The sequence below is a fragment of the Lutjanus erythropterus genome, chromosome 22 (genome assembly GCF_056507025.1).
Source record: "Lutjanus erythropterus isolate fLutEry1 chromosome 22, fLutEry1.hap2, whole genome shotgun sequence".
NCBI lineage: Eukaryota > Metazoa > Chordata > Actinopteri > Lutjaniformes > Lutjanidae > Lutjanus > Lutjanus erythropterus.
The window spans coordinates 19,360,996-19,420,141 of NC_139338.1; the positions used below are offsets into that span (position 1 = coordinate 19,360,996).

The window sequence follows — 59,146 nt, forward strand, 5'->3', positions numbered from 1 at the left end:
CCACCTCCTCCCAAGTTCCAGCTGGGAGATGTGTGCGAGCAGTGAGTTCGCTCATTCATTAAACAGAAAAATAAAACCATACACCCTCTGATTCTAATCAAGTTTTTCATTTTGAGTCAGCGTTAGTTGGGGCTGAAGACTACAAGTTTGAAAATAATACAAAAAAAAATCTGGAGATGTGGAGTTAGAAAGAAGTGAGCTCACCAGACTGTAGCCAGCTCCTCATTTCTGCTTGAGTCTAGCAGCTAATGGCTATAAAAGCCACCGCTGCCATAAACACACCTGAATGTCCAACTGAAGTGTTTGTGGTGGAGTTGCATTGTGGGTAACGTATGGGGTATTTTTTTTGTCCATCATTGTCATCATAAAATGGAGGACAATATGTAAGAAGCTTATAAAGTTCAAGAGGTATTACATTACAAACACAACACAGTCACGTCAGCATCACAGTCTCAGTAAACATAAGCCCAGGCTTGTTGTGTCGACAGATTTGATTTGAAAGACTAAAGACATTAGAGGTTTTTTTTTCAATTTAATTTTTTGTAGTCTAGTTTTTATTCTTATTTCAGTTAACTGAAATGTTTTTCACACCTAGTGTTGGTGTGAAGTTTAGTTTTTAGTTGCTTTCTTCTCTCTAAGTCTATGGCTGAGGCCCGAGAACATGGTGACATGTCTAGAACGTCCGACAAGGCAAGAAATACGAGCAGTTAGACGATTGGACAGGTTGTAAACAACTCAGCTGTTTCACCATATTCTCTAAACCCCTGTCAAAACTTAAGACATGCTCCTTGATAAACTGTGATGGATATTTATATTGTACAGTTAATGTAAAAATAGATAATAACGCCTAAATTTTCTCTTCCAGATAACTTTGGCTAAACCGGCGGTTTGACAGGGATTTCTCTCCCCGTCTGACCTTTTAGCAATGATTCACTAGTTGCTCCAGATCTCAGCAGTTAATTCAGAGAGTACAATATTACTCATAACAATAGGAATGATGGCCAAAACTACAAAAATAAGATCCAAGTTGTAATAAACTGGACTGTGTTCCTATAAGGAGACAGATGGACACCAACAGCGCCGTGTAAGAAAAGTTACTTTTACAATTTCCTAGTAAACACAAACACACAAAATGCCAGATCAGATACGCTTTACAGTGCAGCGACAGTCATTTCACTCCACAAAGCAGTGGTGGGAGCGCTGGAATATATGAGGGCGCCCTTATATCACAAGCCTGCACTCACTCCGCTCACTATACCAGCCCAGTTCCCAGGTCTCTTAGTATCTTGAGGTGTGTGAGTCGACACATCGGCACCCCTGTTTATCAAAGCTTTTATCACCTCGCCGCTGCTATGTTACCCTCCGAGAGGAAGCAGGACGTGCCCTTTCATACACACACACACAAACACCTGCAGGGACTAGTGGGGGTTGACCTGCCTGGCCGATGTGAATGACTTACCAGATACAGGATCTGTCTCAGACTATACAGGTTAACTACCAGCATGTGTTCCACTCAACCGGCTGGTTTCATGTGGACGAGTCAAAAACAGACGTATACTCTCTGTGGGAAAAATTATGACTTGTAATTTATGTACAGTGTTCCTCATAACTCTCTGGAAAACACATAAATAAATATTCTGTTCTCAAAAGAAAACAAATTTTGGAAATTAATACGGAGGCTGTTTTTTTAACAAGACACAGACCTTTTTGAGTAATCTTATTTATAATCTACTTTGCCGGAGGCGGGGCTTGGGGTGTACATGATATGGCTGTTACAGAAATTAGACACTGTTGTTCTGTCTTGCCTGTCACTGATTTATTTCTCTTAACTTTTCCCAGGACCGTGACTGTTTTTCATCAACCATATAATCCTGCTGGCTTCTTCCAAACTTCCAAATCCACTTCAGATCCAAGTGTCAACCCAAAGATCCTAAAAAAAAATCATCACGTCTCCTCATGCTGAAACAGCTGCAGCACAAGAAGTAGACTACAATTAATGAGTATTTTCATTATTGATAAATCTGCCGATCTTAATCTTTCAGTCTAAATAATGTTTTTTGCTTAATCAATTATCAAAATAGTTGACAACTTTTTTTTTTTTTTTGGGAGGGATGCAATTAATCAATTAATTAACCAATTGTTGCTTCTAATATGAAGTGACCAGTGACCATCAGGTGGTGAAAAACCTGCAAATTCCCTGTCAAAGACACAGTGTAAAAAAGCCCTGCTCTTACATACAATGTCTCTAGTGTTTTTTTTTTTATTAGAAGTCTGTTTTTTAAACTTTTTAAACAAAATCTACATGGACAAGAAGTCCTTAAAGTGCTCCAAAAAAAGTTGAAGATTTAAACAAAAGTTTTAAATCTTCAGTTCAATGATAACTGGGAAAACTTCACTTAGTATGACGCTGTGAAACAGTCACAAGCTCCAGAACAGCTACTAAACGGACCTGGTGGTGAGGTATTTTCACCTGTTTTAGTGGTGGAAAGGGTCCTGACTATCTCGTACTGTTACATCACTGAAATTTGACTCAACTACTGATAACAAAAACTGTGAGAGCGAAAATACCTCCTTTTGCTGGAGACCCATTGCAATCCACTCAAGGACCCCCTGTTGTTCCCTGGACTTCAGTTTGAAAACCACTGCTTTTATTAAATTGATCTCATGGGGAGCTATCAGCTCAATATCTGACTTTTGTCTCAGGTCACACAGGTGACCTGTAAATCAGCTGACAGGGGCAGTAAAGCCAGTGAACGATTGTTTGAGGCTTTTTAAAGCAGGACTTTTTGTGTCAGAGATTTTAAAACAAAGGAAATGATGCCAGACGAACAAATAAAGGAAATCAGAGCGGAAGAGAGAGCACTATAAAAACCTACCCATCCACTGTACTTCCTATCCTTCCTATACTGGTTCCACCGTTGCTCTCAAGTCATCCCACCCCCCTCCTCTCTCTCTCTCTCTCTCTCTCTCTCTCTCTCTCTCTCTCTCTCAGCTGCTCTCCCTCCTCCCCTCTCTTTCTGTGGATGGTGTAGCTCTCTCTCTCTCTCTCTCTGGCAGTCTGGTGGAGCCGCACACAAGGATTAGAGGGTTGCTGTGAGTGTCTGCTCAAAGAGAAGAAACCAGAAGACAGAAAGAGATAAAAAAGAAAGAATCTCCAGAGGAGGATAGCCTCACTATTGTGGATCTCTGATTTACCTTCTCGCAGGCTACACCTTTCCTCTCATTCTGAAGCTGAAGCCTTGCTGAGCCTCCACCTGGGGGAGAACAGGGACTATCTAGCCTGGACCTCCACACGGGGAGCCATGTGAGCCCCTCCACCCACTTCACACTACAGAAGTCCCCCCCCCCCCCTCCAACAGGCTGCACTCTGAGCTTGGGGAGAACCACCAGGATTTTTTTTTTGCCTCCACTTTCAGGGACTCTCCAGGATCGGCGTAGCCCCCAGCGGGAGGGAGATCTCTGGGCACTGGTCGGGGGTCTTGAGTGCCCCCCAGCCAGCAGCACTCCAGCACCATGGATTACCTGTTTGGGATTGTAGTGCTGCTGTGCGGGGCGGTGCAGCCGGGAAGAGGTGTTGGTGAGCCCAAGCACAACGTACCCAGGCTAAAGCTGTCATACAAGGGTAAGACCATTCTCCATTTACTCCAGGATACACGGGGCTGCTCTGGTGGTGGTCGCTGGTGCTTTTAACTAGCTTGTCTAGTCTTATTTTTCTTGCCCGTGGCTGCTCTTTCATGCTTTTCTTTTCACCCATTCTTTCTTTTTTTTCCTTCCTCTATTTCTGCTAATCTATTTCTGCCTCCGTGTCTCTCTCATTCACTCTTTCTCCCTCTTGGTCAGCACACAGCATCTAACTCTCTCTGTGCTTAACCCTGCTGTATTCCCATTAACTCACTCCTTCCCTGTCTGACTCTCAGAATCAGGGTCACCACAATACCAGAATTTTAAACTTTGGTATAATACCATATTAAAAAAAAAACCTCAATATCATGCCAGATAGAAAACACACAATAGGACATTTTTTTTCTTTTTTAACAGCATAATATGCACATTTTCCTTAAAGCTACTACAAGAAACTTTCATATTTTGTTGATTTTGGAGGCCCCTGTGGACAAAAGCGGTAGTGTTTCCACCATAATAATCACAAAATACAATGTGAAAAAATAAGATTATCTAAAGAAAAATCCTCTTAACGGTTTAATGAACTACTCACTTTATCTTTGCATGGAAAAATATAAACACGGTCTTGTCCTATCTAATTTCACGGACAATCCGATTCGGCGCCGGCCATTTAGAATAACTGTATAGAAATAGCCGATCTACCCGCGGATGGTCTCGTTAACTTATGTAGGTCATATAGAGGCGTTAATAATAAATTCTGTGTCGTAACCAGTTTAAAATTCAGTAGGTTTTAAAAAAAGCGTATTGACTCATATAAACAGAATCCCTTTCAGTCATCACTTATGACCCGCTGGAGGTGTCCAGTTGTGTCTGTGTCTGCAGAAACCCTACCCTCTGCCTGCATTTCTTCGTTTACTCATTATTTTTGCTGCACTCTTGACACTTAACCAACCCAAAACCTCTGTATTTGACGTCCCGGTACTAAGACTCAACAATCAACGTATATTTCTGGAGCGTTTGCGAACATCTCTGACCTTTTAACTCAACAGAAAAGTACAAAAAAAAGTCACTGAACGCTGTCTGGTTTTAGGCAGGAAAATAAAGACTAAACTGAAGCAAGCTCTTAAATGAGCACTTTTCATTTTTAGAGCTGCGGTACTTTCGATACTATCAAATGTTAGTATTGTGTTGTTTTAAGCATGTGGTATAGAAAGAGTATTGATCCTTTTGACAACCTTACTCAGAATTCTCCTTACAAATAGTCAGATTGGTTCCATATGCTGAGGAAGGGCTCTTGCCTGGAGTTAAATGTATACATTGGCCCCTGTACCAATTTTCCCCTTGTGCTGTCCCCTTCTGCTAGTACTGTACAGCCCTGTTAAGTGCTCTGAACAGGCAGTGGAGCCTCTGTTTTGATGGCTTCTGTCCCAAAAAGCTCATGACACAGAGCCTTTCTTTAAGGGGCCATGCAGGTTTCCCCGACTTCTCATTATCCTAAATGGATCCAACAGTTGTAGAGTTTTGTTTAAATGGAAAACTATACATGCATGTGTGCATTAGAATGAGAGGGAGTTTCGTGTGTCTTTTTATATCGTGCACGTGTAAGTTTTTGACGTATACAAGCAAACATGTTATTCTCTCTCCTTCTGTGTTATTTTGAGGGGAGACTGCGGAGCGCCGGCTCTTCCTCTCCTCCTCCTCCTCCTCCTCTTTCTCTCTCTATGTCTCGTCTCCTCTCTCACACCCTACACTAAATCAGGCTCTTTGTAATAGCAGACTTTTCATCTCGGCTAGAAATAACTGGCAACATTTTTGGCATATTTTGGGAAAGGTTTTTTCGCTTTTTAATGTCAGTGGAGGGAGGCTGTTGTGGTTCTTTGTCCCCTAAAACATGACCGAAAGTATATGGCTGGGAGTGTGGTCTCCCGATTCTTTATTTTAGTCCCGTTTCTCTCGTAAAACATGCCCTCTGAAAATTTATGAACAGGCTGATTTGCCGTCGTTCTGCAGCTGAAAACATGAGTGTGTGGTTGATGGTCCCCCAGTGTGTTTGACTGTCACCCAAAGCTTTGGTTCCTCAGATAATTTCAATCTATACTGAGGGAAAAATTCGGTCTTAAAGGGGGTGAATGTGATGTTTGTCACTCTAATTCATCTCTATCTTTAGCTGAGACGTTTGGTATAACTTATGTTTAGAGGCCTGCTATATGACATGCTTTATTCTTTAGATGGAGTGCAACTTGTAATTTTGGGATAGTATATTTTCCTTTATCACCCTGTCAACTTCCAACTGTGTATGGTGATTGTCTATGTTCTAAATCTGGAATAAAATGGCATTTTACTTTCGTATTTTAACATTTAGAGCTATAATATGGAACATTTCTGCATTAAACTGTCTAAAATGCTAGACGTATGTTATATATTTTGTTTAGTTGTGTATTTGCAATCTCCCAAATGTTTCCAACAATGGACAAACTCCAAGAAGTCGTTCATTTATTTTAGGTAATGGTGTGTTTCCTGCCAGCTGCTAGAGAGGGGAACTGGTCCATCATTCATTTAAGTCATTCATCGGGTATCGGACTCACGTCATCGCTATGCGTTCCAAATTAAATTCCAAAACATCACATGTTTTCTACATGTTAATACTATTTTAAGCAGCATGAATATTAAGCAGCGTGAACAGAAAGTTGAGTGTTGTTTTCCATGTCTGCTCTACATTTAGCACATCATATAAGGGATACAGCTGAAGTGAGGAAACGTTGACAGCTAACTCATGGTGTATATTCTGAACAAACATTACTAAAGCATTTCAGATAGCAACAAAAAGTAACATTTGCACTTCGGAACATAAAATAACAAAACTCTAAGCAATGCACTGCTCTCAGGCTCTCAGCTGCACGTGTGACTGTCACAAGCCACAATCCTCCAGTGCCTCAACATGGATGAAGGAAGCTATTACACAAGATACATTACACAAATTAAACAAGCTTTCCAGATGTGAAAACTTGCAGCGGATGTGAATCAACATCAGCTGACAGAGCTTTTCACCATTAAACTGAACTTCCGTTTCAGCCTCATGTAATCTTATTATGACTACTAATAATTATAACCATAATAATCAAGAAATAAAAGAGAGCTGGTATTTGTATAATATCCATGTCGGCAGATTTCAGAACTGAAGAAAAAGTGGATCAGTGCATATCTAACTAGCTGCTAGTTGATAAAATTTACGTGAAACCATGCAATATGTTGGAGAGTGAGACAGGAAGTCAAGAAATGTGACTAAATTTAATGTGACTAAAACTCTACATGACCTCGTGTCTGAACAAGATTTCTCCCTGAGTCATGTCATGTAGCAATAGTGTAGTGTAGTGCAACTCCCATGATCCCGCTCTACTTCAGGACATCCTTAAACTAAGTATTTTGTTAAAGTTTTAAAGCTACTACAAGGAACTTTCATATTTTGTTGATTTTGGAGGCCCCTGTGGACAGAAGCCATTGTGTTTCCACCGTAATAACCACAAAATATAACCTAGAAAATTAAATTATATGAATAAAAATCTCCTCCTGTTTCTTTTTAACTGACTGACACGCCCATCTTCTCATGGATTGTCTTCTTATGTTCTTCTACATGAGCTTATTTAGGTCATCAGTATTGAATTGAGACTTTTTCTTAAGAAGTTAAAAACTCCTTGTTGTAGCTTTAATGTGAGAGAGACCCCTAGCGGTAGAACTTACATATACTGCCTTTAATAATCTTTTTCGGTGTGAACTGGTGACGCTGTGATTTGGTGTGGCTTGCATCTAAATCCTACATTTTAAAGGGTGATGACACGCATTTACCAGGTGAACAAAACGAAATCTGGAAAGAATCACAGTTGAACTTACCTGCTACGAGTCATGCATCCCCTGGGCTCCATCATGTCAGTTCACACGAAACAGAGCCTCTAGGCATGATGGGAAAATGTCATCCCTTTCTTTACTCAGCCATCTGTGTAAAGAATGTGAATATAGTTCCCTCCTGCCCCCTCTTTGTGATCCTCTCCACTGTTCAGCCTGACAAGTGAACATGTTGCTGACAACAATACTAGACAAGAGATATGTCATCAAGCATCAAAGTCTGCATTGACTGACTGTGCGAGTGATGGATGTGTATCGTCAGGTCTGCTGGGAAAGACTAGCCTGTCATGATAGATGTACTCTTGGTGGATGTACAATTATTGTTGCTAAAAGTACATCAAAGCCTCGCTGTTTATGTGTATGTGCGTGTGTGAATGTTCTTGCCACGTCTTGGTGTGAGGACTCAACACCCTCTCTTGTGATTTCCTCCCCTTAGACTGTAAGTGGTGTCTCGCTGTGTGAGTTTGTGTGTGTTTTAGCGAGGCAAGAAGAATGTGTCAGCTCTGGCGTGCACTCATATAATTAGACACCTGGTTTTGTGCACGTACAGTATGCATAAACTCACAGATTGGTGTGTTTCATTGTGCTGTTGAATCAGTGTTTCTGTAATAATGTGTGATTGTAAACCGCTGTTGGCTTCTGCTGTCGTATGCACGTCACTGTGTGAACGATCATCAGAGGCATCAAAGTTAAAACCCGACCGATATATCAGCCAGTTGATATCAGTCCGATATTGGCCTGTAACAGCTGTATCAGTCTCTCAGTACTCATATATATGTTGTTCAATATGTGATGTGTGTTTTTTTTTAACAAAACATACTGTAGATGGTTTTTAATGTTGAAGGCAGCATTTTATGTATATTTTCTTAATTGAAATTTAGTATAAGCCTGAAACTAATGAATATTTCCATTGTAAAGTAATCTGTTATTATATTTTTGATTAATCAATTGGTTGTTTGGTCTCTAAGATGTCAGAAAATTGTAAAAAATGTTGGTCAGTGATTCCCAAAGCCCAAGATGACGCCCTCAACTGTCTTGTTTTACCCACAACTCCAAGATATGCATTTTACTGTCATAGATGAGTAAAGAAACCAGAAAATATTCACATTTAAGAGGTTGGAATCAGATAATTTTGACTTTTTTGCTTTATAAAAATTACCTAAACAGATTAATCAGTTATCAAAATAATTGCCAATCAATTTTCTAATCAATTAATAATAGCTTAATCATTGCAGCTTTAGTTTAATATACACACTTTTTGTTCTGTTTGTGTTTTTTAACTCATAATTATTAAAAATACCAGTTAACATTCAGTATTTCAGTGCCCTGATGTCATTTTGAACACATGTATATATTATATATTGTACTTCACAGCCTGGCATTAGATCTTCTTTATTTATACATACATAAAATCCAAAATAACATGTAAACAATGACAATATACTTATAAAAATGTTAAAAATTGTAGAATATTGGCCAACATATATCAGTATCAGAATTTATCGACATCGGCCCCAAAACTCCAGTATCGTTCAGCCTCTAAACGGAGTGTATCATGTGATGTCGCCTTTGTGTGTCACTGCTCACCACTGTCTGCGCTGCTTGTGTTTCGGGCCCACAGGTGTTTGACGGCTCTCCTGATGCCTGTCAGGGGACGATTCTCGGTTAACACCCACACTGTGGCGGACGGAGGGGGAAGGAGAGGGGATGGAGGCGTGGTGGGGGTGACGGCGGAGGGGAGGAGATTTTCCTTTAATGAAGGGAAAAAGCTGGCAGACAAACACTAGACGACGCAGAAGGAAGGGGAGGCTGGTCGTTAAGTGAAGTGTCACTCATCCCCGCTCCCTCCGCGAAGCCGGCATAGTAATTAAGTCAAATAAACGACGAGGAGGAATCCTCATGGGAAGGACAGTCAAACGAGAGCCGAGCAAAAGAGTGGGTCCTTGAGCAGGACGATCACACAAGCAAGGAGTGAAAGAGAGACGGAGGGAGGAGGACAGGAGGGGCCTGTGATTTTGCGAAGTCAAATAAAGTCCAAGCATGTAGGCAGGGTCCTGTGAAATCATTTGCAAATGAGTGCTGATGACACGCCTCCGGGGACTGATAGTCAGAAATAAAAGTGAGTGATTTTCTTCTCCCGGAAAGGACAGGCGAACGACTGCAGAGTGAGCACTTTGAGGGGTAGAGCGACTGAGAAACGGGAGGCAGGTAGATAAAATGACCTCTCATGGGACGGCTGGCGCTGGCAAGTGCGGAGTAAATGATTTCCCTGTGGGGTCAGTTAGACATTCAGCTGAAAGGATCCAGTTTGATGGGGACAGAACTATGATCACAGGAGTTAATGATTTTCTCTTCTCCTTGAGACTAGAATAGCTCTCACTTTCCTCGCCTCAACTAGTAACTTAAGGAGAAGGAGACGTAAGGTGAAACTCAAGTCCAAGTTAAATTAATCTTGCTTAGCAAAGATATTACATGCATTAAAGGAATCATTTGGATTGTTTAATGAAGGGTTGCGGTACTTACTGATATTCAGTGTATTATGTTCTCTAGATACGGGTTTGGAGAAACAGAGAGGAGTACCGGCACGGAAGCTAAGCAATGTACTGCTGTGGACGGGGTCAGCAACAAAACGCGAAAAATAAAAAGGTCCACCTGAAAACAATCAATATCTTTTCATTGCTTTACTGTGGCATCAGACAGCTGTTTTTGGACAGGAACCTGCTGTTTTATATAAACCAAACATGGATCTCCAGATTAGCCAAAGTCTGTGGGAGAAATCAGTAATTTTACCTCACAAACCACAGGAATTTCTGATCAATCGCGGCTTCTATCTGTTAATTTGTTTGTGTTATTGTGTGTCTTCCATGTTTTAAAAGGTTAGTTTGAGTTCACTGAAGTCACACAATAACACAAACTAACAGATTGAGGCAGAAGTAGTCTTGTGAGGTAAATGACTGTTTTCACCTGTGGGGTTTGGTTGGTTTGGAGAGAGCGATATTTGGCTTCTATACGGGAAAAGGCTGTCTGACAGCAAAGTGAAATGGTGAAAATATTAAAAATGTAGAGTACACTTAAAATTATATTTACTATTTTAGGCTGACCTTTTTTTAAATGGCTAAATTGTCTGATGTTGCTCTTCCTGTCCACAGCAGAACTTACTAACTATGCCTTTAATATCAGTTCATCAAAGCCTGACTTGTTCAAATAACTGATAGAAATCAATGTTGTGATGCAGTGATGTAACGGGCAAAAGGGCCACATTGAATTCCATCCAAAAGTGTGATATTGTTACACAGAATTGCAGCTGCCAACATATTGAAATCATCATCTTAGATAGCAGTGCTTTGATGTTGCATAACTGAGACTATTCGATGCCACAATACTGCAACCGTGTCAATTGCGAGGATAAAACAATGACACGCTCCCATGAATCAATGCATACCTGCACACAATCACATTCCTGAACACAGTCCATCCACAGCAGTCTGTACTGTGAGCAGTCATCAGGAGGAATACTGACCCCTAAAGGTCAGTCGGTGCACATGCAGCACACAGTGAGATACAAACATCCATGCAACTGCAAGACTTGACCCTATTGTGATCCCTAAAAAGGAGCCAGCAAGCGGCACTTTCAAACTCAAAAAGGTCTCGTTAAACAACCTGATAATTACCCTCAGCGCGGGTAATTACGGAGCCTACTGTATGACCTCTTAATGCCACCGCGGCCGCCCCGCGCTGGCTGGATAGATGGGTGGAACTGAGGAGGAAAAGACAGAGCGAGACTGAGAAAGAGACAGGGAATCTGGAATTGGCTTACAAGCCTTCAAAATAGACACTTGGTGTGGAACCACACTCAACGCAGTCTGGACTCAGCCCCATAATAAGCCCGTCTGTGTGAGTGTGTTCTCCATGTGTGTGTGTGCGTGTGTGTGTGTGTTTGTGCGTGGGCGTGCCTGCCCATGAAAATATGCGCTGTTTGTATGTTTGTGGGTGTTTGCATGTGTGTCGGTTTATCAGTGTATCTCTGTCTATTCTGTTATATGTGAATGAGTCTCTGTTCTCTGGTTTCTCTCTGTCGTATCTGTCCGTTCTGCGGGTTCCGGCTGACAGAGCGGATGTAGATAATTATAAGGTGTTCTCCCAACGCGCCAACTTTGGAGATGTCTGCCTCCATCCCTCTCTCTCTCTCCATTTCTTTCTCATCGTTCTTTTCTTCCTACCCCCATCCTCCCCTCTCCTGCGGCTCAGTCGCATCTCGAGGAACCACAACACCACAGACTCTAAGTACAATCTTCAAGTACACTCTTAGATGCAAGGGTTCCTCCTGGAGGGATGAGGTTCTACCTAGAACCACTTGCTCCTGAACAACACTTTTCCCAATGAAAAGGTTTGTCAAGGGTTCTTTTGGATTCCATTAAAAACCATTTTCATCCAAAGAATCCATTTTGAAAGAAATAATTCTTCAAAGATTGTTGAAATCCTTAAAGAACTCTATCCTCGTGGGCTATTTGTACCATAAAATAAAAAGGTTCTTGGTAGAACACTTGGAATACGAATGGGTTCACAATAGAACCCCCTGGGTAGGTTTCTCAGTAAAACCTTTCAAATATGAAAGGGTTTTAGGTAGACCCCCCTTTAGTGGGTTCTAGATAAAACCCTTGAAATATTAAAGGGTTCTCAATAGAACCTCCTGGGTGGGCTCTAGATAAACACTTGGAGCATAAACAGCTTTGTTGTAGAACCCCTCTGGTTTGTTCTTGTTAGCACCCCCTAAAAGGTGGAAGGATTCTGGAGAGGGATCTGTGTGGAACCATTACAACATAGAAGGGTTCTTCTGTAGAACCTGTCAAAAAGGGTTCTGAGTGAAATCTTTCAAAGACGTTTCTAAGTGTTGCCCTTTATGTTGCATTCCTGGTAGAAGTGGGACTTCTACCAGTTTCTACCAGGAATAAAAAAGGGTTCTCCTATGGGGACAAGCTGAAGAACCTTTTATGGTTCTAGGTAGCACCTTTATTTCTAAGACTATAGGCTGTGTGTGTGTCTTTGTGTGTAATTTTTTTCTTTTCACTGGTCTATTTTCTCTGTCTCTTTGATTGCAGCTCAGTTGATACATATCTTTTGGCTATCCTTCTTTTCAACTCTGTGCACACACACACACACACACACACACACACACACACACACACACACACACACACTAAACTACCCTCATCTTTGTTCCCACACGGCCACATTCCAATAGTATAAGCCAATGTTATGCAGTGGTTTGCCCCCATGGTACATCCGAATATATTACATTTCCTCACACTGACTCACATAACCTGACCGCAGTGTTTGGTAAGCTCCCATCACCCAAGTCCACAAGCTGAAAGCTGGTATAATGATGTGTGTGTGTGCGTGTGTGTGAGCGTGTGTGTGTGTATTTATGTCGACACTCCTTGCCCCACAGATAATTGTGCAGTGACTCAAATGCACTTGCAAAACAAAAAGCCATTCATCAAGTCGCAGAAAAATCTGTCACTTGTTTTTGTTGTAGTTTTACACTTGCATACAAATAGGAAATGGGTGATTTTACTCATTAGATTGTTTCATACTGTGTTTAACTTAGGTAATTTAAAAACATGACATGGAGCATTTTCTTAAAAAAATATTCTCTAGACTCATGTAAACATAATCCCCCTAAATCATAACATATGACCCATTAGAAGTGTGTCTGTATCTGCAGAAACTTCCCCTGTTTTCGTATTTTCTCGTATTTTGTTGTGTTGAGGATGATTCGAGGTATCAGCCTTTTGGTGTGCAGCCCCCAGTCAGTACCAGCATGCAGGCTTTGAGGTTGGAACTGAAAATGTAGCAACCATTCTCCATCTCTGTCCTTTGCTCTCTGTCTGTGAGAGCTGCAGAAAGAGTTTTACACAAACACAGGCAGAGCAGACTGACGATCCAGGATTTCCATCAGTCTAAAATCCAATATTCTAAATTTTAGGCCTTAAAATGTCTTTTGACAGGCCTTAAAAGTTGATTGGATTATGAAGTTAACTTTTATTATAAAGTTGCATTAACCCAAGTCTCATTTTAAATGTGTTTTTGCAAAACAAAAACTCCATAATGAAACAAACATTTCACAGATAACATATTGCTACTATTGCCCTTGTGTACACACAATGCTGTGTAATCCTGCTGCCAATATGGCCGTGAAACAGATCTTAAATTTCACTCATAATAATCCTAAAAAGTTTTAAAGTGAACTGCAGAAACCCTGGGATTGTTTCAGCTGCATTCACACAAAATCAGGCTTGGTGCAGAGGTGTTGGTGTTTTTATTTGTGTTTTAAGACAGGGGTTTTGAGCTTTCTTTCATTTGTGCTCACATGTAGCTGCTAAGTCAGCACCAGTTGCAGCATGGCTAATGTTAGGTGTGTAAACCTCACCTTCTTTCACGGATGTTTTCTTAGGTGGAGGGTATGTCAAAGTCTCTCACATGTAAAATTACAAAACGATCCACTGTGGCTCGGTGTCTGTACTCTAAGGATAATAATACAAGTCAGTATGTTTCAATAGCAATAGCTAATAATTTAGCTAATTTGCTAATAATCTGTTGAATTCATCTTAATGACATAATTTCAGACAAAATGTAATTTTTGATAAAATTAACAGAAAATAATGTGTACAATCTTTGATTCACTGCTTTGTTCTTGCTACCAGCACTCCCTCTCTGAACTTGTTGTCTATGTCTCCCTCTTTCTTGTTCACTGAGCCGGGGGGGGGGGGGCGACTTTGAATTGTGCATTTACAGACAATGCTGCATATTCTACGATTAAACTAATACAGAAATGCAGCAGGAGTGATTACAGTATATTTTCATTCCCCCGTGTGCCAAAATTGGCCGGGGTCATTTGCAAGTGTTATGACCTTTCGATTGCATGTGTGTGTAGTTTGCTTTCCAAGCTGGTGTGTGTTTAGAAATGTCGTGTTTCCCCAGCGTTCATGAAATGTTCCTTAATTACACCGCTGTTTGCTTTAGAAAATTTTATTTAAACAAAACTGATCAAAAACATTCTGTGCATGTGCTCGTAGGCCACAATAGGAGGTAGCGTCATCGCAGCGCGTGTTTGCTCAAAGATTAACGTGTGTGCGTATGGCCGTGTACATTTTTTGTCTGTGTGTACACAAGCACTGCATGGACATGCACCCGGGGAAACTATCCTGTGCCTTTGCATCTGTGTTTGGGACGCAGGCTTGGGTTACAGCGCGGTGCAGATTGCTGAACCGCGGGTATGAATGGGTCCCGCCACCTGCTAAGTCTCGTCAGTCAGATGGAGAAAGGGTGCACCGTTCAATCTGAACAGAGTCGTGTTACAAATGAGGGGGACATCTCCGCCGAAAGACGGACTGAACGACTGATAGACAACAGATGAAGACATGGGAGTGGCAGACAAACAGAAGCGTTGAATAAGTATAGGAAGCGGAGTGCTTCAGGATTGGTGTCATTAAGGATGAGCAGTGATTTATAGTAATTATAGACACTTGTAGTGATTTTAATAAGACTCTAGCACTCTTATTGTTTTTAATGTCAAAATCTAAGGTCAACTTGAAATACCAGTCCCATAAAATCTCAGTAATTTAAGACTTAATTTGCCGTGGAGTCATTTTTTCTTGGACTTTTTATTTCTCTCTGCTTGTCATAAATGTCAGAAGCAGCTTGAGATATAATGAGGAAGGTTTTGAAAATGCTTTTGCTCAAATGCTGTATTTTACTTTGCCACAAAATGGCAAAGATAAATCTTGACATTATATAATTTTGGTGTATGGGACTTGGTTCATTTTCCAGTGCAAACGCAGCTCAAGCAATGCACACGCTGTATTCATTTATCACATGAAACCTCGTTTTGTTACACCAGATCCTTAAATAATGGGTGTGCAGAGCTGAAATGTGCATCCGTGGCATCAGTGTCTCTGTGGCATCCGTGTGTTTGCTGTCACAGTTTGCCATTCAGATCTGTAGCCCGGCCTCATTAATTTCTAATAAAATGGCAGAGCTGACATTCAGCTACACGGTACGGCTGACAGGCTGCACTAACAGGCAGTGGCTCCAGACATGACCACGCTAACCACAGCCTGGTCCCTCTCAAAGTCCATCCATCAAACTGCCTCACACTGATAGCACTATCTCCCTCTCGCTGCACGGCTTTGCAGAAGAGTGATATTGTGATTTGTGAGTGTGTGTGTCTGTGTGTGCGCTCGGATACACTTGGCCCATTTTGCTTGTTTGTACATATTCAAACAAGTTTGTGTCGGCGGCTGTATTTGCATACAAAAGTGAATGTTTAGCTATATTTGCAAGCGTGTCTGTGTGTGTTTTCCTTAAGAGTAATAAGAACCAGAGCGGCTGAGCAGCCTGGTTTTACCGTGAGCATTTAGTGGTGTGTGAGTGGGCTCCCTGCGGTAGGCATGGCCAGGCCTCGAGCTGTCTGTGGTCGCGGCGCTGGTGGAAAACCGCTCTCTGTGGTCCAGCCGTCCAATGACAGGAGGAGACACACACTAATGAAATGGTTCCATATTAAACCGCTTTTGTTTTTTGTTTTTCTTCCTGCGCTCATGTTTCTGCCTTAGTTTGCTGTCATTATCCTTGATTTTATTTTGACCGTGCTTTATCTTTCATTATGTCGCTTTCTCTGCTTTCCTTCTCCTGTCAGCTCTTCTAGCAAACTGTGCTCTTGTATCCAGTCTCCCTCCTCACTCGCTGTCTTTGTCTCTGTCTCTCGAGGGAGAACAGGAATGTCGTGCGGTGACGAGGAAGTCTAGCATTTGGGTTGAGAGAGAAGAGTGGTGCTGTATGGTGAAATTCAACACATACTTAGGCTACTCATATAGATTCTGTGTGGTTTGGGATGTGGTCACGTTTTCCTTGTTAGTCCCTCTGATACATATCCTATGGTTGAACATACTCATATTCACAGGACAAAATACGGTTTTAAATTGCCCCATAAGAGACAGTACTTAACTATGAATTATGGCTATGAGTCACTTGGGTTAAAAAACAGAAAATTAAAGCTAGGTTGCACCAACAAGGATTATTTTTCAAACCCAATCAAGTCATGGTTTAACTTTAAATTATATGGCTCCAAACTTTTAAACTAGCTTGAAATGAATGAAGATTACATCTCAGTTCATTTTTTATGCTTCGACTTTAAACTCAAATTTAAAATGTGATTCAGTATTAATTTTATACTTACTTTAATTTTTAAAATATCTGCCTTTTTCAGGTGAATTTAAGAAAAAAAATCAAGTTCCCTGAAGAAAGTTGAAGTACAACCACTTTTTTCTCAAAGGAGGAGAAATTAGAGCTTCTCTGCTCAGCCAAAATTAATGAAGTAAACTAACTTTTTAGCTAGGTAGCAAACAATTTAATGTTTTTTTTTAACTATTTATCTGGGTAGCAAACAATGTAGCCCAATCTTTTGCTAACTTTTTGGCTTAGCTAGCAAGCTATATATCTTCTTGTTAAGGAATACAATAAAGAATAAAGTTGTGTTCCCTACATACTTTCCCACAGCACACAATTTATTTATTAATTTACTTACTTGAATTTGGGTAAGCAACCATCTCGATACTGATTAAACTATTTATTTTTGTTTTACATCAGTAAACTTGGATTTATTAAATGCACACAAGTTTTTAAATTGTGCAACCGAGCTTTGCTTAATTTTAAATCTGGACTCATTTAAATATAGTTTTACTAAACTCTGATTTAGAACTATTCTAAAGTAAATAAGTTTGTTTGTGCTTTTCTGTTTGAACTGAAACTTGTTTTCGGAACTGGAATAAAATAAAATGCACTCCTATCTGCAGAGTAATATCAATATGGCTTCAACAGCTCACTTGTCACATATTTAGTGCAGCTGTAATGAATAATCAATCAATACACACTTTGTTCACACACACACACTCTCTGTTCTTTTGGATTAAAACACATGGGAGCTCCTCTTAATCGTAGAGTTCACAGCGCCGTGTGTGTAAGGTTGCACATTTCCTGTCAGAGCTGTCACTCATCCGCACCTGAATGAGAAATCCAATGGCCCTAGGTTGTGTTGTACAGACGGTCACCATGGAAACCAACCCACACCTGCTACTGTGCTTAGAAAGAGAGAAAAAGGGAGGGAGAGGGAGAGAATGAGAGGGGAGGTGAACTTTTGAGGCATGTGTGGATATCCTTGAGCTTAGGATAATATTTGAACACTTTGTTAAGCAAAGCTCTCTGCAAATTTCCACGGCGAGGGCTGTCTGGTCCTTTTTTTTTTCTTTTATTTCCTCACACCTGTGTTTTGTGGCCGAGGCCATCAAGAGAGTGGCAGAAAAACGCACGCCGCGCCACACACGGAGAAAAAAGAAAAGCATTCGTAAGGCAGGGTTGGGGAAAGACAGAGGGACTGACGTGCCAAACCAAACCACTGGAGATATTACTGTACTGTGTGTCTTTGGTTTTCTGAAGCTAGCCTTGTATTTAAAAGATTAACATGTGTAATTCTCTGCGCCAGTTCCTTCAGAGCTGCCATTTTCTTTTCTTTTTTTTCCCCTGTCTGTCAATAGAGTAGCTCTTGATAATACACAGACTTACAAACCGCAGAAACACACCTACAGCGTTCAGTCCAAGTCATGCACCTTCCAGTGCCAGCAGCAGAAGAAAAGGAAAGCTGTGTCAACAACAGGATATTAACAAGTAAAATGTGTCATTCAAACACTTTTTTACATATCGAAAAACCTCCTCTCCTCTTGTTGAGCTTTCACTGTATATATGAACAAGAGAGACACTTGAAAAGTGTTGCATTAGTTTAATGGAATATTACCCATCTGTTGAATCTCAGTCAAGTGTTTTCCTCTGTCAGGCTTTTATGTTCCATGTCACTCAAACACACACTCGCACAGCGGCGCGTACACACATCCAGATAAACATAATTTAATGCCCTGTCGCCTTTCTTTCATGCCGTTTCATTATTCCGCTATTGCGTGGCATGTAGGCGTCTAAAACGCCTGCCTGTTTGGAGAATGGGGGAGTGAAGAGTACTCCACAGACAATTGCACTTGAATTTTGAATGTAGCTCTCGTTTTTTTTTTTTTTTTTTTCCCGGGGCTTTTTAAGACAAGAGCCAGGTTGTTTTCCATAATGGAGTATGGCAGAGGGACAAATGATAATTTATTTGAATGAATTGCTTGTATTTGCCCGTTTCAAGGGCCGTCCTTCAATATACGGCGTGTGTGTTTGTGCGTGGAGTGAATATGAAAATGAAGACCTCAGTGTAATTAGTACATATGAAAATATGTAGATTAGCATTTACCAGTGGTGGAAAGAGTACTGAAAATCTGGACTCAAGTACAGGTACTGTGAGATTACTCAAATATTACTCAACTACTACTGGTGTTAAAAAATACTCAAGTCAAAGTACAAAGTATTGTGCCGGCTGCAGAATTTTTTTTGTTGTTATATCCTGGTTTTTGACGCTGGCCTGTTTATTATCACAAAGCCTTATTGGCTGCAAAAATATTTCAAAATTAATTTAAACTGTAATCAGTGCTCAATTATGATTTTACAAGTAATTCTGCAAATGATTTAGTGTAATGCATACTTACATACGAGTAAAATTTAATACTTGAAAAAAATTCTCCTAAAAGTACAAGTCCCTAATAAATACTTAATTGCAGTAGTAACTTGAGTAGTTGCATTTAGTTACTTCCATCTTTAGTTACTTCTACTGCATTAACATATAATAAAACTGAAAACCTGCATTTTCTAGTAGTGTTGCAGTACAGCCTACCAGTATGACAATAACTGAGATATTTTAAAAATGAAATATTGATATTATGTTAATAACAAAACTGCGACTAACAAGTATTTTCATTGTTGAATAATCTGTCAATTATTTTCTCGATATATTGATTAGTTATTTGCTCTATAAAATACCAAAAATTTATTAAAAAATGTTGATGACTATTTCGCAAAAAGCCCACAAGCCAAACATATTCAGTTCACTGTCACAGACAAGTAAAGAAACCAGAAAATATTCACATTTAAGAAACCGAATCACAGAATTTTGAATTTGTTTTTCCAAAAAAAAAAAAAAATTGCTCACACTGTTTAATCAGTTGTCAAAATAGTAATAATACCAATTAATTTAACCATCAATTAATTAATTTCAAGATTAAGTGTGTAACATTTAGGGGGCTCTATTGGCAGAAATGACATATAATAATCATATAAATGCTTTCATTAGTGTATAATCACCTGAAAATAAGAATCATTGTGTTCTCTGCCACGCTTGGCAGGCGAGTTTGTTCAAATATGCTCTTTCACCACTAATGCCACTAATTCATACACGATGATCCTTTAATTATTGCAGCTCTAATCTGCATACAGTGCTGGTACATAAATAGTCACTGAACACTGTCTGGTTTTTGCCAAATTTCAGGCAGAATAATAAGGACCTGATCTGAGGTCTTGAATAAGCACTTAGATCTTTTTTTTATTGGTTTAGTTACCTTCAATACTATAATTAAAACTGAGACGAAGAGCTTAGTTCATTTTGCGGACAAACTTTCTCATGTTTCCTACATCAAAAATAAAATAATCTAAATAAAAATCTCCTCCTGCTTGTTTTTAACTGGCTAACATACGACTCACTGTAACTTTGCCTGTGAAAATGTAAAGACAGGCTTGTTTCATCTGATTTCACAGAGAATCCAGCTCGGTTGCAGACATTAAGAATATAGAAATCGCCAATGTTCTCGCTGATGGTCTCATTTTCTTATATAGGTCATATAGAGGCAACTGAGACTGTTTCATAAACAGTTAAGAACCCTTTAATTGATACTGCATTGTTTTAAACGTGTGGGATCGAAAAACTTTTAATGCACACAGGTGTGTCTGCATATTTGCATCAGTGTTCGCTTGGACCACTGAGTCTGCATGTGTGTACTTCAATGTGTAAAAGACAGAAGAAAGTGTGAGTGAAAAAGAGCAGACAGAGGACGTGTGTAACAAGAGAAAGTGGGATGGAAGTGGGCAGAGACTGAACAAAGTGTGTGTGTGTGTGTGTGTGTGTGTGTGTGTGTGTGTAGCCATGTGTGTGCGTGAAGTGATCGGAATGCATGTGAACTCACGAGTATATGTTTTCAAACGTGTCCGTGTTTCCAGTGGCTAGTGTAAGCAGACTGTGTGCGGTGAGGGGAGCGCGTGGCCATGTGTGTGTGCACATGAGCATACATGAGTTGAGGTGTGCTTTAATATGTGTGTGTGTGTGTGTGTGTGTGTGTGTGTGTGTGTGTGTGTGTGTGTGTGTGTGTGTGTGTGTGTGTGTGTGTGTGTGTTGGGGGGTCCGGGGCCAGGGAGTGTGTTAGAGGTAGAAGCTGCTGAGTGCGCTCACTGTTCCACTAGTTCATGCTGCATAAGCAGAAATACTGATTGGATTACAACTTAGTCTGGGAAGAAGTATGCATGCATGTGTGTGTGTGTGTGTGTGTGTGTGTGTTTAGGGAGCATTGATGCGGTGTAAACATTTAGGTCAATATGAATATAATATGCATGTCAGTTTGAGGGTGTGTACTTGTTTGCATTTTAAAAGCAGAGCGCAGAGAATTCATGTTGAGCCTGCTTTGCCTGTGTGTGTGTGTGTGTGTGTGTGTGTGTGTGTGTGTGTGTGTGTGTGTGTGTGTGTGTGTGTGTGTGTGTGTGTGTGTGTGTCTTATTCTGTGTATATGTAGACCCCAGAGTTCCAATCCTTTATTTTACTACCTTCTTAGATATAAGGATTCCAAATAGGGTTCTTCCTATAGGGCTGGGGACCTACCTTGAAGGGTTTATCAAGTGTTCCTTTAAAGACTAAGGTCAAATTTAATAACCCTTTTCATCCAAAGAACCCTTTTTAGTCCTTTTTCCACCACATTAACTCTGGTTCTTGAATTGGTTCCATTCAAGGTCCTTGGAACCTGGGTGCTATCTAGTGAACCAGCCCGCATTTTCACCAGTTTTGAGTGGAACAGTTGTAATCAAGTATAGTCGTCACCAGAGGGAAAAATGCACAACAACTTGTAGAATATGACACACCCACGTTGGTTCCTAAGGAGAACTTGCTATTTTTTTGGTTCCACCTGGGAACCAAGTTTCTGAAGCAGGCTGTTTTGGATGGAAATGCTCAGAAGAGTTCAAAATTGGGTGCTTGAACTGGAACAGGGCGGTTCCATATTGGTGGAAAAGTCGATCAGTGATCAGAAAGAACCCTCGGGATATAAAAAGATTCTCAATAGAACCTCCTATGTGGATTCTTGTTGGCACTCTTAGAAGGTGGAAAGGTTCTTGATAGAACATCCAAAAAGAGTTCTGGGTTGAACTATCACACCATAGAAGGCTTCTCTATAGAACATCTCTAAAAGGGTTCTCCTATGGGGTTAAGCAGAAGAATCCTTCATGGTTAAAGGAAGCACCTTAATTGTTGGAGTGCCCGTCATTTTGAAATCATTCCCAACACCGAAATAAGTCCTTAACTTTGTGTTGAAGTTGTCGTCAAAAACCAGAACTTGAAATATTCATGAGATCTGTGATTTTTTTCTGCTGTTAGTGAACAGTTGGACCGACCCAACTTTCACTGATCGATGTGAGCCCTGCTTTCAGAGGAGACCTGTGATGAAGAGTCGGTAGGAACGACTGACCAGGTCACGACCCCATTTCCACAGATAAATTCGACTACTGTCCTCATATATGTTGCCAAGATCACTGCCCACCGCCACAATACCTGTGTTTGTTCTCATAACATCGCTGTGTGAGGTGAAGTGTGAGACATTCCTCTTTTATTTTGAAGGCCCAGCATTATCAAGTGAAGAATCTGTTCTTGTCCGACTCTGAATGTTGACTCAGGAAGCAAACAGAGAGAAATGTTGTGGATCTTTTTTTCTTTGCAAAAGTGACCTGAAGTTATTTTCTCTTCTTTTAGGCGGACTGAGATTAATTTTATCACAGCTATTTACAGCTGTTTTAGTGCAACTTATTGTTTCGTTTGGTGTTTTTCGAAGTATGTTGAATCAAACTCGGTCTGAAAAGCTGCACAAGTCACATATTTGGTATCAAATTGAAGAAGTTGTGTTTTTCTTTAAAAAAAAATGAAAACAGCTTGTGCTCGGAGCTGTTTGTTTAGATTAAAAAAACACATTTAAGTGAGGTTTTTCAGTGAGCTGCAGCAGCGTAAAGGGTTAACTGAATGTGTGTGTACGCTCGTCTTTTGCCTGGATACTATATTTTGTATGAGCTGTTCTGTGTGCTCCGTATCTGTCGGTGCTCTCGTTTCCAAACGAGCGTGTCTGTGTTTAGGTTGGAGGTCTTTATGTGCTCACGCCCAGTTCCTCTGATTCTCCAAACACACACACACACACACACACACAGTCGATCCCGGCTCAGATAAAGCCTCCCTGTGTGTATTTGTGTGCGCAGGCCACCGTGTCTTTGTCATCAGAGATCACCACGTGTTGAAATATGCGCTCGTGTTTTTACTTCTTTGGCCCATCTGGGGTAAACCTTTCGTGACGGAGCTCGGAGGCTGCCCGTTTTGGGCCGCATTCCTGGCTCCCGGGTTCAGCTCCAACCTCTCCACTTTCAGACGATACAGGTTGTCATAAATCGAGCCAAGATGGCAGCGAAGAGGAGTTGAAAAAAAAATCTCTCCCTAAGTGGAAACAGAGGATAAGAAGGAGCGTATTGTTTATTTCAATATTTACCATTATTTTCTCTCCTTTATATTTTTTTTTCTAATCTTTCAGTTCCCTAAAACTGTTTATTTTTCCATTTCATTCCCATTTTCATGAAGTCCTTGGCTTCCTGCCACATCTGTCTCTTTTTCCTTTACTTCATCACTGAAACATAAGAAGACCTCCTCCGGCGTTCTGTCACCTGGAAATCACATTTCCTTACTTCCCTCCTCTAACTCAGTGTTTTTTTTTACTTTAAGGGATCCCTTTTCTATTGTTGAGTAACAGACAATCCCTCACTAAGTGACATATTTTATGGATATTTCATATTATATTCAATGCATGACAATAACATTACAGACCAACTGATAAACTGTACAGTTAATCCAAATAATGAACACAAAAGGAGTCATTTTGAGCAAATTATTTCCTTTGAATATTGATCAAAAAATTTGTTTTCTTGATACTTTTTTTCTTGCTAATTTTTTAGACAATTCTGTCTGTATTGTGTAGTATTTTGAACATTCACACATAGTTAATAAGCTTCCTTTTTTAAGACTCTGTGTTTTCTTCTCCCCTGATGCTTGGCCATTGTTCTATTAAGTTCCTTTGTTGTTTTAAGTCTGTACTTTTCGCATGCGGGACAAGGCTGTTAAGCAGAGTGATGGCTCTGTAAATGTAGCATAGCAATTTCAGTTTCCGCTCTTCATTTTACAGCGTGCTAATCAGATTTAACAAGCCGTACTTTGCATCAGATTAGACAAAAAACAGAAATAATATGTTCTTAATTAGACAATAGTTACACCCAAATTAGTCACCATACACTTAACAGAATAAGACTCAGCCAGCCATATCAAAGTAGATGAAAACAGGAATAATATGTTCTTAATTAGGCAGAATTAGACCCTTTTTAGTCTTCATTAGAGAGTAATTAGGGACACATTACTGTTCTGTAAACTTAAGTGTTTTATCACCCCCCCTTGAAGCTTTGGTGACCCCTAGTGGAGGTCGGGACCCCCAGTGCTCATGTCTGATTGGTAAACTTGTTAATTCCAATATTTCATTTCTTGCCATCATAATCTAAGTATTGTATTGCATAGAGTGAATACCAGGCTGTTGGAGTGAATGCAATGGCCAGTGTAGGAAAAAAAAGATACCTACACACGCATACACACTGAATCCCACACACATACGCTCAACCCATCTGTGGTACACTACAAATTCTCACACAAACACACACCCACAGACCTCCATTCATGCCCACGCCCACCCACTCCATTTCCTCAGCCTTCAAACTTAGCCTCAAAACCCAAATCCAACTGACGCAGATGAGCTGCAACCGTCTTTATTAGGTGACGACCACTCCCTCTCACGGTCCCTCACCCACCCCGCTGGTACTCGATACACAGACACGGTCGACACGCCACTTCCTCCGTCTCCCCTTCCATCAATCCCCTCTTTTATGTAGACACAGATGTCCAAGATCTTACACACTGTGAGTGGGCGCAGATGGCTCCTATAGCAGCCCGTCAATCAGAGCTTTGTGGGGAGAGCAGGGAGATCACAATCCACCGGACTGCGTGCACGTGTGTGTGCGCGTGTGTGCATATACAGTCCATACTTGTTTGTGTACATATGAGTGCTGGTTTCTTTATTGTGTGCCTGCGTGTGTCCATGCTACACGGTGACACTGATGATGATGGATGATGTAGTGTGATAGTGAGGCAGATGCATTAGAAGACTGTACCTGTGGTGCAAATATAGAGCACATGTTGTATATCCAGTGGACCAATCAGAGGCAGATGGTTAAGTAGGTTGATTCTATTTCTATGAATTTAATTGTAAACCAAATGTTGCTGTTATTATTATCATAATATTGTAGAGAAAGCTGCTGTATGAGCAAAAAAGAGCCACTCTTGATTGACAAATTGCACATTAATTGTGGGAGCTGCTTTTTAATTAGCTAAACATTGTTTTGCTCTTAATTATAATTAAAGATACATGTTTTTTAGGCATCTGGGGAACTTGTGCGCTCCATAATAGAAATATGTAGTAATTAAGATGATGTAAAGGGAAAGAAAAGTAACTAATGAAGTGTCTTTGTACACAGTAGTATTAACGGTGGTGTTTTAATTAGGGCTGCACCTAACAATCATTGTGATTATTTTTTAATCTATGGCTGTTTTTAATTAGGCAGCGTGACTATTTCCTAAGACTGCAAAATGCTGGAAAATGGTGAAAAAGACCTGGTAAAATTTGTCAAAGACGAAGGTGCTAAAATATAGAATATGATACTGGGACTTTGGGGTACATGCCGATAACGAGGATTGATATATCAGCTGATATTGCAATGATCCCTCAAATGTGGTTCTGGACTTGATAATCTTTGGTATTTTTACCTGACAGTTGAAAAGACAATGACCCGATGGCCCATGGCAACAAAAAGTAACTCTGTGGCCACCAAACATTGCCTGCAGGTGGCCCTCCAATGAAACTTCACTAATACGATGTTACAGTTCCACAAACATCCTGATTGCTTTGCAGAATGAGCTTACTAAACTTACCGGAGAACCAGAAACACAAGAAGCGGACAGTGGTAAAACAGACATGTAGGACTGTATCAAAGCCGGAGTAATAATGTACTGCAGCGTGTGTCGCCAGTTTCTTCAACTAGCTGAGACGTCCAGCTTGTTTTTCATCAGAAACAATCTTAACATCACGGTTCATGGGTAAAGTGTGTCACCCGGCCACCAAAAATGTACTTTGGCCACCAGATTTAGGGTCTTAGTGGGCTGTGGGCCAGTTAAAAAAAAAATATCCCCCTCTATCCCTGATTGAAGCTTTGCTAGTTACACTATAACCAACATAAATAAACTATTTGGTTTTGTGCCGTGGCAAAAAACACTGAGTCAGGGGGTTAACTTGGTCTCAGGAAGGGAGTGTGGCTCTGTGTTAATAAAATACTGGTTATTATAACAGCTGATGTCAGAGGTGACGGAACTCATCTCTGGTGATTAAACGTTAACTGATTGGACTGGAGCCCATTTTTAAAGTCTTGTGCTGGTATTCATTTAGCTTGGCTGCATATTGTTAGTTTGTTAGTATAATCAGTACTTAAGGCCTGGAGAACACCTGAATGGAACAGAAACCCATGTGCAGTCACACACTCTACAACGCTCATTTACATAATAACCCATTTAAAGCTACATGCCACACACACCCGTACTTACTTACGCACAGTGTCTCCCCCGGCCCCGACTCCGTATGAATTATTCAACCAATCACACGGCTGAACAGTCCGAACCTTGTCCCTGATTGGGACATGCTGTGTTCACTTAAAAATGTCTCACGCTATACCTGACTGACGTGTGTCTGTATGTGTGTGTGTGTGTGTGTGTTCAAAAGCAATTAAGGAAACACAGAAAAAGTGAGTAATTTCATACAAGAGGGCATCTTGATTGAGGAAGCAGAGTGTGTTTTTTTCTTTAAGGGAAATACAATTTTTCAGCAGCTACATGATCAAGTATTGATTCCTTTCTATGCAAATGCATTTAAGGATATTGACAAATTATTCAAACTTAAAATATGTAAGTCAGAATTGCCAAAGTTCAGTACTTTCAAGTAAGTTTTACAACACTGATGTTTCTTTCTCTCTGTTTGTATTAGAGTTTTCACAATACCAGAATTATTAAGCTTTTAAACAAGAAAAAAATGATAAATGATACCTTTTATGATGCCACAGCAAAAGAAAAATGTCCCAGGTACACAAAATATGCTTTTAAAGTAAGATAGCTTGGATACTATAATTAACAAATATTGTATTTCTTTAAACATGTGGTATTGAAGAAGTATCAAAGTATTGATACATTAACACATTTGACAACCTTAGTGCTTATCATCAAAGGGAGAGAAACATGAGTGTTTTAAAAATTAAGTGCTTAACTGTGGCAATACTGGCTTATTACCGTATTAATAATCTGCTGTAAATGTGTTTGCACCATTTATTTGCATGTAGTCTACATCTTTTCTTCATTAACTGCACTTCTCTGCAAGCGCTTTGGTGTTTTGTATTGTATAAATGAGGGGCGTCAAACGTATGAACCAGCTCATTGGACTGGAAATATGATCGATCAGCAGCTTCAGTACAAAATAATCAGTCGCAAAGGCCGTGCCAAAACTTTTGATTTGAGCTGTAACTTTTGGTATATTTTAACTTTCCTCATCATTAGCTTTCGGTTTAGTTGATGTCGTGCGGTGATGCCAGCATTACAACACAGGAGTGGAAATGTTCCTAAAAAAGGGAAAAATTTAGAGTTGAGGTTGAGGAAAGTTATTTATAGGTTATTATGCAACGGTTCCACTGCTTCACTTGAGATCAAATTGGGCTTAATGTGGCCCATGAACTAAAATGAGTTTAACACCCCTGATTAAAATGTTGGGTTTGTCTTTTAGTCTTTTGTTAGCCGTCACTAACTCTTCCTTCTCCTTGTCCTCCAGAGATGTTAGAGTCCAGTAACCTCATCACCTTCAACGGCTTGGCCAACAGCTCGAGCTACGACGCTTTCCTATTGGACGAGGAGCGAGGGAGACTACTGGTCGGAGCTGAGGACCACATCTTCTCATTCGACCTCGTCAACATCAACAGAGACCACAAAATGGTAAAGTTCACGTGTAATCAGCTTTGTTATGAGGGTATTTTGTAGGAGAGAGATGAACGCAGTCATGTTCTTATCATCCAGGTTGCAAAGTGTTATTTGATCTCTTCTCTTCTCTTCTCTTCTCTTCTCTTCTCTTCTCTTCTCTTCTCTTCCCGCTGCTCCCTCTGGAGTCCATTACACCCTCTCCCCTCTCCCCTTCATCCCCTCCCACTGTCTGTCTCGGTCCAGACAGGGGCTGTCCGTAATTCCATTACAGCACCTGGACTAGGTTAACAGTCTTTTTATCAGATTCGAGCTGCTATCACAGACACACAAGACTGACACAGACTTGCCTGCAGGCTGCACAGAGCTGAGCACGGGTATGAAAGTGCTGAAAAATACATAGTCAATGCAGGAAGAGAGAACGTGTCTCCGAATTCTTTTCGCCCTTGGCTCGGATGTGTATTTTTTCTTCCGTTTTTGCTCTTTTGTTCTGATCTTTGCGTCATTATGAGATAAAGACCAAAAAGCAGTGATTAAGCAAATCTAATGTAATTACCCTGAAATGTGCAACGCAGAGTCCCAAGTGAGGAAAACTCAGCTGATCTAGAGAGGAGATAAAGTCTAGGAATGGAGTGAGGAGCGTGTGTGTGTATGGACATTATAATGCATGTGCATACATTTCCTTTGTCTGTCCACATCTGTGTGGCCAGCAGCAAAAAAGTGAGCTCAATCGCGCCCAGTTTATCAGTCTGTAATGATTCCCTGACTCCTTACAGCTCACACACGCACACTTGTAGGTGTTTATAATTAACATGACACCAGGGGCCACAGATGGATTGGCCTTGAGGACAGTACAAAGCCATCATTTATATCACAATGAGTCCTGTCTCTTCCGAAACTAAGTAGCAAAAGCCTGGTTCTTCTTCAAATTTGAAGTGAAAATCAAAAACATATGCTCAGGATTTGAACCGTAGAAAGGATTTTAACTTTTCAAATGCTATAATATGAACCAGAACCCATATTTAGACCATAAAAATGTCTATATTGACCCAGCAAGAGCAATACAGAGGGTAATATTCCTGCATTTTCCTGCATACTGGATCTTATTCAATTCCACATAAACACGGTATGATTTTAACTTTGTTTCTCCACATTTTCATTTTCTACCTTTAATGAGTCTGTTGTTGTATTCATTTTTAAAAGCCCTCTCTTATTTATCATGTGTGGCCAAGGATATAGAGGGAAGTAAGATGGTTTAGTCCATTTGTTTATTTGTTTAGATCTCCATTAGCTCTCCCCCCGAGCAGTGTTTCTCAAATGGAGGTATTGGTTCACTCAGAGGTACTTTGGAGAACTGCGAGGGGTACTTAAGATGTTTTTTAAATGTTGCATGAAAGCTATCAGTCATGCATAATTCCTACAATAATTACACTGTAATCATTTAAATAAAAAAAAATCATATATAAGTTTGATTAAACCACATTTTATGTTCAATATTCCTTGATCATTAACTGCCAAAAACGGTCAACCTCGATAAAACCTCACAGAAGAAAAAAGTAACAGATGCAATCATGTTCACTTCGAGCAGGAAGCCAGTTTTGGTATTGAATGATAGAAAATGGATTTGTGGTTGAAACATAGCAGTAATACAGCTGAAACACTGAGAAAGAAAAGAAAAATACCATCAGTATCAGGAAGAATATGTCTGGATGGGATTTCCCTGAACCTTTTTTGTTTCCTACCAAAATGTTTTGCACTGTTCAGGGGATACGTTATTGAAAAAAGTTCAATAAAACGTGAAAAAAGAAAATACGTTATTGAAAAGAACCACTGCCCTAAAGCAAACCTAGTCTTCCTGGGGTCCACATTAAAAAACACATTTTAAAAAATATTTATTAAACATTGTAGTCCAGCTTTGGTACTTTACAATACTGTAATTAACAGATATTGTGGTTTTAAACATGTGATAATGACAAAGTATGAAAGTATTGATATTTTTGACAACCGTAGTGTTTATGTATGAGTATATAGATGTGTATGTGCAATTGAGGAAGTGAGTAAACCAGGAATTGTTGATATGAAACATGACAAATTCAAAGTCATTCCTCTGGAAATACACAAATCATGATTTCCTCTGATTCACTGCATTGACTCACCGCCTTCCCTGTTTCGTGAAGCATCATGTAAATCTCTCCTCTCCTCCTCCAGCATAGTATGACTCTGTCGTTCTCTCATTTGCACAGATTGCGTGGCCTGCCACCCCCTCAAAGAGGGATGAATGCAAGTGGGCAGGGAAAGACTTTGGGGTAAGTCCACAATATGCATGACGGCATCATCATTTGAACTCTTCCCTACAATTTCTGCTTCTATTGTTACGCAAATTATATGGCTGTCCTGCAGCACGTAGCTCCATGTGATTCTTCAAATTTCTCTGGGATGCTTTCAGTTGCAGTAACACAGCACAGAAGATGCCGCCTGGATCCAGCATCTGTTTATTTTGTTTTGTTTGACCTTTATTCTACCAGGAATATACCACTTAGATTCAGAATCTCTTTTACAAGGGAGTTCTGGCCAAGAAACAACAGATTTCACATAAAAGAAACAAGGAACAAACCTAAAAATACAGCTAATTACATCAAATAATGAATGATCAGTATTCAGTAACAGGGCGTGTGCATTCAGTGGATCAAATAGTCCTGTTTTTACAATTTTCCATGCTTAAAAAATAATCTAGTTTAGGGTGTCTGTGTAGCTCTGTTAGAGGAAGGAAATTAGCACAAATGAAAGTACAGTACACATGTTTCTCCTCTCCTCTGGCACACTGTACTCTCTGTAGGCCGTCCCCCACTAACAGCCACAACTAAACACGCTGTAAGACAGATGTTCGGTCACACTAAGGTGTACTCTGTGTCTCAGTGGCACGAGGACAGTGACGCATTACCTCCGAGGTTATTTGCTGTTGTTGGGAGTCTGTTTATGTATGTGCCTCAGAGTGTGCGCATATGTGCACATTTATGTGGGAGTGTATTGTTTGAGTACTCGTTATCTGGAGCGGCGTGTTAGCTCACATGTGTCGCTCTGCACAAGTTTGCTGAACACATACTAGATGCCACCAGCTTTGTTTGCGTGCATGCTGGCGGTGGCAGTGCGTGTTATCGTCGTGTTGCTGTTTGGATAGGCCCTCTCTGTGTTGTATCTGATCTTAATTTCATGGCTGGATGAGTCTGGAGTGCAGCGGCTGCAGGGTTTTAGGATTATCCAGAATTACGACGTCCTTTTAAATCACAGAGGTTTTTTCCGGGGGTCTATCTCACCGCCAGCTCTTTAGGATCCTCGCACAAACACACAGGCGGTGCAACACCTTCGCTCCCTCGCACACAGTGGAAAGAGAATGTGTTCTGGCAGCACAAAATCACACAAAACACAATGATGAGGTATTTGCGTGCTGTGAAAATGTTTACTCTTGAAAATGAGGCGGTGAGAGCAGAGATGGGGTGCAGCATGGAGAGACCTTGATTAGGACATTACTAAAGCATTCAGAGCTCCCAAAGAGATGCATATCTCCAAACCACAATTTACAGCCGCAGAGCAAATGTAACAGCTGCCCTCCAAAATGCCTGATGGCTGTATCATTCTCCTTGGCAGCACAAGTGTGTAACACTGCCCAGGTTGTTGCATTTGATTCAGCGAACAAAGGGTTCAGATACTGGAGTGTGGATTGACTGCACTGCCTGATTTAATCTCTAATTATTTCACCAGTCATTACAGATATTAAAGGAATAATGGTAGTCCGAAGTTACCCTACATATCCCATGCATTTTTCATATTCATTTTACCCTTCCTAAGTCCCGCCCTGTTTGGAACCTCAGTCCACTTTCTCCTTTCCTGTTTCACATAGGCTTCTTAGATTTCCTTTGTGTCAGACTCATCTATGTTTAACAGAAAACCACATTTTGAAGATGGTTAAGGGACCTGTAAAGGCTATACATTATGTACGTTATGTCACATCTTAAGTTATCTAATGTTAGCAAAACACTAGTTAACTAGCTAGATAATCGACAATTAGCCAGCTAGTTAAATTGTTTTGCTCTGTAGCAAAACTCCAGCTAACTAGCTAGCTAATCCACATCAATTGTTAGCTAGCTAGTTACATCTCAGCTAATTTTAGCAAAACGCTGGCTAACAAGCAAGATAATCTACATCAATTGTTAGCAAGCTAGTGTTTATAGCAAAAACCTAGTTGACTCGCTAGCTAATCCATATCATCAGTTATTAGCTAGCTACTAACACCTAATAGCTAATGTGAGCAAAATGCTGGGTAACTAGTAGGGTTGTTACAATTCTCAAAATCCATGACTTTGGATTTTAAGGTCGCGATTTGATTATTCAATTTTTCAACATTTTTTTTTAGTACTGGCAGCTATGCCTTTGATAGACTATTGATTCTAAATATCTAAAGATCAACAGATTATTGGTTTTATACCCTGACAACTGTCATTTACATTTTCCAAATTTTCCTTAAAAAGATATGGTATCAAGTGTGATGTAACAGCCGTAACCGTTGTTTTCTTCTTCTGAAACAAGCTTTATGCCACAAGCAGAGCGGAGAGAAAAACAAATACTGGGAGAACTGCTGAGTCTGCCATTTGATTAAATTCTTGAAATTGAAAGCACATTTGGATCTGTTTTTGATTTGTGACACCCCTGATAACTAACTTCTAACATTATCTAGCATCTTCAGAATTTATTTTTCTTTTCAGGAAAGGAGAAAGGTCCTGCCAGTACCATGGTTGCCCAACTGTTACTGGAGGTCCAGAATTTAGGAAGGGTCAATTAGAGACTTCAGCATAATCTTCAAATTCACTCAGCTCTTCCAAATATATACAAACCCGCATACAAATCTGTCCACCCATTTCTCCCATGGAAAGTCATCATCAATACTCAGTCTAAAGAGAGTCATTCATTTTATCCAATAATGACTCATTTATCCTCTGTGGGTGTTGTGGTTTTCACATAATGACATGGTTTGTGATCAGGGAGGCCATTTTTCACCTAGAGGCGAGACAGAGCCGCATTTTGAGTGACTCGCGTAACTAACGTCTGTCAGTGTTTAGGTGCGACCTACCTACCACATAGCTAATGAGTCTGACTCGAAGACAGCCATGTAAAATCCTAAACAGAGCTGACACCGGAGAGGGATTATTGGAGTTGATGAAATGCATATAATAAGGGCGTGAGAATGATGTGGGGGGACATACGCTCCCGCTGTTCAACAGTAGGAAAAGCAGAGGGTAAAGTCATTAAGTTTACACGGTCACATAGACGCAGAGACGTGCAGGGTTGAGGTCAGCCACAAGACATCAGGCAAGTTCAGTCTACCTCTGTGAACTCAGCAACGGCGGGTGAAATAATGTGGCTGAAACGTGCTGTTGGGATGGCGGGTTAATGATAACCTGCGTAGATGAAAGAGTGCTTGGATGAACTCAGTTAGAAACTACTAGCATGCTACAGTATAACATGATGTCTATTACAACAAAACTAAGGGAAGATTTTGACATGAAGATAAAATCACATATATTATTATATATATTGATGCTACTCTCTTGTATGTACAGTTTGAAGCTGCAGCTGGCAGACGGCGCAGCATAGCTTAGCATTAAGATTAGAAACCAGAGAGGAAACAGCGAGCCAGACTCAGTCCAAACAAAACATGCCCTCGTTTGTTTAATCGTACAAAAACTGAAGTACAGAAATGACAATTTGTGGAATGATTTTTTGGCCGTGCGCAGAGACTCCTTTTCCTTTCCATCGTGCTTCTTAAACCTTTGACGACAAGACTGCAGGAAGTCACTGCGCCTAGCCAAGACATAGACCCACATAACCCCTGTAAAACAGATTTAATAAATGTGCTGTGAGGCAGATTTTGTTACCTTTGGACCAGGGTTTATGTTAACCCCCGTGTGTCTGCTTTTATTACATGTAGTTGTCCGTCAGATAAAAATATCAAGGGCCAAAATGTTGGGTGCGAAATATTCCCTGTTTGCATAATCTGTTTTTGTCAAAAGAAAATCAGATCATCACTAAACGTATAGTTTTATAAGACAGCACAGTTTCCTGGTTGTGATGCTGCTAATATGGCCGAGGCAACTTGACAGGAGAGCCAATAAAAACAAATGATATAGTCAAAGTTGATATATTGACATGTAATTGATGAGAAAAGGTTCTTGCAGCAAAGAGAGAGACAGAGAGAGAGCACTCATCATATAACTATTTAAAACATATGTCCGACAGTTGTTCTATATGGCCATATTGGCTGGCAAAACAAATCTTTCATGAACTGTTCTTCAGACAGAGCCAGGCTAGCTGCTTTCCCTTTTTTTTAATGCCAAAGTAGACTAACAGGCTGCCAGCTCCAACCTTATATTGAACATGAAGATGTCTTATCTAAGTCTCAGCAAGTCTCACAGTGACTAAGCAAATTTGTCAAACTGTCAAACCCTTCCTTAAAGCAGATTACGAAGGAGGACAGAGTCAGAGCTTAAACATGAGTTTCTGCCTTTTTGAATAATCGCAGGAAATTCTGTTTGTTGGAAAAGGTCTTGCAGCGTGTGATGCCAGAGTCGATTTGGTGCAGCGCTGGAAAATGTCATCACTCAAACCTGAACTCAGTCAAGCTTAGCGTTCATTTATGTCTCACATGCGGGACATCATCAAATCATCAGCTGAAATGTCAGTGAGGTTTAGAAGCCTGAATAGATACATGTGTTAAAGGGAGGAAGAATAATTTGGCTGTCTGCATGTGATGTGATGAGTGCGCTGCGGATCCAAATCCCAAAGCAAATGTGTTCTTATTTGTTAGGTGGATGTTCGGCATGTATTTGTAATAAGGCAAACCCCAGGCTAATCTCTTAAACACATGTGCCCAAATCAACTCCTCCTAGGCTGCTAATAACCCTCCTACATTAACCAATCCCGTTGATTAGCACTCTAATAAACAGTCTCACACTGCTGGGACTATCAACATGTGCTGCAGAGCCAACTCAAATACTCTCAGTAAATTCAAACATGTGGATCATTAAAGATCTGAGGTCGATTTGCCTGATTTGACTCACAGGTGGGATTTCCTTGAAGGAGACTGAGTTTCAAACTGTAAGTCTTTTCCAAACCGACTGGAAAGTCCCGGCTTTAAAGGGAATTCCAGCGGAGCTTTTCTTCATTCTCCATTATTCTCTGCTTTCTATTAGTCTCTATTTTCAATCGAATCACGTCAGGGCTTTGCTCTATTAAAAGTGTCAGCGTTATTTTTATAAAGGATAAAACTTAATTTAAACTTTATGATATGGATGAGGGAATTGAGTTTATGGAGGCTAATGCTAACATATGCAATCTCTTTCATAAAAATCCCCAAAAGTTTCACATGCTTTACAAGGCTGTATAATATACTATACTGGTAGGATTACTACAATAACAGAGATGGTATTGCATACATATTTAAATCTCTTTGCCAGCTGTATGTCTTATTGTATGAAACTCCACATGGGTTGAGTTTTTTTTTAATGTTCCTTGTCTCATTTCTTTTTTCAGAAAGAGTGTAATAACTTCATCCGGGTCCTGCAGCCCTACAACCAGACCCATCTGTACATCTGTGGCACAGGAGCCTTCCACCCCATCTGCGCTTTTCTGGAAATGGGCAAGAGGGCAGAGGTAATACATAACAAAATGTGTGGGGTTTTTTTTCTACATGTTTAATCAGTTATATATATGCAAAAGGTAATTTAGATCTCAATTGAGCATTCGTTATCAAGTCGTGAAATGTGACAACAGTGCTATAGTAAACTAATGACAGAGAAAGTCCAATATTATTGTGCACAGAAATTGCTCCGGCTGCACTGACACACACATTTTTCTGTCGAGCGCGGCAGTAATCAGCCCCTGCATTGATTATCTTCTCATCAATGTTTTCTTTTGTGTGAAGACGTGAAAAAAAAAAAAAAAAAAAAAAGTGGTCACTACATGCTTCGGAAATTAAACAACCTCTCCCCTACATAAAAGTTTAATCAGTCATCTTGATAAAGGTCTACAGGTTAATCAATGTACCAGCGTGCGTTCTGCGGCCCGACAAAGGGGAGGGGAACGACTGTGTGGAACCACGCAGGGTCTGAGTATAGAACACCCTGCATGACTTCACTTGAGTTTAAAGAGGTGTTGTCAGTAACCGGTTTAAAGAAAAATGAGTTGGGCTTCTCTTTTGTGACTTTTCTTTTAATTTATTCAAAGAGTCTGAGAGTGAGCTGCATGATCCCACTTTATTACCCATAATTCCTTTTTGTTGCACACTTGCAGCAGCTATTGTTGATCAGTAACCAAAGCAGAACAAGTCATCAGTGTAAAAAAAAAACATTGTTACCACTTTACAAAAAGACTATCTATCTAAATGATTACATTATTTGATTTATATTTAAAATTAGGTTATTAATTATGTTGTGAACAGTTCATAAATAATTAGTAAACAATTATAGACAAGTTATACTAATACTCTACACTACTCTTAACAATATTTTGATTCTTCCACTATTGTGTTCTTCCTTTATTGTGTTACTTTCATATTTCCTCTTTATATTATATTCATATATAGATTTTGGGCTTTTATCGGTTTTAAATTCAAGAGTTTATTCTTTTATCTGCATTTGATGAGATATCCACATTATACTTTTGTAGATATGAACTGATTTCTTTTATTCAGTACTTAATCTTTTGTGCTCTAATTTGCCTTTTTTTTCTGTAGTATAAAAAGCACTTTGTGCTGCTTACCTTTGAAAAGTGCCAGATAAATGAAATTATTATTGTTGTTGTTGTTGCATAGGTTTCATAACTAAATGTAGGCTCACTATTTGGCATGATCCAGTTACTGCTTGCTACTAATTAATCTTGCTAAATTAGTTACTAACATTTATAACTGGACAGAGGAGTCCTATTGTAAAGTGTAAAATATACCTCACCATTTATTAATGACTCCTCTCATATCAAAAGCTGTGATAATTATGAAGCTGCAGAGATCATGTTGAAAATGTCAAGCTAAACAATATTGCCTAAACTTTAGTATATGATTCTGGTAATTTGATATGTTCATTTGATTTAGATAAAACTTTTTGATTACTGAGATGCTGACGGTGGTTAAATCTCAGTAACGTATGATCAAATATGTGATGCAGCTGACAGGTATAAATGCTGCTGATGCAGAAGTCAGCGGTGAGATCTGAGGCTTAACAATACAAATAAATGTGGGTTCATTATTTGGCAAGTAACAGGTCACTGTTTGCCTTTTTATCTGACAATTTTATTAAACAGCTTATTAATAATTTAAGCAAGTAAGTATTTCCAAATTAATTATGAACCATTTATGAATAACTTAGAAGGTTAGTCTTATAGTAAAGTGTAGTAGTATATATCGTAAAACATCTTGCTGCTCATGTCAGGCCTGAAGTTGTGGTGCGTCTCATCCCAGTGCTGCTATAATGAGAATTTGGTGTAATTTGAAACACAGGCTATTAATGTACCTTTGGCTGGACTTAATGTGGCTTTCACTGGCCTCCGTTTGAACTCTGACCCTTCCCACCACAGGACAACATCTTTCGGCTGTCCTCACATTTCGAGAACGGCCGCGGGAAAAGCCCCTACGACCCCAAAATGCTCTCTGCCTCGCTCCTGATCGGTGAGTTTGATGTCCTTCTTTTCTTGATTAGTTCCAGGAAGTACACATTGGCTTCAGAAATGGTCATTTGTTCCTAACTATACTTTTCTCACTGGCAGATGGAGAGCTGTACTCTGGCACATCTGCTGATTTCATGGGAAGGGACTTTGCTATTTTCCGTACCCTGGGAGATCATCATCCGATCAGAACAGAGCAGCATGATTCAAGATGGCTGAATGGTAAAAACATGAAAATTGTATGAAAGGTCAAAGAAAATGAATTTATTTGCCAAGGAAGGCATTTTCCTGAAATAAATTGCTCTGTGTTTTGTACAACCTAGTTTTTCTTCATGAAAAAAGAATTGTTTGTGTTCTAGAAATCTAGATGTGTAATTTAATATTATACAGTATTATACTGGGTTTTGTCACTGTTTTCCACTCAAACATGTTGCCATTCCTGTTTTTTTTTTTTTTTTTGTAGTCAGACCAACATTTTTTCACTGACAAAAACGAGCTAACTAAATCAAAAGTAATTTATGTTGACAAAAACAAAGACATCTACTTTTGTCAACGCAAAAAATTTGATAAAAATGTTCAGGAGGGACAAGCAGAATCTGATATGACTCGGGGCGTTAATTCCCCCAGAAGCTCTGCTCTGCCTGCGTCTTTGCACATTTTTTCCGCTTAATATTTTCGACTTTCGCATTCAAGTTAACACTACTTTCTTGTTACTTCTAAACCATGGTGGCTCTGTAGCGTCAGACAGAACGGCCAGTAAAAAGGCACACTGACATCCACTGTAAATACAGGAAACATAAAAGTGTCCATACTGAACATAATTCCCCAGGCAAGGTAACAGATCAATGGATGTTTCCTCCAGGAGCATGAGTCTGGAAGTTCTTGAGAAATGTTTAAATAATACATTATGTTACTTTTTAGTCGACTTTAAATCTGCTGTAGATTTAATCGGGTTAATTCTTATGATATTTAGTCAAAAACTAACTAAAAGTACAGAACAAATGATAAATTGCAAGTGATTTAGATCAATTTAGTGTAATTTCCTGTGAATATGACATCAGAGATGGATTTTCCTGATATTTTTTGGAAGGTCTGTATGATGTTTTTTTCTTTAACAATCATACATACTTAATAGGCCTGTTTTTTTGGACAAATTACTGTTTTTTCTCCCTACTTCTGTTAGCTCTTTTGTTTTAACTGCATACTTTTCTAATGCAGGATGAGTGTAAAGACTCTATGAACAGAACATATGTTCAGGTTTTCACTGTGCCCTTATATCCTGTGACAGACATTAATGGGATACTGAGATATAGGCTTGTTGTATGTATTTGAAAGGTTTTCTTACATCCCTTAAAATCAAGAAGGCCTTGTGACCCCCCTGTGAATCTTTGGTGACCCCTAGTGGGGGTCAGGACCCCCAAGTTGGAAACCAGTGAACTAGATAACATACATTTCCAAACTCAAAAACTCCAACAAACATTATTATTAAAGTAAAATCGGACACTTGTGGGCTTCATAAACCTCAGCCATTCAGTACAGGGTTGAAGTAACTCTTGTCAGTGGCCACTGATCTTTTCAACAGACTTTGAAGCATTAAATTCTCCCAAAAGACTCCAGTCTGCGATCATTTCCATTCATGTGCAGACATCAGATATCAGAGCCCATTCACAAAGTCACTGGATTTGCCTGTGCTAGTAAGATTAGCGTGGCAGTGAGGGGTTATTGACCGTTCAGTCTGTCTGGCTATCTTTCGGCACCGCGGAGGACTTAGGGAGCCACAAAAGGTCAGTTTGAACCTTTCCCTCAAGCTGTGCCATCCCTTTTTCCCCTCTTTCCCACAGAACTAATCCGCTCTCAGCTGTTTTCCTGTAGTGGAGTCAAATTCCTCTCAGTTCCCCTCCCTCCTCCTCCCCCCCCCCCAGCACCATCAAAAATCACAAACACTGCTCTCCGCAGCGCTGATTACTGTGACATATTAATAAAGAGTGATTTAAAAAGGAGAAGTCATTGTTAGCACGTTAATCCCCATCGATCTTTCACCTTGTTCAAACAAATACGCCGGGGGATTCTATCCATCCGACCCGGAAAAATCCCAACTCCTTCCTCACAAAGGGGGGATTGTAATTGCATGGATTACTGGGATGGGGATATTCTATTGAGCCTTTATCAACAAGGTTACATGGACTCGAATGCAACAAGAGGGAAACTTGGGAATGAATCCTTAATAGCGGTCGATTCGAAAAAGGATTTAGGGTTAAACGGTATTCATGCAATTCATTTACACATCTCTTCACCCTTTAATGCCTTCACACTATGCATTGAGGTTGGATTAAACCTCTGCGGACTAAAGTAGGCCTTTTGTTGGGAATTAAATGTCATGAATTACCTGTTTTCGTGCACATGCGCACACAACATGTACATTTAATGGTATTTTCACAATAAAGGTATGAAGTGTGTGTGGGGGCACACATACGTGATTCATACCAGAGGTCTCACACCCGCACAGCGCTTATAAATCTGCTTCCCACTTTGGCCACACTTGTCTTTTTCACAGCTACTCTATATCCTAAACGGCCATGGAGGCGTAACATGGCACTGCTTGTTTCTCTCCGGCTAACTCCCCGAGCTTTTAGGCCCGGGCTCGTTTTACGCGTGACGACGCCTCAGTGACTGTGGCCACTTTTCCCTCCTCAGCCCCCGGCTCTGCCCGCTTCGAGTCAAGAGATACCCCGGCCCCTAAGGCCTCGGCCTCACCCCCGTTTAGCTTTGATTTCCTCTCGCACTTAAAGTCGAGATAAATGTATTCGAGTGTTACGCCTTTACAATCAGAGCCATGTGTGTTTGTGAGGATGTGGTCCAGAGACAGGGGTTATGTGGGATTTGGACTTGGAGCGCTCACTCGGGGTACAGTCAGATACTGTAACACCAGGGTGTAAAGTGAATGGCTGTTATTACCGAGCCGTGACTGGAGAATATCACGGGGGATTGGTTTCGGAGGTGTAAAATAGGGGTGAGAGGATTGCCATCGGGGCGGAGGTTGGATCGTAAAAGTTACGTTTGCGTGACGGCAGTGTGTGTGTGATTCAAGCGTGTATGAACAAGTGTGTGCAAGCTTCAGGAAGAGGGAAGAGGTTCAACACGCTTTGACTCACTCGCAAGGAACTGCAGGCCTGTCCGGCGCTCTCAGGAGCTGCATAATGTTGTCACAGAAGAGACTTGGAAAGCAGGAAAGTGTACTGGAGCAATGAAGTGACAAAGTTTTCTTTAGTGACTAACGTTACGACGCCAGATGTGTCTTCATCAGAACAGACACTCAGCACAGGCTAGAAAGACAGGGAGGGGCCAAAACACTGCATCGAGACAGGGTTCACACTTACATGATATTAAATATATCAACAATTCATGACTGTTACATCAGTAAACAAGTACATAATGTGTCCCAAATTTGCTGACTTGCTTTACTCTTACTTAGACTTAGACTTGAGATGGATGACTCGAAAGGATTTGACATTTTTAAATTAAATATTTGCATTTTTCCGGGGCAGACCAGCAGAGGCCAGCGCATAAGCTATCTATCATGGAGGGGACTGTTAGTCCAAAAACAATAACATTTGGATTCAAGGATTTTGTCATCCATGACAGTAAGAAGGGAACAGAGCTTTGTGGTGTCATATGAGAGGCACCTTGGACAGATGTGTTTATATGCCAAGGAAAAACGCTGTGATCCTCCTCAACATCGTGACGTATTTTTTTTTTGTTCCTGTTTTATTCCTGTTTTCCTTTTAAAGCCATATTATGATTTCAGAGCCCCACTCTCCATTGTTGTTCGTCTAGGAAACTCAGATTTATTTGATATAAACAGGCAACAAAAGCTTTTCATTAATGTTAAAAAAGATTTTCCATTAATGCAGAAACTGAAGGGAAATGATCAGATTTTCACGTGACTTGATTTGCTTGACTTATATCAGTGACTCGACTTGACTTTTCTCACCAGAGCAACTTGGGACTTGCTTCAGAATTGAAGGTTAAGACTTGAGACTTGTTTGAAGGAATTCCTGGGCAGAAACTGGAGGTGTGGCATCACATAGAAAAGTACTAGAAGAGAAATGAGCTGCCTGATAAATGCTAACAGCAAAAGCAGTAGTGTTTCTGAATGTATCGGAATAACCAGCAAGTAGACTGAACATATAATTAACTTATTTCAACACAGTTTAACCTCTCACAACTCTCGTTATTCAAAACAGGAATAAATAACTTATTATTTCACAAAAACAAATACTCAAAGACTTATCAACACCATGGATGATGTGTACTTACAAATTAACTCACTACAAACTCGCTCCTTAACCACTTCATGCCTCCTGTCCCTGCCTGAACCTGCCGTGTCCTCGTCGTCCCCGGAGTCAGAGTCCTGGTCGGAGCCTCTGATCACCTTGGCACTGCATTCCCAGTCGTCCCAGTCTAGTAGGACGGCTAACTGAGCTGACAAGCTAATGACAGCGACAGCACAGTTAGCAGCAGTGCGCCAGTGACTTTAATGTTATGAGAGAAAAGGTCTGTGCAACAATGCCTTGGGTTTAACAGCAAGGCACAGCTCCCAAATGAAATAACGTGAAAAGTAATTTATTGTAAGTAAATTTTGACACATTATGTTCTTGTCAACATTAGTCACTGAATAAAGGAAATTAGTTGGTCTGTTCCAGTATACCCAGCTTTATTCATTTTCTTTTTTTTTCCCTGTAGACCCCAGGTTCGTTGGTGTGAACTTGATCCCAGAAAGTGACAACCCTGAAGACGACAAGATCTTCCTGTTTTTCAAAGAGAACGCCATGGACGGAGAGCACACCGGCAAGGCTACCATCGCCAGGATAGGACAACTGTGTAAGGTAACAACACACACACACACACAAAATCCTTCAAGATTTATTATCATTTCTTACATTTCTGTACGGTCTCAGAGAAATAACTGTTAGTTTGTAGAGATGCACTGAGCGTTTTGTGTGTTTGTAATGCAGAACGATATGGGAGGTCACAGGAGTCTGGTGAACAAGTGGACCACTTTCCTCAAGGCCCGGCTGATGTGTTCAGTGCCCGGGGTCAACGGCATTGATACACACTTCGATGAGCTGCGTGAGTGTGTTTTCTTTATCTGTGTGTGGAGAAAGATTAATCTCACAGACTCACCTTCACCTACACACCGAGAAATAAAAGTGCTAACTACAACCATGCAGGGTTCTTCAGCTTGTCCCCATAGGAGAACCATTTTTGGTTTCTGGTCAAACTTTGGAACCCTTTCAGAGGTTTCTACCTTGACCAAAGATAAGAGATTGTACCTAGGAACATCTCCGTGTGGAACCCCCTATGAGAAGGTCAACAGAGAAACCCTCTATGGTGTAATGGTTCCTCCTAGAACCCTCTCCAGGCCCTTTTCCATTAACTTACATCTGGTTGTACAACAATCTGTAGAATATGACACACCCACTTTGGTTTCCAAGGAAAATCTGCTATTTTGGTTCCAGCTTGGAACCAGTTTTTCAAGTTCTGAATCAATTTATGTGGAAATGCTTAGTACGGTGCGAGAACTTGAACGGGGGTGGTTCCATGAGGGTCAAAAAAGGGTTCAAGTTTTTCATGTGGAACCCACCCAGGGGGATCTAAAGATAACAAATGATGAGGTTCTACAGAGAACCCCTTTATGGTGTAATGGTTCCACCCACAACCATTTCTGGGAGTTCTATCCAGAACTTTTCCATTTTATAAGGAGCCCACCATGGGGGCTCTTCCAGGAACCCTTTTATATTCCAACGGTTTTATCTAGAACCCACCCAGCAGTTTCTGTTGAGAACTTGTTTAAATTCCAACAGTTTCATCTAGAATCCAATGGTTTCCTTCTAGGGGAAACCATTGGAATTTAAAAGAAATTAAATTAAATTTAAATTGAGAAAATGTTTATGCTTTCAACTATCCTTCAAGAACTTTCTGCCAAAAGTTTTTTGGGGCAGGAAAGGGGTTTTTAATGGAACCCATAGTCTTACAAAAAACCTTGACAAACCCTTCCTTCATGAAATGGTTCTTCAGAAACAACTGGTTCTAGGTAGGACCTAAATCCATTAGGAAGAACCCTTTTGGAACCCTTATTTCTAACTGTGTACTCTCGCTTTATACTTGCAGAGGACGTGTTTCTCATGAGCTCCAAGGACCCGAAGAATCCAGTTATCTATGCTGTATTCACCACATCCAGGTACAGACCTTTTCATGGTGACCTCCAAAACGTGCATGAAGAAGCCTCTTAAATAGCTTGACAGACGCAGGTAGCATCATATTTGTTTTGTTGATTTGTTGCTAGGAGATCAGCAGGAGCTGATATATATTCAGAGGGCAGCCATCCTGGACAAGTTATTTCCTCTGCATTTGAAAAACACACACGCTTCATATTTCCTTTCAAGAATTCTTCCTTTTCACATCCTTTATTCCCTTTATCTGTAATTTCCTAACCGCTTTAAATGACACGGCAGGATGCGAGCAACTGAGCGTGCCCCCGTCAAATTCCCAGACAGCGCTCCAGCCGTCCCGTAATCCACTTACAGGTGTCTTATGGTTGGTTCTCCCGCCCGGCATCTCAGATTGGAGATTGCTTTTAGACGATTCCCCCTGCTACCTGTCCCCCCTTTTTTCATTCAGACCTTGGCAGAGGCTTCTAGGGAAATCAGATTATGGAGCAGGCGGGAGCGAGAGAAACACGATATTCACTCAGCGGGAACGCACGTCTCTCCGCTGGCCGCCGCCCCAGCCTTGAATGGGGTTTTCAGAGGGCCGGGTGTGGCTCTATTGAAGCATGCCGAGAGGTGAAGGCAGATAAAGTGAGTTGAAACGGCACAGATGGTGGCACTTATCATGATGATGACGAATTTGCATTTGGGAAGGAGGAGGAGGGGGGTATTTTGTGTCCAGTAGAGTCTCTGACTCGCTTTGAAAGGAGGACAAACACTTCACCATCAATCACCGCTAATGATAAGACGGGCTGAATGGGACGGCGGCACAAGCTAACGCGCACTGATGGGTGCCTTGCATCACTAGACCCGTATGGCTTTTCTCAGCTCTCTGGAATGTATTCAAAGCAAGAGGTCGGTGTGCACCTACGTACCCACACACACCCAGACACACATGCACGCTGTAAAATTCAATTATGGGGCATTGAGGAATTAGAGTGGTTTAATTGGTTTTCTAAGTGGCCGGTTTTCAGAGATGAATAGAGCAGAGATTCCGAGGGACCGGCTTTTAATATCACTGCTTAATGAGGCACAAAGAAGCCGCCACTGACAGATCAATGTTTGATTGTGCCCCTGTTTGTGTGTGTACGTGCATTTTTGCGGGGTCGACCAAATTTGTGTGCCTCTGTATCTGCACAAACACATGTTCGCCCTTCTTCTTAAGCGCAGATATTGGAGTGTCTTTTTTTTTTCTGCCCCTGGAGTTAATTGAATTTCTCTGTAATTAACATTTTCAAATGCTAATCCATTCATCTTCCACGCTTTAGTGAGTACTGTCGGCTGCGTGTATGCCAGCCACATCCCTAATTAGTCTGATACAACTTCCCATTGCAGTCAGCAAGACAAAGGACGTCCCCGAGTTTTATTGAGGCATTTGGTTCCTGCAAATGCAAGAGACTCGCTGTCCAAATTCAAATCTGCCAGCTGTAAAAAGTGACAAAAAGCTGATGAATGAGCATCTGATATACAAGCAAATAATTACAAATGTATAAAACTGTGAAACAGATCCTCCTTTTTCCTTTTCCAGCTGGGAAACAACTTTTTTAGGTTCTGAACCAATTTATTTTCGGTGGATATGCTCAGAACACTTCAAAATTAGGTGTGAGAACCGGAACAGGGCCAGTTCTGTTTTGGGGGGTGGGGGAGTCCCATCTGGGGGGCTCCATCCAGAACCTTCTCAGGGTGCCCCCCATCCCAGGGGGTTCTACCAAGGACCATTTTATAATACAGTCCAATGATTTCATCTAGAACCCAACCAGGGCATTCTAGCGATAACTTTTCTACTCTAAAAATAATAGATTATAATATATTATAGGTTCTACATGACACATGATGTAATGTTCCACCACGAACCCAAGGTCCTGACCAAAACCCACCCAGGTGGTTCTACCAAGAACCCCTTTACAGTATATTGCAATGGTTTCATCTAGAACCCGCCCAAAGAGTTTTACCCACAACCTTTTTTAAATTTCAGTGGTTTCATGTAGAACCCACCCAGAGTGATCTGAAAATATATTTTATAAGCGTTTCTCCTATATCCCTCTGGTCTTCCAAGGATTCTGGGAAGAACCATATTATGTTCTACAGATGAGGCAAAAAAAAGTTTTGAATCCCACTGATTGTATATGATGGACATGCAGAATTTTAACAATCTGATTTAAAATGTTTATATTGAGAAAAGATCTTTAACAGCCATACTTTCAACAATCCTTAAAGAACTTTCTTCCCAAAAGGGTTTTTTTTGGATGAAAAGGGTTCTCAGTGGAACCCCTCATAATCTTTTTGAAGGCTTTGGTTTCTGCAAGAGCCTTGCTGTCCAAATTCGAGTCTGCCATCTGTAAAAAGTGACGAAAAGCTACAAGCAAATAATTACAAATCCATGAAATCGTGAAACAGATACCCCCTTGATGTGGTCAGAGGTCAGCTTACTTTCTCAGATTCTCCACATGAATATTTTAGTAACGCTTTTGGAATATATATATCATGGAATATTCCTGTGAAACTCCCAAATTCTCCACTTTAATGAGTCACCACTCAAATTGCTGTCTTCTGGATGACCTGGGACGGAGCATAAATTGAAATAAAATCCACATCATTCCCCCTGTTTTTGCATGATTGATTGACCTTACCGTCATTGGACCTCGTCTGGCTAGTGAAAGCAAAACCCACCCATCTGGCTCGAGCGAGAGCTCGCAAAATATTGGAAGGGATTTTCAAATATGCTCTGAACCAGGTTTCTCCTGTTTTGTTGGTGGCGTGCCCAAATTCCTGTCCGTTCTCAAGAGGCTGGAAGCAATCAGAGTGAAGTTCCAATCTGTCATTCCTGTACTTAGGTAATGACAAGCCTGCTCCCCTCCGTCTTTGTGCGATGAAGGGTCATTTTGTTGTCTTTCTTCAGTATTTCACAAGCCCTTAATCCCTGTCTTGTGACCAATCGTTTATGAATCCCTTTTGTTTGTCTCTGTCATCTTTCTTCATCTCACCGCTCCCTCCCTCCCTTCATCCTTCAACTCTTTTTTCTTTTCTCTTTTTCCACAGTAACATCTTTAAAGGCTCTGCGGTGTGTATGTACAACATGGCAGACATCAGGAGGGTTTTTCTGGGGCCCTACGCCCACAGAGATGGACCCAACTACCAGTGGGTGCCTTTCCAAGGGAGGGTGCCCTACCCTCGCCCTGGCACTGTGAGTCCCATAAACAATTGTCCACGTTAAATAAAGAAACAATAATCATACTCTGTCAATGATTTTAAACTTACCTGGTCTGGTTCTCAGTGTCCCAGTAAGACGTTTGGAGGATTCGACTCCACCAAAGACCTCCCAGACGATGTTATCACCTTTGCCAGGGGCCACCCAGCCATGTACAACCCAGTGCACCCGATTGGTGGGCGTCCCATCATGGTGCGGACAGACGTGGACTACCAGTTCACCCAGCTGGTGGTGGACAGAGTGGAGGCAGAGGACGGACAATATGATGTCATGTTCATTGGGACAGGTACACTTCACAGTTTATCACGTGCTTTGTGCTTTAGTGTGTATCTTTAATGGCATCCTTGGCCAATATGGTATAAGTATATTGGTGTATATTTCCCTCAAAATACAAATTGTCGTGGTTTCATTAGCTTAAAATAACCCGTTTATATACAGGGTGCAGGTAGCTTCTGCTCCGGGCTTGGAAGGGGAGGGTGAGGCGAATTGTTTACATTCTGTATGCTCTCCACTAGACGCCACTAGATACTCACTGGTCCTTAAAGATTAAATCTTAGCTTTTTTGACTATTTTCATTTAAAAATTTGACAGTTTGAACAAACTTTAATGTGTTTGCCCCTAGTTTTTTAGTTTCCTGCTTTTGCATGCTCACAAGTATGACGTATTCCTACAGGTGAGCTCGCCCCCCTTTCCCCCACCATTTCCCCGGTGGGAAATTAGCATCAGCCAGCAGCCAAATGTTGGCAAAACATGAAAGTGGCTCCTGGATTTCAGAGAGAAAATAATGATTCACTATTGAGTGGCCAGTGTATTTGTCATTTATCTGTCAGTGGCTGGTGGAAGTTCAAATTTAAAAAAGTTTATTTCCCACCCTGCTCTCCGTGCGCTCATAGCCCCGGAAAGTCCCGGGCTCCTCCTCAGAAACAGAGAGAAAAATACAGATTTTTACAAGACAATAATCCATCATTTGGAGTAAATGCAGTAGCTACATAGAATTCTCAAAATATTTCACAAATACCAACTTCTCCAAGAACAGTAAAGTAACATCCATGTCTTCCTTAAATCACTTCTCTTCTTTCATGATAAAAAGCTAGACCAACTGTTATCTGTTTGTCCTTGTCATCAACCACTTTCTTTTTTTTTTTTTTGCTGTAATCCTCTGAATGCCAGGTTTCTTTTTCATCTGGAGCATCAGAAACTTTTCTTGGACACTTCTTAGGTTTTGGACATTTCTTTGGTTTTTCCACCATCTATCCACCTCCAGATTTAAGAGCTGGTATTCTGCAAAATACAGAGCATTTTGTGAACTTGTTTGGCAAGAGCTCGAATGTAACGGACAGTCTTTTTTTTTTGTAAAAGTCCTGCAGCCCAGTTTTGAGAGAAAGCGTTTTAAAAATGACAGTACAGTGAACATAAACCAAGCGAACGTATTTCTTCAAACTCTGAATTGCACGCAAATATTATTCATACATGAATCAAAACAGACTTGTACATACATATAAATGTATATGAATGTGTGTATTCTTTCAGATGTGGGCACAGTGCTGAAGGTGGTGACGATCCCCAGAGAGAGCTGGCACGACCTGGAAGAGGTGGTGCTGGAAGAGATGACTGTGTTTAGGGTATGACCATGAAATTTATGAAGCCGGTGCCTATAAAAACACTCATAATGCCTGTAGATGAGGCAGTAAAGCAGCTGTGCTGTATTTGTTTTGTGCAGGAGCCGACTCCCATCACTGCCATGGAGCTTTCCACCAAGCAGGTAAAGACTTGTTTTCACACATTAATCATTTATCCAAAAGTTGTTGACAGAGCTACGAGTTCAAGCAAAACAGAGAGGTGCGCGATTCTGGGCCTTTAAGCAAACACTGATATCTAAAAACAAAGATATCTTCTTTTTACCAGAACCTCTCCGACTGAGCCGCGCGGGAAGATTAAGTGTTTACGTACTTTTTCTTCTGCTCCCACAGCAACAGCTGTACCTTGGCTCGGCGCTGGGTGTATCGCAGATGTCTCTACACCGGTGCGAGGTGTATGGGAAAGCCTGCGCCGAGTGCTGCCTGGCCAGAGACCCGTACTGCGCCTGGGACGGCACCGAGTGCTCCAGATACTTTCCTACCGCCAAGAGGTGGGAGCACGCACACACCAAACACATCTCTGACCTTTATTTATCCTCGGAGGGTTTGCTGAGCCCGCATGCTTCTTTTCAGCCACATCCTGCCTTTGTGTTACAGCCGACACACACACACACACTCACACTCACACCTGGGAGTTATCAGTACACCTGCAGTCTGCTGCTGCGTTTGGCTTTAAATGATTTGCTCAAGGGTATCTCGATATACAACCTTGTTTTTCTGACCTCAGACCTCCACTGGCCTATTAGCAAATGTTGTGAATCCAAAAAAAACCCCTGAACACGGATGCACGGAACATGCCAGAACATCTAAACATGGAAGTAATCTGGAGTGGGAACATTACACAGGCACAAAGTACAGTCATTAAATACACATACGCACCAGCCCATTCCAAGAGGTGCACTCTTAAAATAGAAGTGCTAACTAGAACCACACTGGGTTTTTTAGCGTGTCCTCCTGCAGAACCCTTTTAAGTTCATGGTAGAACCTTTTATACTATATATACTTGGAACCCTTTCAGGGGGTTCTACCTAGAACATAGAGGGTATACCTAGATCTACCAAGAAACTATGGTGCAGTGGAACCCAGTATAAAAAGTTATTCCTAAAACCACTTGTGAAAGGTTCTACCTAGAACTCCCTATGAGAGGTTGTACAGAGAACCCATCTATGATGAAATGGCTCCACCCAGAACCCTGCCAACATTTAAGGGTGCTAACAAGAACCCACCATGGGGGTTCTACTGAGAACCCTATACTCCATGGGTTTTATCTGTAACCCACTCCAGGGTTTCTATCAAGAACCCTTTTACATTGCTTTATGTAGATACCACTCAGGGGGATCTAAAAATATACTCCACCAATAACCCTCTGGTCCTCTTAGGGTTCTGCAAAGAACCATATTGTATTCTACAGATGTGGCAAAAAAAAATCCAGAGATTGTATTTTGTGGTCATCCATCATTTTAATCATCTGTGTTCCTTTTATTGTTGTTTAAATTGGAAAAAAATAACTTTTAGCATCCATTCATTCAACATTTCTTGAAGAACTCTTTTATACAAAAAGGGTTCTTGGATGAAAAGGGTTCTTGATGGAATCTCTAGTCTTACAAAGAACCCCTGACAAACCATTTCTGAACCTGTATTTCTAAGAGCACAATCCAGCAACTTAGGCTATAACTCCTGCCAATAACAGTTGTACTGAGCTGTGATCCTCTTACTCTACAGCCAGGACACACACACACACACACACACACACACACACACACACACACACACAAATATACATCCACACAAGCACACACACACTAAATTATAGCCAACAGGAGCTGTCTGACCGCTTCACCCTGCAGCCAGGAGGTATGAACATACACACCCTCAAATTACCCTCCGCTGTATCCAGCGGGATTAGGCTGACCACTACAGCCCTCACACACACGTGCACACACACACATACACACACACACACAGCAGTACACCCCTGCATCTCATTCATCCAGAACTTCTCACACCAGCAGAAGTAGGCCAGTGGGTATACTCCAGCTTGGCAGGGTTACAGTCGAGGTGGCACACCCCGTGGTTAAGGCCAGGACCGGCTCCTCTCGGCTCTCCTCCGCACTGCAAATATTTTCCCTCCCAAGAATGAGAACCAGACTCCCGGCCCCGCACGTGCTCAGACGCCTCAGAGAGGACAGGAATGTTTAGCCCAGGAAACGAACAAAGGAGGGACATGTGTGAGAAAGAGACAGAAAGACGAGGGACCGAATATGACACACAGAAGTCAGGAAGGAGGAACGTCGGTGGACGTATTTTATGAGCGCACATACTGACCGTTTCGCTCCATCTGTTTCTTCTTTACCTCTAACGTTTCTACTTTTTTCCTCCGCCTAGTTTCCAGCCCTCGCATCACCTTTGGCTTACCCCACCTCTCCTCCCCCGCTTTGATTTTTACAGCGCCCAACTTAAACTTGACCATGACAACTAGGAACAGGGGAGAAGCGTTCACAGTAAAGCCAGGCCATTAAAACACCTCGCCATCGCAGTAAAACAAAAAGCTGAATGACATAGTGGACAAAGAGTGGGGGCTGCTTTTAACAAGGCATTTCAAGGGCAAAACAGCGCTGTATGTGTTTCATAATATGGGCTCATCAGAAGGAAATGAAGCACGCCGTTTCATCGCTCGGCAGGTTTATGTTTCTTACATTGTGCCAGGGTTTCGCTTTTTTTTTTTTTTTTTTAACCAGTGTGATTTTACAGAGGAGTTGAAGGTTGAATAAATACCCACTCTGCACTCCTGAAGCTGAATGTCAAATAGTGTTAGGTAACATTGCCCCCTAGTGGTTCAAATTAAACAGTACAGCATGTGATAAGTGCATTTCTGGTCTGTTTTCTTGAACAAGAGTCTCTTGAACACACTCTCTCTTGTCTCTTGCGTTTGATATGCTCTGTTACTCAGATTTGGGGCATGACTTAATATTTTCTGACTTCTCAAGAACTGATAAAAATGATCAAAAACCCTTCCACAATACCACATTAAGACACCAAAACGTTGAGGAACAACATAGAAAAAAAAAAAAAACTTTTGATTTCCATAAGAACTGCATTTTTCAGCAATTGGATGGTGTCCACTTATTTTCTGTGAATGGCTCAGAAAACCCCCTATTTTCAATATACCAAAGCCAGGTCGATATTTTTGAGCTGGAATAAAAATAGACCTTTTTTTGAGGATTGTGCATCAGCTTTGCAGGAACTGAACTATGCAAATCTGTTTTCTTGAACCAAAAAAAAAACATTTTTATGCATATTTATTTAACATAAATAATTTAACATACACAACAAATGAATAAAAATGAAATAAACAGCTAAATGAACATTGATAGTATTCAGTATCCGTCAATTGCTGAATATTGTAATACTGTCAGTCAGTTAGGGGCAGGTTGTAACACAAGAGGCATAGGTTCTCAGCATTTACACCTGCAAAGGAGCTCCTCTTCTCCTCAAGCATTGTTTTCTGTGTGATGTACTCTGTAAAAAGGTTTTCATATTGGGAAACGTGGACGTAGACATCTCTGTGTATTTGAAGAGGTTAAATTGCCAGTATAACCAGCCATTAACCTCCATTCTTTCTTCTTCTCAGGCGAACCAGACGACAGGACATCAGAAACGGAGACCCTCTCTCGCAGTGCTCAGACCTTCAGCATCACGGTACCTGAATGACTTCACGCTCATGCACACACACTCTCTGCTCTTCTTGCCACGCGCTTCTCATTCATCCTGTCTGCATGTGTGTGTGTGTTTTCCTTTGAGTAGAAGACACGGACGGCTTAGGAGGCAGCGTGGAGGACAGGAACGTGTACGGCGTGGAGAACAGCAGCATGTTCCTGGAGTGCAGCCCCAAGTCTCAGAGAGCGCTCATCTACTGGCAGCTGCAGAAGCCCAATGACGATCGCAGGCATGAAGTATGTATGCGTCTCGCGTTATCTCCGTCTCTATCTCTAATTTGCAGAAATAACATGATTTGCAGCTGGATGACTGCAATTTGGACTATAGCTCTTCATTTCACGCTAATTAAATTGCTGCAAACAAAACATCCCTGTGCCAAAGGCTACACCTTCCCTCTCTGTCTGTGTTATCATGTAAAGACCTCTGACCCCTTTGACCTTTCACCTCAGTGACTTAGAGAGGGTGGTAACTTTGTGGGTGTGGATGTTTAGATTGACTTTTGACCCTATGATGTAACTAATTGCTTTTGACTGACTTTGTACTGCGGCTGTATTTGTGTAACCGGGCCGGCGTTCAGGGCGTGTTTTAGGGACTGCTGAGACGAAGAAATACAGCCCACGAAGTTCAGTTTGAGTAACAGATCTGTGAGTTTTAGGGCTTATCAGACACAAACCTCTGCACAGCAGGTTTTAATATTATGAGGAAGAATTTTTCTTCTCTGTAAAGCTGTTTTATCTTACATAAATCTTATATATTTATTTTGCCAGAAGCCGCTGCGTTGACACCTTAACTGTTTCAAAAACAATAATCATGTGGGTGAATTTTTTCACACTGTGCTGGTTTCTGTCTGAACATGGTCTTAGCTTGTAATCAACCTGTGGATAAATCCAAATGCCATCCCTCCACAGTTATGGACTTAGAAGTCCGCCCCCACTCAGAATGTGTTTTGCTTCTTGTTCACTGCAGAAAGGGGAAACCGAGAGATTAATCAGAGAGAATGATCTAGCAGGGACAGGTTTAATCAGCTCTGTGTAAACTTGTTTGTGAGGTTTCTGCAAGTCCTGAAAAAGTATTAAATACACTCATCTTAATTTTAAGCCTAAGTCTTAAATGTGATTTTGACAGGTTAAAAACTGATTGAACCATGAGGTTAAGATTACTTCTATAAAATTACACTTCAGTCTCACTTTTAAATGTGTTTTGGGGAAAAACATGTCTTGCAAATGCTGCAACAGCTACAAAGCAAGACAAACCAATAACCACTAATGCAAAATGTGCCTGTACTTTTTTGCCACTATGAACATGAAATAGGCATTAAATTGCATTCATAATGATTTTAAAAAGGCTATAAAATGTTGCACATTCAGCCTGTTGAAACCTGCAGAAACTGTCTGTATTTATATCTTTGTCTTTCTCTCTGTGTCTTTTTCCAGATCAAGCTGGATGACAGGGTTCTCCGTACAGACCAGGGTCTGCTCATACGCAGTCTGACTCAGTCTGACACAGGTATCTACCACTGCCAGGCTGTCGAACACGGCTTCATCCAGCCTCTGCTGCGCCTCAACCTCCAGGTCATCCCCACCCAGAAACTGGGTGATATCCTACCCGGACTTCCTGGTGCAGGAGGCGGTGTGGGTCACTCTGCCAAGCACCGTCTGTGGTACAGAGACTTCTTGTCTCTCTTGGACCACCCAGACCTCAACAGCGTGGAGGAGTTTTGCGATCGAGTTTGGAAGAAAGAGCGCAAACAGAAAAAGGCAAAAACGCCCAATGGGAATGGCCAGTCCAAACCTGACGGCGCCGGCGTTTCCAGCTCTGCGCTACGGCCTAAAGCTCCCAACGCCCAGAAGCAGCAGGCCAGTCCGCCGCAGAGCAGGACATGGCTCCAATCTGGAGCTCCAACACTGGAGGAGCCAGCGCGGAGCCAGAACGCCCAGAAACCTCAGCAGAACCTGGGGATGTTGAGTGGCCAGGCGCCTAAAAACAACCAGAAGACGCAAAGCGGCCAGAAGGGGCAGGCCAGCGCGGTCAGTTCTCCGGTTGTCGCGGGGTCTCGGTCGAGCGGCCAGCACGCGGCCAAGTGGAGACGGATGCAGGAAAATAAGAAGGGACGCAACAGGAGGACCCACGAGCTTCAAAGACCACCACGTAGCGTTTGAGAACAAGCGGAAAAAAACAGATCAACACACACAAGCACAAACCCCACGCATCCACACATGTACACACAAGCACATTCTGTAGACTGTGTATCCAATGTATGATTCAGTGGCCTCGTCATAACAACAGCAGAACAGTAAAAAAAAACAGCAACAACCACTTATAAGTAGAAATACATGAACTACACTCGTGTAACAACAATAAAGCTCTCATTCAAAGACGTACACACACGCACATTACCTGTGAAGACGGACAGAGGACTGAAAAAGTGGAATGCACACTGTAAACGTGTGAGGATATGGCTGGGTGCCTGGGATACTGCCTGGCAGACACTTCAACCTCCTGTACATAAGCTACTAAAATAAGACTGGGACAAAAAATGTTTAGTGAGGTGTTTGTTGGTGAGCAGATGGACTTAATATGCTGAGAGGACAGTTGTGGAGACATTAATAGATACACGGACATTTATGGAAGCAGAAATTATGCACCCACTGCAGCCTTCTGCCCTCGTTGACCTGAGCATGTGAACTGCAAGATAGTGTACATGGAATGGATTTTTAAAAACACTCTTATTTTGGAGAACTGCTTGAGGAGGAAAGCCTTTCGAGTCGAGACAGACGACAGAAACTCTTATTTTGGAGAAATGTTCGAGGAGAAAGGCCATTCGAGTCGAGACAGACGACAGAAACTCTTATTTTGGAGAACTGTCTGAGGAGAAAAGTCTTTCGAGTCGAGACAGGCGACAAAAACTCATATTTTGGAGAACTGTTCGAGGAGAAAAGTCTCGAGTCAAGACAGACAACAGCACCCTTAAAGGAGAAAAGGGAAGGGTTGCACTTCACCTTGAGGTGTGCGCAGCTTGCACCAGTGGCCCTCATGTTGTTTAAAAAAAAAAAAAAACAAATAGAAGCATTAGTACATGCAAAAACTGCAACGTCACGCCAAGGTGGAGAGAACATGCTTTGTCATAACGTTCTCCGACCGAAGCTGGGAAAGCATCGTGCATGTTATTGTCAATCAATGTTTTAATAAGCTAGTTATTTTATGGAATTCTAGAGGCTTTTTTTTACACCCTACCTAAAAACAATGTTACATTTTTCTTTTATATTTACTTTCCTTTCCAGACCAGTGCTTCTATTTTTGGGGGGGCGAAAAAAAAAAAAATCACAACATAGTAGTCTCATTGTGCATTATCCCTTCTGCTCTCGAGGATTCTGTGTAAGTTATTATGTTGTTGCTTTTTCTGGGAATTTATAGAATCTGGGCACGAATTCCAGTTGTAGGCTATGCTAAAAAGCCAGTCTGAAATAGACTGCCAGTTGTTTTGTGTACATATATACAACAAACTTAACTCTCTGTGTATATACAGTACATATACAGTACAAGAACACCACTTGATTATTATTTATTGCTCATTGTTTTGTGAAAGGGTTGCATTTATTTTTGATATTATGGTATTTTTGGCTCATCAATATATTGGAGAAACAACGGCAACAGCAACTAAGGAAACTTTGATGGACCAACTGGCTGGAATTGCGTCAAGGAATCCCTTTTTGGGGATAAAAGGGTTGAAAAAGACTGAATCCCACTAACGATAAGCACAATTTTGTCTCTTTTGACTTTCATAGCAGATGTTTTTATTATGTTTTCCTCTCTCCCAAATCCATCCGACATGTCTTTATTCATCCAGTAGCCATTATGTGTAAGATAATTCCCCAATCTGAAAAACATTAGCTGTGAATCTCTGTAAGAAATAGTGGAGAAAAATGTTAAATCTAGTCTGAAGGAGAAGACACGTTATACTGCATGTGAATGCTACCTACAGTAAGTGCATCTTTTTTATCGTCTCTTTACGTGTTTTGTGTGAGAGGTAAAATTTCCCTTAAAGCAAGGTGTGAATTACTTCTGTCCTTTTGCCAAAACAGTGATGTTAACAACTCATGATACTCTGGCCAAAGCTGTGTAAGATCCAAGCTCCTTAATCTTCAGCAATGGTACCCCCCCCACCCCGTCTCCCCCCGTCCCCCTTAATACACGACAAGAGTAATGTGTCAATGCAATAAATTAGAGCAGACAGTGTTCTCTACCAAGACTCCAAAGTTTGGTGTGTCCCTGATTCGGGTCTCTCCCTCAGAGTTAGAAAAGTGAGAGAGCTGAAAGTTACGCTGCTGTAACACAGTTCTTTCTGGCATGCATTCAGTTGTCTAAATAAACATCTCCGTTACAAAAAAAAAAACAAGTCCTTTTGTTCTCATTTCAGTCATAAACCTTCTGCTCACTGTGTCCTCAGCCTCGTTGTATTTTAACTTAAAGGGTTTGAAACTGATGTATTTCTGGATCCATGGAAGAACAAAAGCAGATTCAAATAATTTAAATCCGTTGTACTAAAGGGTCAATCAGTTACTTTATTAGAAGGTCCCTTTTGAAAAAAAGTTAAGTGCATTTCCTATAGCTGACCTTAAGAAGTTAGTAAAACAACACAACTTTATATGTTATTTCCCCACTTTATTAGTTTTCACAATTTGAAGAGAAATATTTATGTATAAAAGTGCAGGAAAAACAACGCAACACAGTGTTGCATTTAAAATTGTTCATTTTGTTTGAATCCCACTTATTAAAAAACCTGAGTTAACACTTTCTGAAATTATAACTCTCCTTCTGCTTAACAACAGAAGTAACCAATAAATGGGATAATTAGCCCACTAATAAAATGACGACCTTCTCAGAAACAAGGTAATGTTTGCAGGTTATTTCAGTAAAATCACAATGATATCCTTTTTTCATATTTATGAAAGGTCAAAGGACTGGATTGAAGACGTTAAAGGGCCCGATTAGGCCCACAGACCACCAGTTGAATAGATATGCTGATGTCACCATGTCCACCATGTTAGTTTTGCTTGTTGGCATGCTAATATTTTGATTTAGTTTAAGAATTTATTAACTGTTTCCTCTTATGTCACTAGTTAAACAGGTACTTAGGCTGAAACTATTTCGTCTGATGATGATGTCACAGAAAAAGTTGAGAGCTCACTAAAGTTATTACAGTTCATCTTGAGAGAAACATGAAGGTATAGCAAATTTCATGAAAACTCATCTGTTGGTTGTAGAGAAATTTCACTGAAAGTCACGCAAAAATCTTCAAAAATCAAGTAGATGTTGAGATTGAACACAACCAAAACATTGTCTTAGTTGGTTTCCTGGATAATCCTCAGAGCGTACTGTCAACTATTTTGATGGAGACAGTTTCTCTGAATGAAAATATATCCAGTAGCAACACAGCAGCCACATTAATATGAAATAGCAGGATAAATACAGGTGTTACCAATGATACTAATGAAGGTCATAATATTCAGGATAGTTTCCAGTGAGTCAACACACACAACAGCAGCACCGTGACTCTGATTCATCTGAATGGAGCATTAATTAGTATCATTGCTAACACCTGTGTGTACCCTGTTATTTCATGTCAGAATAGCCGCTGTGAAAAAAAAGTCTATTGTGTGCCGACCCATCGAGTAAAATTTCATGAGCAATATATCTTTCCAGAGACACTGTCCCAGTTAGCCTGTAAAACCCACAGAACCTGCTGACAGCAGGTTTCATGGGCAATATTTCTCTGGACGAAAGTAGATCCATCATCAGAGCGCGCTCTTTAGTTTATCAAGATCACAACCACCACTGATCACCTTTAGACCTTTTTCACAGGCTTGTTATCGCAGGAAAAACACAGGTGTAATTGATAATATGAGAAACAACTGGTTTCCATTGATGCTCAACAAAAATACAAACGCAGCTCTTTTGTTTTTAGCTCACATTTTCACAAGGTAAAGTAAAAGACTTACTCAAATTTGGTCAAATCTGCCTCAGGTGTGCATACAGAGAAGCTCATTAATGCACAGGTGTGTCTTGGACTGGTGACAATAAAAAGCCACCCTAAAATGTGCAATCTTATTTTAAAAAATTAATAAATAAAAAATTAACTATATACACATGCCAAATTCTTGGAAACAAAGTTGTGGTAGTGTAACTTTTAATTCATGGGCAGCAGCTCTGGTGGACGTTCCTGCAGTCGTCATGCAAACAGCACAGACCCTCAAAACTGCTGACATCTGTGGCATCATGTTGTGTGAAAAAACTGCATATTTAAGAGGCCATTTATTGCGACCAATCCTGCTGTTCAGTCAGCATCTCTATATGCCACATCTGTCACATGGATGGATTATCCTGGCAAAGGAAAAGAGCTCACTAGAATGGATTTAAATAAAGAGGCAAATTAACATGTTGTGTGCACAGAAGAAGTCTTACATTTTTTTACTTCAACAACCAAAGAGTTGTGTTTATATTTTTGTTGAGAGTACGTCATATTGTTTCAGGGTCCTGTTATTGTGTGTGCTGACTCACTGTCATGGCTGAGACGTCGTTAACAAAATCAGTTTCACCTGCGCTTTTCCTGTTGTGACGAGTCAAAATGTCTGAAAGAACGTCTACCGTGGAAAACTGAAGAGCTCAGTGCTGTTGATGTTTTAAAATGTAGTCTTTGCAGTGCTGCAAGAACGGATTC

The 59,146-nt window shown here is 40.8% G+C and overlaps 1 protein-coding gene across 1 annotated transcript; it reads left to right on the forward strand.

Annotated features, from left to right (window-relative positions):
• Positions 1–3,025: 3,025 nt before the first annotated feature.
• On the forward strand, positions 3,026–56,824 carry sema3aa (sema domain, immunoglobulin domain (Ig), short basic domain, secreted, (semaphorin) 3Aa). The gene is made up of 17 exons (XM_084711445.1): positions 3,026–3,622; positions 27,747–27,907; positions 30,133–30,195; positions 35,474–35,593; positions 37,511–37,601; positions 37,700–37,819; positions 42,341–42,483; positions 42,613–42,727; positions 43,769–43,838; positions 46,906–47,050; positions 47,141–47,360; positions 48,605–48,696; positions 48,795–48,836; positions 49,045–49,202; positions 52,343–52,410; positions 52,516–52,664; positions 53,862–56,824. Exons 1-17 carry the CDS (start codon positions 3,514–3,516, stop codon positions 54,585–54,587), a joined length of 2,592 nt encoding a protein of 863 aa, XP_084567571.1. The 5' UTR covers positions 3,026–3,513; the 3' UTR covers positions 54,588–56,824.
• The last annotated feature ends 2,322 nt before the right edge of the window (positions 56,825–59,146 follow it).

Coding starts and splice junctions, on each gene's coding strand:
- sema3aa (XM_084711445.1), top strand. CDS start 3,514: ATGGATTACCTGTTTGGGATTGTAGTGCTGCTGTGCGGGGCGGTGCAG. Junction 35,594..37,510: donor AAATGGGCAAGAGGGCAGAG/GTAATACATAAC, acceptor TTCCCACCACAG/GACAACATCTTTCGGCTGTC. Junction 48,697..48,794: donor AAGAGATGACTGTGTTTAGG/GTATGACCATGA, acceptor TGTTTTGTGCAG/GAGCCGACTCCCATCACTGC.